The following is a 72,089-nucleotide window of genomic DNA, read 5'->3' on the forward strand; positions in this document are numbered from 1 at the left end:
ACAAGTGGTGCTTAGAAGAGAGAACAGGGTCAAAACAATGAAGGGGACCATGTTTTGTTGGCAAGATTTCTCAGCAAGTTTGTGTTTGGAAGGGCTTGGAGGAAAGGGTAAAGGGATTTAAGGAGTTTGAGAGATTATAGAGTTTCTACTAAAAGGAAGGAAAAGTGAAGGGAATCTGAAAAACTTCAAGCGCGTGTTTAGGCCCGAGGAATCAAACATCTTCACAGGAAGAGTCTTCAAATACAAGGAAGAAGCTTGGCCTCTCCTTTCTCTGCTCCTCTTTTCTGTTCATTTCTTTTTCTTTGGCTTTCTTCCCTTTTCTCTTAAAGAAGAACAAAGGGAAGAGGAGACGAGAAGATTGAAATTCTTCTGAAATTCTTTTGTTCAAGTTGCTTTTATCTCTTAATTAAGCTTTGAGCAGAGGGAGCTGAGAGAGAAGAGAGTAAAGAAGGTGTGCTAAATTATTCTTATGGAATAGTAACAGTGTCTATAAAGGAAGAAAATAATCATAAAGCCGTTGGATAACAGAAATTTAAAGATGAGATAGACTAGGGGGAGAAAAAGTAAAGTGGATGCTGCTCGCTCTCTCGCTCGCTCGCTGGCTGCTCTCTCCTTTTCTTTTGTGTGTCTCGCTCGCTGGCTGGCTGCTCTCTCCTTTTCTTTTGTGTGACAAACCTACCCTTTAGCTTTAATCAAAGGATGCTCTTTATGGCTTTGATTCTTTGAATGAGAAATGGTGGAATTGCACTTTCAATGATTTGAAAATGGCTGCATTGTCCTGTTGCTTTTCATAATTGACACCCATGGATCCTCATTTTTTTCGCAATTCTCAGCTCCATATTATGATTGCCAACAAGTGGGCAAAATAATTGATGCATCAAAGTTATTCATTGATTTCATTGTTATTTTATACTACTCTGCGATCTCAAAATTCATCCAATGTTGCTACGAAGATTTAAGGAGGACATACGAGTTTCACTTAAATAGCATTTAGTTGTTGTCTCGAGATTCTTAAAAGTAAAAGATATAAAAGACAGAGAATATGTTTTCGTATAACTCATGTTTTGAAAAGATATAAATCTATTCTAAAACTACAAATTTATCTTATGTTTTTCTGTCTCTTTTATTCCTATTATACGCATTCTTGTCCCTTCTCCATATGTTCGGAGACAAGAACCAAACAAAACACAATCTTATTGCTCGGTTTTTGCCATTGTAGGTACTATAAGAGTGATCATTTGACAATTGTTTGGATTACTTTGGTAAATGAGTCATATAGTGTACATGGAATTAAATTCCATCAGCAATAGTATAGCTAGCAATGGTTATCTTTCGCCATGAACAATTTTTTTTTTTAATGAATTAGCCAGCAGCATACAGGTACAAATTGGATGGAAAAGCACATTGACACCAGATGCATAATATTGGACCCATAAAAAAGTTTCCTGGTCATGCTATACGATAATTGGACCCATGAAAAAGTTTCCTGGTCATGCTATACGATAAGTTGGACCGAAGAAAAAGAGTGTACTTGATCAAGAGAGAACGTAGAATTTTGTGTACTTTGATGCAAATCCTACACACACAAACACATTTAAATAACTTGCGGGATGGTTTTTTAGGGTTAATTTTTCTTAATTTTATCTTGAGATTGCAAACATGTGCCTGCAACAAACAGTGGGCTGTAAGAAGTAAAAGATGATGATTATTAATATATCATTACTATGTTTGCTGAATGATCAATATATAATTATGTAGTATGGATAGGTTGCATGGAAGGAGGAACCAGTGGAAGCTTTCTTTTCTTTTTTTCATCAGCTTTATTCCTTCTTCTTCCTTGCCCTACAGGACTGGGACCAAAATTTCTCTTAGTTAATGTGCATTTGAGCTTTATTAGAAGATGGAATAGTCTTAAAGAGAGGGCCGAAAAGGAAAAGCAAGTGATATTTGCTTTTGATCTTCCACTTCAAAAGAAAAAGCAAAGAAAAATCCATGACCCCTCCTTCCCACTTCTTTCACATGGAAAAGAGTGCTCTTGTATTAGCTTGAACTCCATCAAGACCTAAGACCTCTCTCTCTCTCTCGACCCCTCGTGCATGGGAAAGAGTGCTCTTGTATATATGAGCATGGACTTTACTCACTCTCCTCTCTCTTGCTTTCATTTGTGTATTGTCATAAAATAATGCATGGTTAATTGGCTCCACTTGTAGCTTGGTAGTTTACTCTCATGGCGCAGGAGGGTGATCTTAATTTTGAGGCGTCTCTATCTGTCTTATTGATGGTCGCAGGCCTGCCCTCTTTGAAGAGTCACTGTCTCGTGGCTTGCACCTACCCTTATGTTATGTGGTCGGTCTCTCACTGTTTTCTTTGGCAATGACATGCTCGTGGTTGAGTTCTTGTATATGTTTGGCTAAATTCCAAGAGTTTCTCTACTTCACTTTTGTATAAATCTTTCGTGTCCAAATTCATGAAGCTACGACACCATTTTAAAGTTCCCTAATCTTCCCCTTTGTAGCAGAAGGTTAGCCGAATAACTATAAAGATTATTTAAGAAATTATCTTATGATCATATGTATATTAACCAATATATTTCATAAGTTGTTCGACTCCATTTGAAAAATAGTGTCCTCATATTTCTCGCATAAAAATGCTCAAGAACCTAAAGATATCAAAGCGCTTGCAGATTGAGAGAACACAAAATAAGGTCCCTTGCACATTGTTTCCGAGTGATTATTGCTAGAGACAAAGTTATTAAACGCAACCTCCATCTGCACAAGACCTGGTCATGGGTTGGATGAATTCATCAAGATCAATCAAAATAGTAATTTTCAAAAACGATTAAAAGTCAAATTGAGTTTTAACTACATCAATCAGTTTGAGAGTTGACTTGTCTACTTGGATTTTATTTAAAAAAAAAACCTAGATCTGACTAAGCTTTGAATCAGTCCATCAGGGTTTAGTGACATTAGCTTGAGAAGGGTTTATTTAACTAAGGAGAAGGAAGGTTTATCCTCAATCAACAAGCCAAGAGTACTAACTGAACCGTCTGATTAAAAAACAAAAGGAATTAAGCATGATATAATTGTCATTGCCAGTTGTGAATTAGATTAAATTTTGCTGAACAAGAACATGCTAACATATTGTCTTTGCACCGAAAACATGGTATCCGACTCAAAAGCATTATCATGGAACATTATGCAATATTCCATATTATATGCAAAAGGAAAGGGGAAAAAAGGGGGGAAAAAAGAAGAAGAACAGTTGACTTTCTGCCATAGAATGTGAAATTAATGAGGTAGCATACAAAAAGATGAAGGAGAAGAAGGAGAAGGGGAAGGAGGAGAAGAACCAGGTTCCTTATCTTTCTTGAGGAATTATAGTTAAAAGCGGCTTTAGAAATCTTGGGCTGTGATATTGCTACAATGGTTGCTGTATCATTTCAATCAAAGCGGAAAGAAAACATATTTGTTTTAGCTTCTCTCATGGCAATCCTGTAAGAACAATTAATATGGAAATGCATATATTTGTAGTGGAAGTAAATAGGATATGTGTGTATTATTATTATTATTATTTTATTAATATGGATGTTCGGATTAGATAGCGTGGATTGTGATTATTTTCATATATTCTAAAATTAATAAATATATAAGGTGTTAATTAATTTTTCTAAATGATTAAATGCTCAAATTAAATATTAGATGCATATTAATAAAATGTTTATGGGTATATGTGTGTAATATTGGGTCCTGAGCCTTAATAACTTACAAATAATAAACTATATTTACCAAATGATATATGGTTTTCAAATGACTAATAAATTTTTTATTTTACTAAAAAGTGGAATGTAACATTATAACGTAATTTTGAGTAAATAATAATAGGTTTTGTTATAAAGTTAAAAATTTTAAAAGGTCAATAACACCATAACTGGTGTTCGAAGTTAATTAGATCAGGGCATAATTAATTTCAAGAAAAAACAGTTTACATTAAGATCCATAGCGTTCACATAAATAATTATTCTCTAATCACTTGCCTCTCCAAAAATAATTATAATATTTTAAATAGTTGAAGTTGAATTTTGAAAAGAAAAAAAAATCAGAATCCCTAAACATATATGAAGAAATAAAAATCGAAATCGAAATTAAAGAATAAAAAGAAGAAAAATAGTTGACTTTCTGCCATAGAATGTGAAATATTGTAGTATACAAAAAGAAGAATCAGGTTCCTAATTATCTTTCTTGAGGAATTATAGTAAAAATCAGCTTTGGAAGTTTTAGCCCTCGATTGGAACTTGTTTGAAATGATATTTTCTAGAAATTTAATTTTTTTTGTTTAAAATTAGTGTTTTATATAAATTTTTGTAATATTTAATATGCTGATATTAAAAATAATTTTTAAAAATAAAAAATAATTTTAATATATTTTTTAAAATAATTTAAAATACAATTATTATTACACTATCTAACATTTTTATTAGGCTGTGGTATTGCTTATACGCAGCTCTATTATAATTTCAATCAAAGCGAAAAGAAAACACATTTATTTTGGTTTCTCACATGATTGCAATCTTGTAAGAATATTTAACATGGAAATGCATTTATTTGTAGTGGAAATAAATAGGATATATGTATAGTCTGCTATGAGTGATTAAGTGTTCAAATTAAATTAAATTATGCATATTAATAATATTTTTATGTATGTTTACTATTATTAGCTAGGTTATGAAATTTAATAACTTCGAAATAATATAACTTGTTAACTAAAAGATATATAGTTTTTATTTAACTGGTAAGTGAAAGTGTAACATTTTATTTTCTAAAATTTTAATAACAATTCATATTTTTCAACTTTGTGTATCTTATTGTTTACATGAAGATTCAGAAAATTTCTCATAAAAATAACTACATTTATATGCTAAATCACATGATTAGAAAACCCTAATTTACAGTTACAAACTCTTATTTTAGTAAATGTTTCTTGAAATATCAATCAAATGATTTTAAAATGAGCTGATTTTTTATTAGTGTAGCTTTAAAAATCACATGAAAATTTGCATAAATATAACTGTGAGTTTTATTAAATAATTATCTCAATTTAAAAAATTAATATATTAAGTTAAATATCTATAATGATTATATATCATTTTTTATTATTCTAAAACTTGGCCGAACCCATCAATCCAGTAAAAAAAAACCTTGATCATTTTTTAATCAAAACAAAGCCATCTTAGATATCTTTTAAAAAAAAATTAAAGATTAAATTAACTTGAATCATCACGATTTTTTATCCAAGATAAGGCTTCATATTAAAAGTCCTTATATCATTTTGCACTATTCTAAAACATGTCCTAACCCAGGTCAATCCAATTTTACCAAAACAAAGTCATCTTAATTAAAAAAAAAAAATTGACTTAAGTCATCATGAATTTTTACCATAAAGGTAGGGCCTAAAAATACTACAACATTTAATAATTTTACCAATAAAATTTTTTTATCGGTGTGAGATTAACACCCCATCGATGAAAATTTTACAGAGCAATTCACCAACAGATTTTTTCTGTTGGTATACCATTCATTGGTAATTCCACCATCTGTCATAATTCTATATATATATAAAAAAACCAATGGTTTCACAACAAAAAAAAGTTCTTGTTGGAAATATTCTATCGGTATACTTCCATCAATGATAATGACATATGTAGTAATGTTTTTCAAACTTTATAGAATATACTTACAGATAGATTTCATCTATAGTTCCATCAGTAAATCACCGTCGAAATACTGTCGTCCGTGATTATGGTATAGGTAGTAAATTTGTTTCAACTCTATGAAAAATGCCAACGAATGGATTCCGTTTGTAAATCCATTCGTGATAATTAAAAAATATTTTTAAAAATAAAATCATATAAAATAATTAATATAAAAAAGAAAATAATTAAACAAGTAAATTTGTATAAAATTGAAATATGTAAAAATAAAATTGAATAATATAATAAAATTTTATATTAATAAAATCCAAATATTCAGTACAATTTTATTTATAGAAATATAAATTAAACTAGAATAATGACGGTACTGGAGAAGAAGGAGGAGAAGACTAATTATTTCCGAGATCATACGACCAAAAAAAAAATGCACATGTATCACCTATTTGTGATCTTATGTACATAATTATTTGACCTGATCATAAATTAACTAATATCGATGGTATTATCAATAAAATTATTTTGTTTGTAATCTGTTAGTAATTTTATCAGTGTTTTTGATATATCATTATACAGACAGCCCAGTTTGAACCCGATTGTAATTTCATTGATAAAACTATCTACAAAAATTTACAAGTCATTGCATAATTTTTTTTGTTTTTTCTTTGTATTATATCCGGTATTCCCTTAATATTTATCTATAGAGTATTTCTATATATCCACAAATTTAACAATGGAAAAATTTATATAGGTAAAAATCACCATAATATACCAATAAAAAAATTATCGGTAAATCCACTTATATTTGTTGAATTCCTGGCAGTGGAAGAAGTCCTTGAATCGATGATGATCGCAGTCATATGATCATTCGAAATGATGGGAAAACAAGAGTACATGAAGGATTGCTAGCTGGTGCTGTCTTCCAAAAATGACTCAGATTGGAAAGGTCTCCTGATCAAGATTTGATCTTTCATGAAGAAATATAGACGAGAGGCTGTGGTGGTACAGCACCTATACATAGCCAGTGCTTCTGCTCTCTTCTCGTACCACTCTATCTATAATAGTACAAAGTTTACATGCATGATCATACACTATGGAATATATACAAAAAAATAAATAAAAAAATATACCAAATGATCAAATGCAGGGGTGGTGTGATAGGTCTTGATGGTCGAACATGGACATTAAAATACATTTTAAAATTTTTTAGTTTGTTCATGATGAATTCTTAAGGTACGACTACCATTAAGCAAAACAACCATGCATAATGGGTTGGTGACCATGATCGAATTGTGATTAAGGTAGATGGAATAAAGAGTGTAGATAGATTTTGATGACCGGACACTGATATAAAAATATATTTTAAAATTTTTATATAAAAAATTTAGAGTTGATTTTTGTTTGCTATAATAATAATGATAAAATATTAAAATAATATATTTTTATTTAATTATAATTTTAATAGTGACATTACTGCATAGATAAATAATATCTTAACTTTTATTAACATATAAATTAGTTTTAAAACACTACTAGCTAATACAAATTCTGCTAGGATTGTAAAAATAAAAGGATCTGAGTATTCATTCAGGTGATGATCTAACATTAACATTAATGAATGTGAATCTAATCTAAAAATCTTTTTAAAATATGACCTAACATATATTTTTATAAATTAATGGAATAAATTTAAACTCAACAGAAATTTAATTATAACATAGCATAATAGAACCTTAAAATTGATATAAAAGGAGTTTAATAGTAATATCAAGATTAAAAATTTTTAGGTAATTTTAGAGACAGTTCTCACAAATAAAATCATTATGTCGCTTATCAAACTATTAGATCTTTTACAATCAAGTTTCAAACTTAAAATCTAAATCTATTGTTTGAAATAATTTTGTTATTTTTCTTGTTGTGTTTTGAATTTGTTGTTTTATTATGAATTTTGTTTTAATTTTCTTAATGTTTTTGAATTTTAGGTTATTTCCTAATACAAGCAGGTTTTCTTGACATATTTAAATGTCTTATAAACATTTTAAAGTGACAACCACTATATATCTAAATTAAAAAGCATAAATTTGTGAATTTAAAATTAATATAAGCAGCTATTTTTGTTAATTAAAATCCTAAGCTTTATGTGCTATTATTATTCTATCATAACATGTGCTATTATTATTATTCTATCATAACATATGTTTGTGAATTACTAAGATTACAATTTATTAAGCTTAAAAGATTTACATGCTTGTGCGACCAATATTATCCAGCTTCCATCTTTATTTGATCTCCTCATTCTTGGCCTCCCTAATCTCCATAGGCTAGTGTATTTTTTGAATGTTTGGCAATACAATTATTATTTTAGATTTAAAAAATATTAAATTAATATCCTTTATAATTTATTATAAAAGGTATATATATCCACTAAATAATTTTTTTTATATCTAGCTTCATGAGCTTGGAGGCTCGAAAATCTATACTTGAAGCACAATTAACCTATCAAGGATCAACCCGAAGAACCTGATGAGCTTTTTTGTGTTGAATTGGGTTGAGTAACGAGTCGAAAGCTTGTGCTAGCTCATTCAAACATGCAAGCTAGGCATGCATTCTTTTATGTTGACAAAACTATGAAGAAACAAATTAAAGAATTAGGGTTCCAAATTTAAGTATAAAAAGAAGGAAAAAAGTTAGGGCAACGGTGTTGGCTGGTTAACGGTATAATAGACAAAATTATTAGTATCACATATATGTATAAGCGTAATCAATGATGGCATGCTAAACAACATTATTGTCTCTTGACTGGCGGCACTCTCACTTGTGAAAAACAAAGCAAGAGCACAGAAAGATAAAGCTCGAGCTGGAGCTTTCGGGCTTGAACCCTAGGAACACCTTTAGCCAAGGCCAAAATAACTTCTTTTTTTTTTAAAAAAAAGAAGAGGATGACTCGTATCTATACTAATTGAATGACAAAAGAAGTATCATTGGGAGGTGGTAATGGCAATGGTCCTCCTCCTCTTATGCAACTATGTAAGCACAGGGAAAGGGAGGGAAAAAAAAGGGAAAAAGGAGGGAAAGAAGTAAAGAAAAGATCAAAAGAGATGCTTCTAATAATTAATTCCTGTAAATAAAGCTATCTATATATTTCGGAGTGGATTTGCAGTCAGATTTCACAATATTTGTATTCTAAAGATAATTATTTAAATAATCTATACATTCAAGTCAATATCTATTAAGTTTATAGATTAAATTGTAATTACTAAGCCACTGTATGGGAAGAGAGATAGTGATGTGCTCTCTTGTTGTTCCTTTTTTTTTCATAAAGTTTTTTGCACCTTTCCTAATTATTCCAAGAACGGTTTGATTCTATCGTTTAAAAACAGGAATGACTTCCTCTACGTACAACTTTCAACTTTCATGGTTCCCCCACCCCGCCAAAATTAGCATGATAAATAAATTTTTTTTTGATAAAATAACTTATTTTCATTCTATTGTTTTTTTTTGATAAAATAACTTATTTTCATTCTATTGCGCTTCAAAAACACAATATTTATTAATATTATTATTTTTAAGTGCGAAAAGATATGTGATGTTTTTCAGAATATCAATATTTAATAAATGATGAAAGTGTGCTATCATCAGGCTCAATTGGTCGACTCGTGAATATTCACACAGTGATGATCCTATGTTTTTTAATGTTAATGATGTAGTTAGACTTATAATAACATGTGATTTTAAATAGTAAAGTGTGAGTCTGTTATAATTAAATAAGATCTATTATTAATGGACTAGAAGGACATGTCTGGGTTTAAGAGAAGGTTTGGTCGCAACAGACTATAATAATATATTAAATAAGCTATTATTTTTTATTCAATTGTTAAACCGTTCTTAAATTTTTATTGAAATTTTCTGAGACTGTTTTCCTTATATTAACCATTGGATCATTATGTGGACAAATAAGCTATTATTTTTTATTCAACTGTTAAACCGTACTTAAATTTTTACTGAAATTTTCTGAGACTGTTTTTCTTATATTAACCATTGGATCATTATGTGGACCGTGGAGTTTTTAAGTATTAAAATTCTCGGTGAAACTCACTAGTTTTAATAATTTTTAAAATTTTAAATTATTTTTAGAATTGGTTGCTTGATTTTACTAATCATTGTAAATTAACCAATTAGTTAAGCTAAATAATGAAAAACTTTCACCTTATCGCATTAAAAAATAATATCATTATCCTAAAATGTAACAACTATATTATCATCCTTATAAAAAAGATGATGTTCAATAAATGTCAGACAATAAAATACATTATTTCATCAAAAAAATTTTAGAAGGTGTTACTCCTAGTAATTTTAACATTTGCTGTGATAGGTGTCCAATTTATCCATTTTTATGACTCCCAGGTCCCACCATGCCTTTCCAAGGACGGTGCTGATGAGGGGCATGAAGGCGTAATGATTAACTTCTCTCAATCCAATTAATAATAATAATAATAATAAGCAATTAAAGGAAGGAAGGTCGAAAGAAAATAAAAGGAGGCTAAAAGATGCAAAATTAGTGGGGGTTCCTTTTTCTACTACACCAGGGCTACCATGGCTCCTTGACCTAAAGGGGGCACAAACTACCCAGCAAAGGAACCTCAGTAGACTGCTCACAGAAACAAAGGAGAGAGCACATCTCCCCATAGCAGCACAGTAGTGTGTCTAATACTCTATGAATCACTCTAAAATAAAGCTACAAGTCATGACTGATCAACGGATCGCCTTTTATTTTCATTTATTTTTCCAATCTTTATGAATGTTCTAGCCATTCCATGCAAAGTTATTAGTCCCGTTCCATGAACTCATCTAAGAGTTAATTTAAAATCTAATTTTTTAATTGAATATATTAACTCAAATTGATCAAGAATAATTTCAAATAATATTATTAAAAAAAGTTAAAATCAAGTTTTGATAAGATTGACCATAGCCATTTTAATATCATTACTTTCATGGGTTACTATACAACTGTGGGATTTTATTTACCAAACTAAAACACAAAAAAAGAAAGAATTGAAACACATATGTATTACAAGAAGACAACTTCATTTCCATTTTTATAAGGCTCTTAGCATACTATGAACCCTTCCTTCAAATACCAAATTAAATAGAGAATAAAATTGCGATGATCTTTTAATATTCCTCTTTATTTATTAGTGATAGGTAATATTTATATTTAAAAAAAGAAAAAAGAAAAGAAATCTAACCTCTCAAAAGCATAAACTCCACGTATATTTGTTGGGCAACAAGACAAACACTCTTTTGGGAAAATCTGTGGATTTGTCACTAACCTTGTCATTTGTCGAAGACAAAAATAACACCTCATAATCGGCAACATTTTTGTCTCTTTATTAGTGATAGGTAATATTTATATTAACATTGCTTTTGGTTCTATGCTTCCATTGTAAACATTCCTAAGACCACTATCACTTTAAAACATCACCTTGATACTATTTTTTATTCAAGATTTTCTGGCTAAAGATCTCGTGCTTGCTCCCGGAAAAATGTTCAACGGCCCTGAAAAATGCGTGCACGGAGAACATGAGACTATAGAAAGCACTTGTTCTGTGAAAATTTGTATCTTTTAGATTATAACTAAATATTTGATTCGCATTCTGCAGTTGAGATCAAAATTTTTTTAATGTAAACAAGGTGTTCACAAAGTTTATTAAGACGACATATTTTATTTTAAATATTAAAATGATTGTGTGTATCGGATTAATTTAAGTAAGTTAACGTTAATTTATCAAATTTTTTATCTAAATAATGAAACTATAATAACGTTATAAAAATAATTCAAAATAAATTAAAAAAATCAATTTATAATTAATCTAATATTGAAAAATAATAACAACAAAAATTAATTAAAAAATCATTTAAATCAACTTGGGTTAATATTTTAAATTTGTTATCTAGGTCATAAGACAAAGATAACATTATAGAAAAAAATTAAAAAAATATAAAATTAATTTTTTGATTAATTCAATGTTAAAAGATGAAACTACAAATTAAAAATAAATAAAAAATTAAGTTCTTGAAAAATATAATTAAAAAATAAAAAATACATATAAAGTAAGAAGAAAAAAAGGTTAGGCGCTAATGGGATAAACCCGCACACCTAACCTTAATAAAAAAAGCTTAAGCTTGCATTTGTTTTTATTATTTTTGCATTTGTTTTTATTATTTGTCGTTTATTTTTTAAAAAATAAAAATAAATCAAACCACAAGTTGGTTGCGGTGACAAAAATCATGTCACTAAAAGTTTAAGTTTCGACTTGTTTGTCTAAAAACACCTTTAAAATTCAATATAAACTTTGAAAAAACCCTTAACAATCTCAAAACATCTCAAAAGCATTCTAAAAGATGAAAGTCAATCAAATAAAAAAATAAATGAATTCATATTTACTTTTTTTGATATGTTTAGAGTGAGATACCATTTTTATTGAACTTTTCTCTAGAATAGAAACCCATCAATATAAAAATCATTCTTTTTTGTTTCTGAAATGTGATTAATTGAATTTTTTTTTTATTGTTTTCTAGCAACTTTTCTCTCATTTTTTAAGTTCAGGAACTAAAAAAAAAAAAATAAACTTTTAGATCAAAATCAAAATTCTAAAATCTTTGAGACTAGTCATGCATATTTTATGTAGTTTATATTTTTATGTAGTTTATATTGTGACTCTCTCTTTAAATCTTGTTCTTCTATTATAATTTAAAATTTGATCTCATGAAATTGATTTATAAAAGGACTTGATTAAAAGAAAAGGTAGTGAAAAGATAAAAAAACAATAATAGAAAAAAAATGAGAAGAGCTTTAGTATTGACATGCGAACGAATTGAAGCTTATTATATCTCATTTAGTATAGTAGTTAACTATCATTTATGTCTACACTTCGTCGGGGTGTGCTAACAAAAGCCTTGTATAATTTATAAAATAGTCTACTCAAAGTCTTAAATTAAACTTGAAAAAAAAATAACTTTCTTTTAAAAGAAATCCAATGGTTTCATACTAAATTTATAAGTTCTAAATTACAAAATTTATGTCAAATAAACTCTTTTTTTTCAATTTAGGAGAATTAAACAATGACCTTAAATCTTATCGTTAATTAAATTGCAAGGCAGTTCATGAAAATCTTGTCAAAATAATATATTAAAAACATAACATATATTTATAGATTTGATTTGAAATTCCGTCTACACTTGGAATTGAGTAGATTTAATAACACTATTTTCATGGGTTAGGATACAACTTTGGGATTTCATTCCCCAATCTAAAACACTAATTTAGAAAGAAAGGAAGAACAAAAAACAATTTTATTGCGAGAAGAAAACATCATTTGTATTTTTTAAGGCTCTAGGCATGCTGTTAACCCTTCATTCAAACACCAAAATAGTTAGAAAAAAAATTGCAATGCTCTTTTAATATTCCTCTTTTATCTTTTAGTAATAAAACTTGGATTTTCAAAACCTTTTTTGTATTATATGTACAATAATATGCAAAGAAATCAAACCTCTCAAAAGCATAAACCCCACGTAAATTTGTTGAGCAACAAGACAAAAACTCTTTTGAGATAATGTCTGGAGTTGTCACTAACCTTGTCATTTGTCAAAAGCTTTGCAAGGTATATACAGCACCTCATAGCCTGCAACGTTTTTGTCTCTTTATTATTGATAGGTCATACTTGCATTAACCTTGTTTTTGGTTCCATTCTTCCACTATAAACATTCCTAAGACCAATATCTCTTTAAAAGATCGCATTGATCCTACTTTTTATTCAAGATTTCGGGGCTCAAGATCTTGTACGTGCTCCATGGAAATGTTAACTTGCCCAGAAAAATGCATGCACGGAGAACAGTAAACTTGAAAGCATTTATTCTGTAAAATCTTGTCATCTTTTAGATTATAACTAGGTTACTTTCCAGTATTTAGATAAGGAGGAAGTTTCATCATTGAAGTGTCAAACTTCAAAAATCTATAATTTTAAATTAAATTATATAAAAATTAACATGATATAATATTGTTTGGTTGTTAGGTTTAAAAATATTAAAAAAAAATAACTCAAATTAGTTTGGTTGTTAGGTTTAAAAATATAAAAAAAAATAACTCAAATTAACTCTGATGAACTTGTTAATTATACGACTTGAGTAATGAATTTTAAAGGGTTCAATTAATTTTTTTATTATATTATATGATAAAAAAATATAAAAACTAATTCAAAATCAACCAAATATTAAAAAAAAAATTCAATAAAAATCTATCATTGAATGATGAAATTGAAAGAACAAAAATTAAAAAATCATGAAATAACTAAAGGGAAAAAAAATGAGCCCAATGCAAGGGTTTTGGCCAAATTTTTTTTTGGGCAAATAACTTTTTTTTAAGGAAAAACAAGAGTAACAAATGACACATCGTTCACTCGGTTACAACCTAGATATGGCTGGAAAAACTGAAGGAGGGGTTTTTTAAGTTGAAAATTCATTTGTCAACCTATTTTTATCTAAAATTAATCACAAAAAAAAATCAACTAGAAGAAAAATCTTAAAACTATGTCCAGTCTCTTTTGTCAGGATGTTTAAGAAAAAACACCAACATCAAACTCTCTTTGTCGATTAAAACCCTTGATGCTAATAATGATGAGTTTCTTTAACAAAAATTGACATAACCGATGATTTTCTCTTTTCTCATTATTTTCAAGTGACTTTCTCTCATTGCTTTCAAAGTTAAAGACTGAAAAATTAAAAAAAAATTGATCAAAATTAAAATTATCATGAATATAGTATGAGGCATATATGTTCTCTATGTTTTACTTTTTAGTATTGTCTTTTAATTTATATTTTTATGATAAATTAGAATATAATTTTATTTAATTAGCCTACTGAAAAATTAAAAAAAATTGATCAAAATTAAAATTATCATGAATATAGTATGAGGCATATATGTTCTCTATGTTTTACTTTTTAGTATTGTCTTTTAATTTATATTTTTATGATAAATTAGAATATAATTTTATTTAATTAGCCTACTGAAAAATTAAAAAAAATTGATCAAAATTAAAATTATCATGAATATAGTATGAGGCATATATGTTCTCTATGTTTTACTTTTTAGTCCTGTCTTTTAATTTATATTTTTTTGATAAATTAGAATATAATTTCATTTAATTAGCTTATAGAAAGATTAGATTTTAAGGAAAAGAGTTAAAGAAAAATAAATGCTTCTTTATTTATATGAACAATGAAACCGCCCTTATGTGTTTTAGTTGTTTTTCTGGTTGATGATGCTTATCTTGCATGTGAAGAGAGCCATGAGGGTGAGAGACACCAAATTGAATCATATGGCTTTGAATTTGGCTTGAATTTGATGGGATTGATCTCTCTTGCTGAAGTCTTGCTGAAGTTGTTTTAGGGGCAACACTAAATAGACTTCCCCTGTTTCTAGAGGAGAGGAGAGCACATTGTTTGGAATGATGCTATTTTAGGTTGCGACTGCCATTCTTCAATCTATCCCCTAAAGTATCGATGCTTATTCAATTTCATTGCAGGAATTTAATTTCTTGCATTCTGGACCTAAATTAACTCTGAACTTTGATATTTTTCAATTAAGCTCTTGGTTTTATTAATTAAACTAATTCAAAGTTTAATTAAATCCTCACACTTCTTAATTCTTTAATTTTTTAATTTCTATTAAAATTGAATAGTAACTTCATAAATCCACCTTGATTAATCCTCAAAACTTCCAGTTAATTTATGTTGTCATGATCCAAATTTCAAATTCATTTTCTCCTTTTCCTTTAACCAATATGTATTGTCAAAAATTAGGTTATGACACCTTGAGTCACATTTAAAAAAATAAATTAAAACACACTTGCATAATAAAATTACAAATATTTGTTAATTTCACCTCTTTCTATTTTTTATTTTTCAAATTTAGTTCCTATTCTTTTTATTACTATTTTTTTTGTTTGAGATCATTTTTTAGATTTCTTTTTTCTTACAATTTCATCCGTCATGGGTTTTTTTAATCAAATTTGAACCTTATTCTTTTCAATGATGATCCAAATATAGGCTCATGTCAGGTTTGTTTTACCTTTTTTATGTTATCATTTTTTTTATTTGGTGTTGTTAAATTTTTTATTTATATTATTTAAATTATCAATTGATCCAATTACTCGAGTTTTGAATTTTTTTTCCTTAGAGTTGTTTTTACATCAAAAAAAGATTTGATTGGCCCGTGAGCACTAACTATAAATCTAGTAAAAGTACCATTTTTAAGTAATTAAGAATTTTTCATTCACCAATTTTTATATATTTATTTTTTTATATATCTTTCTTATTTTTTTTATTCATGAAAATATGTCAACCCTTGACTATTGGTAAAATAAGAATTACACATAGTTTGTATTCGATTTATCTAGTGTCAACCCCTAACTATTGGTAAAATAAAAATTACACATAGTTTGTATTCGATTCATCCAACGCATAAAGACTTAGGAGGTGTATAGAAGTGTGATAACGATTGTGTTTCCAAAGTATTTTTTGCTTGAAAATGTATCAAAATAATATATTTTTTAAAAAATATTATTTATATCAACACATCAAAACAATATAAAAACACAAAAAAAAAAGAAAAAACATAATTTGAAGTGATGAAAAAATAAAATAAAAATTTAATTTTTTTCAAAAATACTTTTGAAACAAGAAAAAAAGGCTCTTAAAAGGAAACTAAAAGGAAAAAAATTAATTATTTTATTAAGTGTGTGTTTGGTAATATGGTGGAGTGTGCTTTTCAATTAAGAATGCTTCAAAATGATTTAAAAAAAAAATATTTTTAACATTAGCATATTTAAATCATCGAAAAACACCATAAAAAATTAATTTGATGTTTTTTTCAGATAAAAAAAATTTTAAAAGTACTTTGAAAATTAAAAATTACCATAATATCAAATAAACAATAAATTAGATTAGGTTTTTGTCCTCGTATGACTAGCATGTGATGCTAAATGTCCTTAAACATACGTGATTCATACGTGAATTTTTAAGACTTTTGTTAATTATAGAAATTATCCCTAATTTATATGGAAAATTAACTAAATTAAAGGATAAAATTTTATGGAACGGTTTCCGCTTTAATTAATAATTTATGGTGTCTGATATATTTTACTCGTGATTTTGTATTTGGTTGTTTTAGGATATGATTTATATTATTTTTTAACATACCATCTAAATAAAAGCTCTTTGGCCTTGAAACTTGCACAACCCACATTACCTTATGTTTAATTTTTATCAAATAAATGGAGATGGTGAGATTCGAATTCGTGACCACTTGGTCATCAAAACTCTAATACCATTTCAAATAACTATCTCAACCTAATAGATTAAGTTATTAGATGAGGTATCAGGATATAATTTATATTATTCTCTAACATTTATAACTGAGCTTGTGGATGATTATACCTAAACATGTTAACTAATCCAATGATTTTATAAGTCTTTGAATGTTTCAGCTTTAATTGTTTGGAAATACGGTACAAACCGTGTTCCTTTAAATTTTGATTTTTTACTTAAAATAAAAAAAATTATATGTTTTTATTTTGTTTTGATATGCTAATATCAAAAATAATAAAAATTATATATTTTTATTTTGTTTTGATATGATAATATCAAAAATATTTTTTTTAAAATAATTTTTTTTTATTTTAATATATTTATAGATGAAAAACATTTTAAATTGCCACCATTATTACAATCTCAAACACACCCTACATCTATGCTCAGGCTTTACTAAATATTTTGATTTGAAAGCTAATGATAAATCTTGGTTAATCCGTGTTCAAGAAACATGCATTTATTAAATAACTTCTTTTTGTTGTTGCTGTTCTACAAACTGCCCACTTGACTTAGTCTCGCGATCAAAAAAGTCAACACGCAACGACTTCCTGAAATCTTTGTGAAGCTCAACTCAGATACAGATCTTTGTTCTGCAAGCTATGGACTCGACATAATTGCCAGAGATCATCACGGAGACGCCCTCCCGAATGCTCATAAATGGATTCAGCCCCATCTACCTATTGTCCTTGGGGAAGCAAAGGAAGTAGGATTCTCTAAGATAATATGCTTGAATCAGACTGTCTTCAGGGTTATCTAGGGACAGAAAATGAAGACTGCTACTCAATGATTGCTACAGATAGACTACTTTGCATCATCTTCTTCTCAAGCTTTTCTTCGTAAGCATAATCCTAATTCTCTGTGTGATATATGTGGTTCAAAGTGATTTATCTTCATCTTCTTTATGAATGAAATTGATGAATTGATAAAACATCAGCAACAAGAAGAAGAAGCTGGGTGGTAAATTAATCTTGACATTTTTTTATGATATTAGGAAAGGTTAGGGGAAAAATATAAAGGATGTCTTTTTTTTTTTTTTTCTAATGGATAATTGAGTTACAAAGGTTGTCTTTTTTTTTTTCTAATGGATAATTGAGTTACTTAATGGTTAACCATGTATAAATCTTTATAATAATAAATCTAAAGATGCAGCATTGACAATTTTATGTTGTAACTTAACAAAAAAAAAATGAGCCTAATTGTTTTTTCACAAAATAAGTTGCTTTATATTTCAAAAATCATAACTTCTTATGCATTTTTGAATGAAACCTAGCATACCTTATGAGAAAAATCACCTTCTAGAGTTAAGCAATAAAGCTTAAACTTCTTAACAAATATTTATTTTAGTAAAAACTATAAAAGCAAGGAGTTAAATTAATTATAACTAAAAAGATTCAGTGTTTTAATGTAGCACAAATTATTATGGATTATGAGTTATTTCACTATGAAATGCATTGTTTCAAATTATTGTAGGTTGTGTTGTGAATGATTTTATTATGAATTGTATTGTTTGAATTTACTCTCTTTTGGGCTCTTTCAAAGCGCATATAAGTGGACACAGGCACATTGTATTGTGAATAACACTATAACCACTGTTTTCATTATGAACATCATTGTAGCACCCTGGAAGATGTTCCTCTACTATGTTTTTTTGTCAAGAATTGTAGCTAGAAGCGTTGTTTTCTTTGTTGAAACTGCTGGGTTTGGCTTGACAACTAAACCCAACATTATTAGGTCTACTTACCAAGTCGAGCCCAAAACACTTCTAAAAAAAATTAATAGTGTTGGGTCCTATAGTCTAGAAGAATCCAATAGTATTGGTTTTACTCAACCAGCTCCAAAACATATAAAAAAAGGGTTAGGTCTAGCTGTGCAGCAACATCCAAAAATATTGTTATTTATATTTTAAATATTTTAAATTTTATTATTATTAACATTAAAAATTTATTATTTTTATTATAAATATTGTAATTTTCATTATAATTAATATTGTTAATATCTACTGATCTTATAATTAATATAGTTAATATTAAAAATATTATTATTTGTATTATATTTGGGACATGTTGTGCTTATGAAAAAATTATAAAAATTATATACATTATATTTGGGATATGTCAATGTATGTGCTAATGAAAAAATTATAAATACTATTTATATATTTCAAATAATTCAATTAATTTCCTCACCTTTAATCAACATATTAAAAGATTAAAAGAGTATGTTTGTGATTGTATCACATTTTCTAAGAAATTTTGAATTTTTACTTTTTACTTTTAAATTATTATTATTTTAATATATTGATATTACAAATAATTTTTTTAAAATATTATCTTAATATATTTTTAAATAAAATATTTTAAAAAATAATTCTCAAGTATACACAAAAACTGCTGCTAGGAACAGGAAAATAGAGCACAATTATACCTTTGGGCTTATAAAATGTTATGATTAAAAAATTAGCTGCCTATTGGATCGTGAATAGGTCTGTCTCCCTGGTTGCCACATATGCAGGAGTTGGGCCTGCGGTGGCATATGATGGTTGAATAAAAATCTCATTGACTCAGTCAAAAATAAATTCAAGTTAACCTCCCTAGTAAATTCAGTAAATGTTTAATTACTATTTTTTTAAAAAATATATTTTAATTTTGTTTAAAAAATATTAAATTTTTTTAGATTAAAATAAAATTATCTTAAATTTTAAATTTTCTTAAAAGTTAACGTGTAAATTACATGATAAAATTTTAAAACTAAAAAAACTTTAAATCTAGTAGCAATATAATAAATTTATTGTGATTATTTTTTAATTATTTTTTATTTAAAAATATATAAAAATAATATTTTTATTTTTTAAAAAATTATTTTTAATATTAATATATTAAAATAATCTAAAAATATTAATTTAAAAAATATAAATAAAATATAAATTTTTTAAAACATAAAAATAAACCAAGCATATATTAACTTAATAGCTGAACGTGGTCATCAAATTAAGAAAAAAAATAAATATCATAAATATTAATAAAATTAAAAATAATTGTGATGATGAAATTTTAAAGGAGTATGTAAATGATTTATTAGATGTTGATGAGATTGGTTCATTTTTATTTGATATTTAATTTAAATTTTGTTTTAATGGATACATAAAAACTTAATGTGTTTATTCAACAAAAATAAATATATTGTTGATTTAAAATTTATGTTGTTGGATGTTTTGTTTAAAATATTTTAAAATTTATATTTTATTTATGTTTTGGATATTGAATTAAATTTATATTGTTAATTTAAAATTTAAAATTAATTTATATAAATGTTGCATTTTAAATTTGTAACTAATAAAATATTTTATATAAATATTTTTTTAAATTAATCCCAATAAATCCATCTAAACCAATTATTAAAACAAATCAATAATCAGGTAAAATTTTAAAACTATGCAAGTCAGAAAACATTTTTAGATGTTTTCCAAAATTTCTTCGCAGTTCAAAAATCGCTTCTCACGTTAATGGTTTTTTCCGAACAATAAAGCCTGTACTTTTACAAAATTCCAAATATGCCCCCCTCTCTCTATATATAACCCTTCTCTTGCCTGCCATCCATTCTCCCAAAACCTCTGGTACGCCCATATGGTCAGAGCACCTGTGACGGGGTTGAATTAGATTCAGCCTTCCCTTCTTTGCAAGTGATTGCCTGATTCCCACCTCAAGGTGTATGCGATACCTTGTAGGCAGAAGGTAGATTGTACGCAACGCACAGACGGATTTGTGTTTTCCTTTGCTAATAAAGATTAAGTGTGTTCAGCACAAAAGCAAGCAGCAGCCAGTAGCTCCAGCACAAAAGCGAGAAGAAATTGACCTAGGTATGATTAATTTGGTCTTGCTTTTTTGATGTTCCCAGATTTCTTCTTTCCTCTGTTCTATTTCTTCATTTGATGGTCTTACATCGATTTTTTCTCCTTCTATCGCCTCATTTTCTTGTCGAATATCATCGATGGAAATCGCGCTTCAAAAACCCTCTCTTCCTTTTCTACTTGGGTTTCTGTAATCGTAGCTGATACAATTATGAATTCATTGCTTGGTTTAACATTCCTTAGTTAACATTCTAGTATAGGGAAACAATGTTCAACTTGTTGATGCTATGATGCTATTACAGATGGACTTGTTATAGTGTTATGTCAGACTACAACTAGCTATTATGCCCGGGCAATGCTTCAAGCTTTTTTCTTTTTCTTTTTTTAATTATGTGATAATTAAAATAAATTCCACTCAACTATACTAAAAGACTTGGGAAACCTAATGGATTCAACTTGGTTACGCTAGAGTAACTCCAAGCCGGTTTAAATTATCCTTAGCTGTGCACACCAGCATCATCTATTCCCCTTAGGGGAACAGCTTGCAAACATTGTTCTAGGTGCAATTGATGTCACCTTTCTTGCCATCATATGGGAGTAAAACCATCTACTATTAGACAAACGATTGACAAGCAATGTTTGTTTTCTTCATTTTTTTCTTTCACATTTTTAGTGGAGGTGGAGATTATCTTAGTACCATGAGTGATAATGACATTCTGACACTCACAGGGTGAAATTGGGGATGGGAATTCTGAGTGCCTCACTAGCGACATTTTTGGATCAGCTAGATGTTAATTCCAATTGCTTGTTGAGTGTTACATAATTTTGTTTGGATGGAAGGTAGAGTGGATGATTATTGATAGAGAAGGATTCGAATTTCTTAACGAGAACAATACTAGTGTAGTGCAAGAAGGCATTCAAGGTGATATATCTCAACAACAACAAATGAGTTTGGTTAGGGAAGCCATTGCAGATCAATTGTGGAATGATTATAATAATCATTAAGAATTTATTGTATCTTAATTAATATTGTTCATGGGTGTAAGACTTCATTATTAATACTCTCTAACAATGAAAATATTATATTGTTATGTTCATTCTTGTAACTCATTCAATTTAATTAGGTGGAAAAGTTATCTCAAAACCTTTCAAAATAATGATAAAAAATATTTGTGTATGTCAAGATATTAAGAATATCATAGAAAATGTTTAATTTGAATACAATTTTCATTTTGCCATTTTTCTCGAAATGGGAAACAATATAAAATGAACACATTTTCCAATTTTCTGAGTTGGAAAAATGATCTGAAATTTTAAGAAATGAACTTCTCTATTTTTCTATTGAAGAAGAAAAACTAGAAAAAGAGAAGAAAATTGAAAATGATAAGGGAAAATTGTTTTGTGTTATTGAACAGGGCCTAAGTGGCTTATTGCTAAACTTGGTTTTCTTTTTCTTGTTATTTTATGTTGTGTTGTCATGTTCGCTTCCAACAAGTGTAAGTTTGGAGGACCTGCAGCGTGTTTTTGTTTTTTGTTTTTTTTCATTGGAATTTTAAAATACAGTGGTTGCTGATGAATTTGTGTTGCTACAGGAAATTAAAGCATGGAGGAAGAGGATAACTTCGTGGAGTATGTTCCTGTGGTGAAGCGTCGAGCATTGACAGCTCAAATGATTCTTCAAAGAAGGGGAAATATCTCTGCTTTAGAGGATGAACTTGAAAAATCAAAACTTGCAGAAGCCAAACCCAGTCTCCTGGTCAAAGCATCTCAGCTCAAGCGTGACCAACCTGAAATTAGTCAGACGGAGCAGATTGTGCAACAAGAAAAAGAAATGATAGAGCATCTATCTGATAAGAAAACACTCATGTCAGTTCGTGAGTTGGCGAAGGGAATCACATATACAGAGCCTTTGTTGACAGGATGGAAGCCGCCGCTTCAAATCAGGAAAATGTCCAGAAAGGAATGTGATGCAATTCGAAAACAGTGGCATATAATAGTTGATGGTGAAAAAATTCCTCCACCGATTAAGAATTTTAAAGATATGAGGTTTCTCGATCCTATTTTGAAAATGCTAAAAGCCAAAGGGATCGTGCAACCTACTCCTATTCAGGTGCAAGGTCTTCCTGTTATCTTAACAGGAAGGGACATGATTGGGATTGCCTTTACAGGATCTGGGAAGACTCTTGTTTTTGTGCTTCCACTGATTATGATTGCTTTACAGGAGGAGATTATGATGCCCATCATGCCTGGAGAAGGCCCTGTTGGTTTGATTGTCTGCCCATCAAGAGAACTTGCCAGACAAACTTATGAAGTTGTGGAAGAATTTTTGATTCCGATGAGAGCAGCTGGGTATCCAGAACTGAGGCCATTACTATGTATTGGTGGAGTGGATATGAGGTCGCAGTTGGAGGTTGTAAAGAAGGGTGTGCACATTGTAGTTGCAACTCCTGGAAGGTTGAAGGACATGCTAGCAAAGAAGAAAATGAGCCTGGACAACTGCAGGTTTGAACCATTTATTTTGTGATACAGTATTGTTTTAAATTAATGACTTTGTTCTCTATTGTTATTGTGATAGTTATGGATTCTTACTTTTATCTTGTTGAGAGGGTCTCTATTTGCTATATGCATCCATATAGATTTGATTCCAAACTAAGCCCCTGCCATATATTTCCTCTTTTTTTTTCCAGACCTCCTTATCAATTAAGTATTTTTTATTATCCTTTTTTTAGTTCTGCAGACATGCAACCTCAGCTGACATTCCTCATCTCAAAACTTTTTTCAAACTCAGATAATGTCTGCTTGCCGGTTATACTTCTAGTCTTGCTAGACTTCAAAACCTTAAACTTGATCATATTTGCTACTCAGATTTAATTTGGCTTTTTCTCCACAAGTGGTGCATTTGAGTTTGACATGGTTCCTGTCATTTGAGAAAGCCACAAAGGACATTGCTAATAAGATAGCCTTTAACATCATAGGAAGTGATGGAGGAACTTGTGTTGTCTGGAGAATAATTTCATATTAGTTGCTCAATGATTCTTTGAAGATGTATAGTCTGAATAAACATTCTTGGTATTGCATCTTCAGCTTCTTTGTGTAGCTATAAAGATGACATCTTGAATTGAAAATGTTTGATGCAGCTGTATTTAACCGTGCGTATAAGAGTTGGTGTTGCCATTTTCTTGTTTCTATTCCCCCTTAGTTTCCTTATCTTGCAGCAAATTGTATGGCTTTGCTATGTTTGCTCGCTTGATGCAATTTTTTTCATCCTTTCATATAATGTTTGATACACTTTTCTTCTCTCTCTAGCTCTCTTTTTATCTTTTTTCCCTGAAGATATATTTTTTATTCATCTGCTAGCTACTTTCTGTTAAGATTGTTGCCATTCCCTTCAGGTACTTGACATTGGATGAAGCAGATAGATTAGTGGATTTGGGCTTTGAGGATGACATAAGGGAAGTTTTCGACCACTTCAAAGCCCAAAGGCAAACTCTTTTATTCTCTGCTACCATGCCCACCAAAATTCAGAATTTTGCTAGAAGTGCTCTCGTGAAGCCTGTCACTGTTAATGTGGGAAGAGCCGGGGCAGCAAACCTTGATGTGATTCAGGAGGTTGAGTATGTAAAACAGGAGGCAAAGATTGTTTACCTTCTTGAGTGCCTACAGAAGACGCCACCTCCTGTATTGGTATTTTGTGAGAACAAGGCTGATGTGGATGACATTCATGAGTATCTCCTCCTGAAGGGAGTGGAGGCTGTTGCCGTTCATGGAGGCAAAGACCAGGAAGAGAGGGAGTATGCGATTTCATCATTTAAAGCAGCCAAGAAAGATGTCTTGGTTGCAACTGATGTCGCTCAAAAGGCTTGGATTTTCCTGACATTCAACATGTAATTAACTATGACATGCCTGCCGAAATTGAAAACTATGTACATAGGATTGGGCGAACAGGAAGATGTGGTAAGACTGGAATCGCAACGACCTTCATAAACAAAAACCAGAGTGAGACAACACTTCTTGATCTGAAGCACCTCTTGCAACAAGCGAAGCAGAGGTTCCTCCTGTTTTGGGTGAGTTAAATGATCCAATGGAAGATGGAGACGCAATTACTGCTGCAAGTGGAATTGAAGGGTGTGCTTATTGTGGTGGTCTCGGTCACCACATCCGTGAGTACCCCAAGTTGGAGCATCGGGGAGGCCAGCAACTCGCCATCTCCAGGACGGATTATTTCGGGTCTGGTGGTTACAGGGGAGAAATCTGATGTATTTGTACGGTCTTTTCAGCTGATCTGGCGTGCATATTTCTATACTGTTTGTGTTACTGTATCAGAAGAATTTATGCTCTTTTAAATGGCAGGGTGACAATAGAGAGGCATTTGTTGAAATTTATGTTGTCTGTAAATGTAGTTAAGGTAACCAGTATGGGAGGATTATCTTGTTAGCTAACATTTTTTTTGAATTTATGAGCTCTTGCCCTGCTTATTGAATCATCATGTGTGCTTTCACAAATTTATCCCCTGATATCATGAACTGCAATACTGGACATGATGCAAAGGAAAAGTGTACCATGGAGAGGGAGATTTGATCATGTTCATAATATTATTAATGTCATAAACATTATTAAATTCATTAATATAATTAAATTAAAAATAAATTTTATTAATATAAAAAAAATACAAAACTAATTAGAATGATAAAATAATAATAAATTTTATTATTATTATTATTGTTACTGTTATTAACTTGGATTTCATATGGAATATTTATCCAAGTTACTTGAAAATAGAAGGGACGTAGATTCAAGTTACTTAGTCTTACATCTTTTTCCAATTCAAAGTACTTGAATCTGTTCACATTAAAAACTAATATGTTTGGTGTCAATATTGAAATTTCTTGAGTTTAATAACCAAATCTAACTTTAATAGATTTTAATTGTGACCAAATCCAAGATTCTTGGATTTAACATTAAAAAGAGGCTAAAAGCTCCTAGATTTAATATTGAAGCTAGACACATTCAAACTTAGATAAGTTTAATATTATTATTAATATTAAAAAAATTATTATTTATATTATAATTAATATAAAAAATATTATAATTTTTATTATAATTAATATTGTTAATATGAAAAATATTATTATTTATATTATAAATTTTATTATAATGAAAATTATTAATATCATAATTAAGAAATTTTAAAAAAATATAATTAATGTTATTATTTGTATTATAAATACTAAAAATATTATTATTTGTACTATAAATTTTCTTATTTTTATTATAATTAATATTATTATTTATATTATAAATATTACTATTAGGACTTAAGACACTTTAATCTCTTTTTGTAGACAGATACAGTGTTCTTAAATAACAAATTTTTTCTCTTTCTGTAGACAGATTTAATGTTCTTGAATCATAGATTTTTTAATATTTTTTTTTTAAAGTTGCATTGTTATGTTGTGCAGACCACCTAACTAGTATTGATTTTAAAAGTTATAAATTCAAATTTAATGCACTAAGAAAACTCTTAAAAGGCTAGAAAAATTCTTAGGAACTTGATCTATTATCCTCGAGCCCAACATGCTATTAAGAGATAGAGGTCTAGGCAAGACACATGGGCTTAGCGTGAAATACTTGGGTCAAAATAGCACGTTTGAGTTTATTTTTCACCCTTAACAGGTTTAGACAACTCATTCAAGTCCAACATTATCTTATGAATTTTTTCAAGATTGCATGTGGATCTCTTGATATTTTATACTAATTAAATACATATTATTTTGAATAGAACATGACTTAAAATATTACAAAAATAAAATAACTCTTTAATCTCTTCTTTACATAAATGATAAGACTTATAATTATAAATACCGTATAAATCTATCAAACTCTAAGTTTATAATCTTTTTATTTTCTACACTTTTAATATATATATTTTTAGAGTTATAAATACCGCATAAATGATAAGACTTTTATTGTATTTTTTCTCTTTATAAAAATATTTTTTTTAAACATTAAGAGTTTTTATATATCAAAAATAATTTTTTATAGATATTAATTATCAACTACCTTAACTTATCAAATACTATACACCAACTACTAGTGTTTTTTATTATAATTAATATTATTATTTATATTATAAATATTACTGTTAGGACTTAAGACACTTTAATCTCTTTTTGTAGACAGATTCAGTGTTCTTAAATAACAAATTTTTTAATATTTTTTTTTTAAGTTGCACTGTTATGTTGTGCAGACCACCTAACTAGTATTGATTTTAAAAGTTATAAATCCAAATTTAATGCACTAAGAAAACTCTTAAAAGACCAGAAAAATTCTTACGGACTTGATCTACTATCCTCGAGCCCAACATACTATTAAGAGATAGAGGTCTACGCAAGGCACATGGGCTTAGCATGAAATGCTTGGATCAAAACAACACGTTTGAGTCTATTTTTCACCCTTAACAGGTCTAGACAACTCGTCCAAGTCCAACACTATCTTATGAATTTTATCAAGATTGCACGTGGGTCTCTTGATATTTTATACTAATCAAATTAATATTATTTTGAGTGGAACATGACTCAAAATATTATAAAAATAAAATGACTATTTAATTTCTTCTTTACATAAATGATAAGACTTATAGTTATAAATACCATATAAATCCATTAAACTCCAAGTTTACAATCTTTTCATTTTTACACTTTCAATATATATATTTTTAGAGTTATAAATACCGCATAAATAATAAGACTTTCATTGTATTTTTTCTCTTTATAAAAATATTTATTTTAAACATCATGAGTTTTCATATATCAAAAATAATTTTTTATAAGTATCAACTATCTTAGCTTATCAAATACTATACACCAATTACTAGCGTTTTTTTATTATAGATTAAATTACTAAAACTAAAAAATTAACTAAATATCTAACATATAAATATTTTTTCTAAGCTACTTGAATTTCTGGGACACAAAGAGAAAGTTCCGTTTTTGGATTGTTCCTTCATTACTGATTAATTTATAAACGTTGTCTTGGTCGATACATGTTTTAAAAAGTCGAAACTCCTGATATTTCCAGATATTCCACGGTGCATGCCACAACAACAAACTCCTGCGTGCCTTTTATTGTCTAGGATGATGCTTTCAGATCATGAATAGATGGGGTCTGAAACCAAAGTTTTGTTTTCGCATGGATACAGAATCTTGATGAGTTTGAAAAGTTAAGCGAATGGTTATTTTGTTGTGTGGTTGATTTGATTATAGGAATCGATCCAACTTCATTCCGCATCGCAAACTAGTCAACGAAAGGCCTTTCTATACTGAAATCCAACCAACAAATAAGGATTCGGAGATACCAGACATGCCTATACCGATGGTGGTTCACGGTTCAGTCGCAAACTGAATTAATGCTTAGTCGGTTTGATCTCTAAAGGGGTGAGTTATCAGGATATCAGGACGTCCTTGGTTGCGAGTGAAGTGCAGTTTTGTGGGTTTAGGTTTATGGGAGCATCGCAAACTCTTGTATCTTTCGATTCCTATGAATCAATGATGGAAGAGTTCGAAACCGATATCCCAGCCCGGAGCGATTATTTGAAGACAATGAGTTTGAATATGATCAGTAGCGGTCCATAAGAGACAACGTTGAAATTGGAAGCTCCGATCTGTTCTCTTATATATCTGTTAAGAGTGAAGGACCTGACTTTTAGAACGTGAATGGTTACGAAGATGGGAAGATTATTGATATCCCAACTGAAATGATGTTTCCTGAAATTGGAGAGAACAAATTATATCAACGAGACACAGGCTTGAAGAGAATCATTGGAGTCCTTGATACAAGAGAAAAAGAATTTGGGGCTTTGGAAGGCTCTGCGGGTAAAACTCTTTCTTCAGAACCTTCTCCATGCCATTCCTTCAATAATTGTCAGGAATTCATCCCATCTGTCAGCCAGACTGCATTAGAGTTCAGTCCATCGAAACTTATGCCATCACTATGAATAACAGCTAACATGCACCCTATGATTCTTATGCGGAGGAAGAGGAAGGTGAAGGTCTTTTGTGTTAATGGCAGCGTACAAAATACAATAGATGATGTGGGAGAATCTTTGACGGTTTCTGTGGACTCGGGCCTTAAGCAAGGCAATCCCCACTACATACAAATACAGGGAACTGCATCACAGACACATGCAAAGAGTGACAGAGATGTGGAGGTAAGGGAGATGCTGAATGATGGACACACCTTGGGGTTCAGTAATAGTCAATCATTTGATGAGTTTGTCGCTAGAATCCGAGATGATGTTGACAGGGAGATAGAGGATTGGAATGCTTCTCAGTACGCGCGTAGCTACTGTTCCAAGCCACTTTCGGGAAAGGTATTGTCCTTCTGTAGTTGTTTATGAAGATCTTCTTTTGGAATTGCTGTGGATTGGGTATGGCTGCTAAGAGGGAGTCGGTAAGAAAGATGATAATTAAACATGATATAGGAAGTTGCTTGGAGGAGATGGAATGGTACTACTCTTGTAAATCAGGGAGTCCATGTTGTTAGAGCTTCAAGCAAAGATTCAGAACACTGGAAGGGATGATCGGCCTTCAACTTCAGATGAAAGAAATGAGCTAAAAACACTCTTATCTCAGATCACCGGGAGACTAAAAAGTACGTGGAAGCAATCTGGAGGATTGTGTCCTCCATTAATGGTGCAGTCGGCGGATGCCCCAAGCATTGAAGGTATTGAAGTTTTGCAAAAAACAGTTAAAACGGTATAATTTATAATAAAATCAAATGAATTTATTTTTCTGTTATATTGATTTTTTTTATAATATAAAAAAAATGAATTTAAAATTATGAAGCATCTCTTACATATCAAATCTTAAATTCTCAAGTATTCCCTACCTTGTACTGTGTTTCCTAGGTCTTGACTATATTCTCAAGTATTCCCTACCTTGTACTGTGTTTATATACAAAGGATCACAATGAAAGCCTTACTCTGTTTCTAATGGGGTGGCTGTAAGCCCATGAGACAAGCCCAAAAATAATAGGCCGTCCCTGGAGTCCTGATAACATGGTCCAAGCCCAAACTCAGAGAGTATTGAAGCCTCGAATTGGACTTGTGTTCTAGCATTCAGTGAGGATAGCCCACTTGAAATGAAAAGTTGGTTTTTATTATATTGATTCTTTAACAAATATTTATATTATATTTATAAAGTTTTGGATATACAGATAGTATAGTTTTCAGAGCTGTTCTAGTGGTTGGGCAGACTGGTTTGAGACTCGAGTTTTAGATTTTAATTAGATCATTAGATTATTTAGGTTATTTTTTAAAATTAAAATGATATTATTTTAGTTAAAAAATATAAATTAATGGATTGTAATTGAATTTTTAACAGTGCTTTATTGGACCGTATTAATGGATTGTAATTGAATTTTTAACAGTGTTTTATTGGACCGTACTAATTTTTTTTTTCTCTAACTTGATCTGGTTTCAGTCTAGGATAAGCTAAATATTAAGTTGACCGGGTTTCAAATTAACTTGTGAAGTCAAGTTGGATTTTAAAATGTAAAGCTAAATTTTAAAATTGAGAGAATTATTTATATAAGGTATAAATAACCATATTAAAAGGAAAAGTTATAATACTCACAATTCTTAAATATGAGATTTGATTTGATAAATTTGCAGGGGAAGAGCAAATTAGGCAGATTATTACGGTCTTAGTTTTTATTTATTTTTGTGGTGTCATATAATATATCTTTGTATTTTTAAAATATTTACTAAAAAAATATGGTTTATAACATTTTATACAAAAAGAAAAACCTACTGTTTAAAATTATTACAGCAAAATCTATGACTACATTGTTAAATACTTACTTAAATTAGAGTGGATTATTTTTGGATATGATTCAGTTTTTATTAAAAAATTAATTAAATAAATTTAAAACAAAAAATATAAATCAAACTAATTTAAACTGACCGGATTCGGTTTGATTATTTTAGAACAAAATCCGGTTCAAACCGGTTTTACTCAGTTTTTTTCGTTTTAATTTTGATTTAATTTAATTTTTTTAATTTTATATTTATAAAATCAAAATAAAACTAATTAATTTTTTATAAATTTTAATCAATTTAATCTGTTTTTTAATTTTTTTAAACACTCTTAACTTTAACAAACAAGGAATAAATTGTTTAATTTCCTGCTCTAGCTGAGTGCTCATGTACTGAGCAGCACAAAACGTACACTTTGATAAAGTCTTGAGTCCTTGGATGCCTCGATTATTTCAGATGATGGCACTGAAAACAAAAACTTCCAGATTCATACACAGTATTAGAGGATTCATTTACGAAAACCGTCAATGTTGTACAAGAAAATGGAAATGAGCAGGCAGTAGATTAAGAACAGGATAATTGGTTGGTAAAAATGGTGGGAAAGTAAAGGGTTGCTTCGTTTGGAGACTAGTGTTTGAGAAAGATGAGAAAATAGAGAGACAGAAAAGAAAAAAGCTGAGAAAAACATGCTTCAATCTATTTTCAACGGCTGCTTTGGAGTGCTTTCATGTCATGGGACCCTTCTCTTTCTTTTGCAAATGTCTTACATGGAAATGGGAAGCAATCATCTCCCTTTTGAGATGACCTTTGTGCATGAAAATACAAAATTTGCTGTAATTTTGACATTAAAAAAAAAAAAAAACAAGAAAGGCACTTCTTGATTTGATAGAGCACCATTTTTTGGGATGGATTCTTTTCTTTTCCTTTTTTTGAAAAACAAAAGGAAGATCACAAGATATCATCCGATCAGGAATCAGAAAATACATTATGACCCCGAGTTTCTCCTCTAAATTTTTTTGGATTATGTTAGCATTCTATGGCGTTGATACTCAATTATATATAATAATATGTAGAGAGAGAGAGAGACAGAGAGAGAGAGAGAGAGAGATCTAATACAAGTTTCATGAAAAGGTTATGGAATTGTAAGCTTGGCCATCCCAAAGGGATAATTAAATAAGCTCAGACTCAAAAGAAGAAATCATGGGATTTTTGTTCATACAAATGGCGCTTCGAACCTGGAACGAGCTCAAAAAAATCGTAAAGAGATAGGAAAATAAATAAATAATGTATATATATTTGAATTTTAATGAGAAAGGTGAAGATAAGGCTTTCATTTCATTCTTGGACAAGGTGATTGTGTAGTTGACAAAAGAGTCTCAATCAATGTTTTGGAGGTAAAATTAAAGAGCTTCTTTCTTTTTCCTGGCTTCTTTTAATAATTTATGCTGCAATAATGACTCCATTTGTTTTCCAAAACTAAATAATTCAAGATTTCTTTTTGTAGCTGAGAGGATTCTTAGCTTAATAGTAATCTCTCTCACTCTCTCTCTATGTTTTTGAACGTTTTATATTGTTAAAGGTAAGGGTTTTCGTGGCTCTAGTGTTGGTTTCTGACAAAAGTTAAGGGGTTCGCTCTCAACAGGTTGTTAAATTTTACCTTTTTTTTTTTTTTTTTTAATTCTTGATAGCAATGTGGTCTAGATCATCAACCTTTTCAAGATTCATTCTTCTGGCCACACAGCCATTTCTTTCTTCTCTTAAATCATGGCAGTTTGGTACTGCATAGCTGTAAGGTCTCAAAGACATTGATTCTCTCTCTCTCTGTCTTTTGGCCACACATGCCCTTGTTCTATAGCAAAGCCCTTTCAGATTAAATTATGCACATGGCTTGTTGCTGTTGCTGTTGCTGTTGTAATATACAACCTTTTGGTGTCCTAGCAGCATCTTCATTCTTTCTATTTAATGGTAGATTACGTGAGATATTGCCATGCCTTTCCCATGATTACATCTTGATTTTTAAGCTGGATTTGAGCTGGGAACCTAGGCATTAATCCCGTCAAAATGAGCTCTAAACTAGAATCCAGAAGGTACGTGATAATTAATAGTCAAAATGAGCAATTAGTGATTTCCATTAGCACTAACCAGGGTGTTTTTCTTGCTGTAATATGGCATTTTTCTTGATGATGATTATAATCATACATCATGTGAAAAACTGATCAATGGTTGGTCACTTGGTGGTCATAATTATTTGTCAGTTCATAATTACAAGAGTAGTAGATAAATCATAAACTCCAGCAGCCTACAGGTTAATTGTGGGGTTATTAAGGTTAATGTAATGTAATTCAGCACTCAAAAGGTGACGACTTTTTTAAAGGCACCAAGAGGCCTTTCTTGTTTTCGGCTCTCCAGACATGAAGGCCCATGCTTTTCCTTTCTTAAAATATGCTTCTTGAGACAAGGTATAGTAATCAGTAAGTTAGGCATCCGGATCTTGAACATCAAAAATTGTACTGCTGGCCTTTGATTATCATTTAACTTTGTCTTTACATTTTCTATTGGAGTATAAAGCTAGTTCGGCTCAGCTACATGACGTAAAGTATTCATTGAGAAGTGTAAATGTCTTGTGTTTCCAGGGCAGCTAATACCCTCTAGAATCTCAAGACTTGGATGATGCATGCTTCTATTTCTCAGGGCCAAATTCAAATGCCTTCCAGCTCCTCCAAATGATGAGGTCAGGTTACACTTTATATAGCTATCTATGATCATAATAGTGTATAGCAAATTAGCCGCTCACCTATTTCACCACACCACAGGAAGAGCAGCATCAACCGAAGATCATCAAAATCCGCATCACCTTCTCTTGAATATCTGCGAGTAATGTTAGTTCTAGTTCTATCTGCTTGTCATTGGTTTTTCTAGCATGAGCTTCTTCGATCAGAATTACATTTTCTCAAATATCTTGGTGTTACCTGACCTCAGATCTGGTATATCACAAGTGGCATCATTTTCAACCTGTCTTCTGAGTTTAGTCTTTGTCTGTGTACTCTTGTGTATATAGACAGCAATTATTTAGTGGGATTAGCTGAACCTCTGGAAATATACGATCTCTGTGTGCTGATGAATGTCCACAGGCATGCTTGTCTAAACAATGTAATTAGTAAGCGGCATGCTCTTGCTTTGTAGTGATAATTACCAATCTTTATGTAGTGTGATGGGAAATGTTTATGACTTAACCATTCCTGTGAAGGGCAATGTTTATGAGAAGTTAGGAGTAATTTAATGGGCGTTTCTTGGCACATAGTTTGAAATTAAAACAGCAGGTAGCCTAGTATTCGACAGAGAGAGACCATTGTTGGGAATTGAAGAGCAGTAGTTGAAATCCAAAGGCAATTGCAAAGGTCAAAGCTCCTCTAGAAAAATGGCATTCTTGTCAAGATTCACATGAGCACTTTCCTTAGGAAGGTCAGGTCCCCTGGATTTTTTAGGGGTCAGGTCTTAGAACTAGACCACCAGTTATTCACTTGCCTGTTCACCTAGCTTATCGAAATCGGTCAAGTTTTCCTATCTGCCATCATATAATCATTTTCTTCAGCATTGTGTTCAATTTTGTTCTTATTGTTGATGAAGGATGATGGCCTTCTTCCTTCACATTGTAATTGCTAGTGTGTGTGTGCACGCGCGTTGAACTTTTGTTCTCTTTGTTAGCTAAGCAATTCCTTTATTCATCAGAGTGCTAATTTTTTTGCTTCAGGGACAATGACTGACCACAGGACCAGAGACAGTACACAACTATTGGATTTCAGTTTCAAGAAGTTATAAGTGTACATTTGATACTTCAGAGTTGTGCTACCCACAATAGCCCTTCAGGAAGAAAGAAAACAAGAAGACAATGAGTGAGCTAGGTTCTGAAAGATCAAAGCCATGGAACATGTACACAAGTTCAGACCCTGCACCATCTCAAACAGGAGTAATTGACAGGGAAGCTCCATGGAAAAGTTTTGGGACATCCATGAATGCGATTTCTTTTGGTTTTGTTGCAACAGCAATCTTGATATCAATGTTTCTGATAATGGCCATCTTCGAGCATCTGTTTAGGCCTAATCCTTCTTTTTCTACACCTCAAGAAGTCACCGATGGTTCTTCAGAACCAAGACCACTACACAAACTTGGAAACCCTCAAACAGTAAGTCTTCACTAAGGATTTAAGTTGTGTATTTCACTTTTTGATAAAAAAGAAAACCAAGTACTATTGTGTTTGGTTGTTATCCCGAGACAAAAGAGATGGAGATATTAGGGATAGAGAGTATGTGTCTCCCGTCCCTTTTATTTAAAAATAACAGAAATTCACTTTAAAATTTTTCTAGGAACATTTATTATATATCTGTCTTGATCCCTCTTACTAAACACGTATTTGTCGCTTTTATATTTGTTTTTTTTTTTTTTTTTGATCCTGAAACACTGACTAAACTCAACCATAAATTTTTCTTCGGCCTAGTGTGTAAGAAGCCTGCTAGTTATATGCTTCTATGGATTGATGAAAATAAGTTGGCTTTGTGACAGGTTCCAGCAGCTTATGCATCAGATTTTGCAGTAGTGATGCCTGGAGAGCAGCTTCCAACTTATATTGCCCAACGAGCACCCTTACCTTGTCCAAGGGAAAAGATTTATTGGCCTAACCATGAGCAAAACCTTGTATTCCCTTGAAAACATAGTGTAATACTTGCATTTGATCATGCGGCGGAAGTTATGTTGTACTATCTATCTATATCAAAATGATTCATCACTATTATGCACTGCTCATTTCTTTGGCTTTTGCTACTAGATGAGACTAATTGATGAAAATCTGGCCATTTTTACTTGAAAAATCGACCATTCCTGATAAAAGAAGAAGAAGAAGAAGAAAGAGAAGGAAAACCAATCATGCCACCTTGAGAGGGCAATTCATGGGTTTCGCCCTTCTTTAGGATAAGATGCTCTGTCAGAAAGACTCCGCTGTATTTCTACTGTTTGAATCATCACAAGGATTTCCAACGCTGGAAAATTTTTTCATCAAAATGTCTATCAGCAAATTATATGCTATAAGTACGATGCCTTGTAAAGTTTGTCAGTGTAAATCTGCACACGAACTAGGCCATTTTCCAAGTATCATGTGTTGAAGAAGCACATTGTGTTCTACAGGTTAAATGTTACAGAAGACGATGATGTTCAGTATTCCAATCAACACCAAAGCTTTCATAATAAATGGCACAACTTTGGCTATGATATCCTTTTAGATCCTCAAAAACTCCCTTTCCTTTGTTAGCACACAAGCTACAACAGCTTAAAGGAACGATTTTTGTCCCAGAGGTTCTGCTCTTCTGTAACCTATCTGCAGTTAACATGATAGCATATATCTCTAAACAAAAATCACCTGGGAGAAAAAACAGGTGAACGTTGAGAATGATTTGGTGGAAGTATTAATCTAGCTGCGTGATCCCTGACTGAAGTTCATCTGGATGTTCAATCTATTTAGGAAAGTCATAATCATGTTAATTCACTCGAGGCATCATAATGTTGGGAGTATTTCATGGCAAAGTTCCATTTTGTACCTTTTTTTGTATATTCTCTTAAATGTGCAGTTTGCAAATGGTAAATCATCAGCTAACAATTGACCCTTACTGCTCTGAACGATGGTTTTTGGACCTTTTGTTTGAACCGATATCAAAAACTAATGCTATGGTTTGACCCGTGTAGATTAGGGAAATGAAAAAACTTGAGCTGAAGAAAGTAAATGCTGAGATTCAGAGGAACAGTTGCTTACAACATGCATGTGTGTTCCTGTTCATTTTGTTATATGTAAAGATGGAATCTAAGCTGTCTGGCTCTCTCTCGCACGCAACTCATTGCGGTCTTAGCGATATGTCCTGCATAGCTTCATGTATAAATGGTCTTTCATATTAATGCAACTATACTTTTCCTATCTGCGGCATAGGTTCATGTATAGATGGTCTTTTATATTAATGCAGCTATACTTTTTCCTATCTGTGTGAAATAAAATGTCATATTACCCACTTTGAAGAAACACACCACTTGAGAAAAGCCTGTTCTGATTTCCTTTGTGATCTTGAAGCGGCTCAGAAGCCACTGATGTCCATGTAAAATGCCTACCAGAGAGGCACTGCTGTCCTGTTATGAATCTCTAGCGGTTTTCTCTGATGCAATTAAGTAGATGATGCCCATAACAATCAAGGGGATTGACCATGAAGGTAACCACGAGCATTCTCATCCTGTGTGACTAAAATATGGGTGTGTGGTAAAGCTTTGAATACCATGGTGTTTCAACTTTCAAGTGTCTCGACATTTGAACAAAGAACCAAAAACCTCATATCTGTTTTTTCACTCCAAAAATGTCTGACCAACTCCACCTCCCACAATCCCAAGTAAACCTTGATAGGGAATTTGCAATTTATGAGAAGCAACACATTTTGTGCTCTTTTTTAAGCATATATCCTAGCAACAACAGCAAACCTAAGAATATAACTAGAAGAACCAGCAATAACAGCCTCCATTGCATAAAAGCCAACAAAACAAATATTTTGAGAAAATGTGTCTATGTTGATATGAAACATGGAATTAATCACATACTAGACTGGAGAAATCTAACAAGAAGGGATTGTTCTTATGTGACACGACCTATCCAAAAATTTAGAAAACAGAGGACAAATATGAGAGGACAGAAGTTGCCTCGCAGGTCTAAAAGATGTCAATTTCATGGAAAAATTAGTACCAAAGCAATCTATCTTCAGCACAAGTTTGTAAACTACAAATCTTTACATACACCCTAAACATCCAGTTTTTAACATAGAAGTCTTGAGTTAACGTTTTCAATGTATGAGGCAAGCTCTAAACTAACCATGCCATAACCATTGAGGACAAATTTAAGTTGTAACAAGCCAATAACAAAACCAGCTCGAATCCTTATCCATCAATTAATCAACAAAAATCTCCAGACTTTTGGTGTTGTTGTAGTTCAACTAGCATTAGTTCCCCCTCCTCCCAACCTCCCTTATTGTCCAATACACTAAAAACTAATCGACAAGTAGTCCAAAAATCAGATTTCAATCGCTCCAATATTTAATAGTAACATAAGAGAGAACTAACTCAAGTCCTTATCCATCAATTAATCAACAAAAATCTCCTGACTTTGGTATTTTATAGCTCAGCTAGCATTGAGTTCCAACCTCCCTTGATATCAAATATTCTAAAAACTAATCAACAAGTCCTAAAATCAGATTTCAATCATTTCAATATTTAATAGTAACACAGAAACCACAATTTAGAGAAATCCATGATAACAAAAATGGCATGCTAGGTCCTCCAAATTTCTCCATGATCATTTAAGTTGAACAATACGTTATTCTACATAACAATTCACCAAAAAAAAATTTGATAGATAAGAAAGAAAACAAATTCATTCAAGTACCACAGTAGCTCCCAATGCTTTAAGTTTTTCAATAATGGGACCAGCCTCTTCTTTAGTAAGACCCTTCTTCAAAACCACAGGCACTTTCTCCACCAAGTCCTTGGCTTCCTTCAAACCCAAATCAGTAAAAGTCCTGACTTCCTTTATAACCTTGATCTTGGCCGCTGCATCAAACTTCTCCAACTTAATATCAAAGGCAGTCTTCTCAGCCGCCGCAGCTGTCTTCACATCCCCGGAGGCGGATCCAGGAACAGCCGGGCCTGATAAAATGGCCCCAGAGACAGCAGGGCCATAACGACCAAGACCCATTTTATGTCTGAAGAGAATGGCATAATCGTGCCTCTCGATCTTTGTTAGGTCAAGAAGCACGTCAGCAATGCGTTCAAGTTTCTGGGTTTGGGTTTCCGAGGAGGAGGAGGAGGAGGAGCGGGAGATAATGGTGATGGGTTTCGGTGTGAATGGGAGGAGTCGTCTTTTCAGTGTTTTAGAGGCAAGGTTTGTGGTTATGGAGCTCATCTTCTTCTTTTTTTATGGAAGAGTTTATGGGTTTAGAGTGAAGGGGGAGGAGGAGGAGGGTTTTTCATGTTTTTTTTTTTTTTTTTTTCAAGGAAATGCAGAGCTCACTGTAGTTAGGGTTGTAGGCGCTAGGCAGCATTAGAAGACCAGGGTAGTTTAGGTATTCTCCTTTTATTTTATTTTTAAGATTTATTCGTTGCAACTCGTCTTTTTAAAAAAATTTAATTTTTTTTATTAAAAATTAAATTTTAATATAAAAATTAATTTTGATATATATTTTGAATCATTTTATATGCTAGTTAATAATTTTAAAATAAAAAATATATATTTTAATGTAAACAATATTTTAAAAAATAATCATAATTATATTTTTAAAAATTCTTTTAAAACTCATTTCAGATAAATCCAAAAAAGACCGGTTTGAAATTTCAATCTAATTTAATTTGTTTATACAAAATAATTAAAATAATATTATTTTTTAAAAAATAATAAATTGGATTTTGATATTTTAACTTAAATTAAATAATTTTTTTTATTTTTTATTTTTTCTTCAACTCAAATATATTCAGGCTATGCATTGTGTACGGTTTCTCAAATATAATCCTTCAAAATAACATTTAAACAAATTAGTGAATAAATCCCTAATGACTATAGAACTTTTTTTAAAAAAAAATCATAATTTAAAAATTATATAGATAAGTAGACAGTTGTTTTTCCCCATATATTACCCAGTCCTAGCTTAATAATAATAATAATAATAATAATAATAATATATAATATAAAAGGTAGAAATTTATTCGATTAAAAAAAATAAATTTTGGGATAAGATCTCATTATCACTTCCACCTCTTCTCATGTAAATTCTTGCAATTTCCTGCATTTACAGCAATCGAAATTATAATTTTCAGCAAACAAAACTCTAGAGAACCAGATGAGAAGTTCGAGTAGATATCAGGAATCAGAGGCATTACCTCCTTGTGAGAATACGAGCTAGATGGACTGGTATCAGCAAGACTCAGCCACCGTTCCCTCATCTCAAGCTGTTTAGATAAGATGCAAGAACCAAAATGCCTGCCAATAGTGTAGATTTCATGGAATTTACATAGAAATCAAGCAGTCAAATCATTTTTGATGATATACAGAGGATTTAATTAGAGATCATTGCAGTACTCCAGTGACATTCTCAATTTTGGCACTTCAGTGGTGTCAATGTTTTGCTCCACTAGCACTGGCCTTGATGCCATGGAATCAGAAGACAGTAATGGGTTCATACTGCCATCACTTTCCTGTTTTACAGTAGGTTTTGCAGCCATGGCAGCCATGAAGGGTACTTTCTCTTCTCAAGTTACTGCATGGATGCCTCATTCCACGAGGCCTTTTCTCTTCTCAAGTATAATTGTGATCAGCATCTCATATCAAACAACGGTTCTGTTGTGCACTTCATCTCCCAAATCCAATGTTTTCAAAGAAAATCACAATCTCATTCGCATTAGGATTAGTGATGCAACCTGCCAGCCGGATCCATATTTAGAAAAGGCCGGCGAAAGCTCACCTGTGATCACGATGGAGACGCTAATATATCATAGCATCCCAGGTATTCTAGGAAGCCCAATAAACTACGTACGTACAGCATGAAGTATGATTGTGGAGTTAAGTTTATCATCTAAAAGTGACCGAAGAATTTCAAGTAAAATCAATGATCAGAAAACTAGATCAATATATATTGAACAAGGATCAGACTGAAGCGAGATAATGGGATTTCAGAAATCAGACATGATGAATGCTTAAAATCCAGAAAAATAGAACCTTGTTCTTCTGGTAAACTCGTTCACAAGCCATACCATGCTGTCCATTCACAATCAAAAACCTCTCCTTTTTAATCTCTTCTGTAGATCAGCAGGTTGAAGAGTTGATCATGAATGTTGTTGTTTCATATATATGAATGTCATAACTGAATAGTCTTCTTCTTCGATTCCGACAGGGGATTGAGAAACAAGAAAGCAAGCCAACAAATCTGTTGGGAAAACTAGGAATAACCGGACACCAATTTACCCGAATCAATTCAGCGGAATACAATTCACAATTCACAAGTTCCAATTTTTTCCCTCTTTATGCAATAAAACAGAATCAAACAATGACCAAATATAATGCAAATAATCATAAAATCAACATCAAGATTTTTAACGTGAAAAACTATGGGATCGTAGTCCACCTAAAAACTTCCATTATAAAAAAATAACGGGTTTCACAATCATTATTCCTCAGATTCAACTAAGGGATACAACATATATATCATCAAGAACAACTTATTCTCGGATTACAACAAGATTAAAGAAGAATTATTTGAGAAAAACTCACAAAACTGATAGCCCCGTTTTCTGTCAAAACGGTCAGCTTCCACACCACCAATCTTCGATCTAACCGTCCAGAATAAAGATCAACGTGTCTAGAAACTGTTGTCAAAATCTCAGCCCGATCCAACAGTGAACGAGCTGAAAATCGAAGAAAGAACGCAGGCTGCTCTGCTGCCTTTTCTTCTCTTTTTCTCTCTTGATTTTCTTCTTCTCTCTTCTATTTTCCAATCTTCCATTATAATACCCGAACCACATTAATATTAATACCAGGAGACCGCCATCACATAAAAATTAATGTGGTGGTCTCACCATCACATGGTGTGAGACCACACACAACATCTTCTAAGAATTAAGATCTTGGATGAGCTAAAACTTCTTTTACAATTTCTGGTGGGAAAAAGGACACATGTTAATGGAAAAATGGAAGACTAGCTAGGTTCTCCTCATCTTCCAAGATGTTTAGAATCTTTAATTTTGGTAAGTGCAAGTATCGCATCTCGTATCCTTAGGCTTTCCATGGAGGGATGCCATGGATGCAATAGAACAGCCGCTTATCTGACATGTAGATTTTGGATTTGTTCAGACAAGCTGCTCTTCTCATTTTTCTTCCCAATTCCTTGTTGTTCATATTCTCTACCTTTTCCCAACATCATCACGGAGTACCATTTGAGACTTCTCTAAAGCAACCAATTACAAACTGTTCGACATAAAACAGTCAGATCATGAGGAACTCAAAGTAAAAAATTTAGAAATTAGCTGCTGGGATGACAGAACACCAGACGTAAACCGATCTGGACACACTGGGAATCGAAATCCCTCCTGCCAAAATGATTTCGTTTTCTTTATACTTCGTTTTTAAAAAAAAATTAAATTTTTTTATTTTCTTATCCGTTTTAAATTATTATTTTTTGAGTGTTATATATTATTATTATAAATAAATTTTAAATAATAATAAAAATGATATGATTTTGATATATTTTCAAGTATAAAGTTTTTTAAAAAACAATATAAGAAGATTGTTGCATGACCTTTAAGGAAAATAAATATTTTTTTAAATTATTTTTGTTTTTTTTGGTCTAGGAATTTTATGTTTTTCTATTTTTTATTTTTATATTCAACATTATTGGGTTTATGTAGTTTTTCTATTTAAGGGAGTAATTTTTTTATTTCTATTTTTTTGTATATTTCAAACGTTGTTTCACAAAATTTTGAATTTTTTTACTTATTTTTTTATATATTTAAATTTTTTTGGTATATGATATTAAATTTTTTTAAAAAAATAAAAATAAAAAAATATTATTTTAATATATTTTTAAATAAAAAATAACTGTTATCTCTTCTTCCAATATTACCTTATGAAATAACTTTTTGTAGGGTTTTGTAGGGTTTTTTTTTCTTTTAATTAAGGGTTCTAATAACTTTTTGACAAACAAGATTTAAATAAATAAATAAAATAAATATTTTTGGATATCTCCGAATTGTTACTCTGTTTCGCTACTGGCAGAGGGGACTTTGGCATGCCTCGGTGGCATCGACATTGTATTTTGTTGGGGGAATTGAGTTTGAGATTACAACTTGTATACATGCTTACACGCTGGAGTGAAAAATAACTAAATTTGCCACAAGTTAAATATCAAAAATACTATAAATATAAAAATATTTTTAAAATATTTATTTTTTATTTACCACAGTTTAACTGGCTAAAAGGTTATTATAACATTTTATAAAAAAATAAAAAAACTCTAATAATAGTGAACTTTTCTTTTTCAAAAGCACTATCTTTTTAATTAAAAAAAAACTCAAATTCCTTATTCATATATTTATATTTTGTTTTGAAGTTACTGAAGTATTTATAAAATAAAATTTTTATTATGACTGCGAAAACAAGCTTCAATAAAAAAAATATGAATAAATTATTTTTATGCACTTATATAAAAAAAAATATATATAATAGTTGACATGTTTTTTTATTTAATGTTAAGTCAAGAGCTATTTAACAAACAAAATAAATCTAGGTGTGCCTAAGCCAAATCCATGTTATAGGCCCCAAAAAAATAGGTATAAACTTGTGTGGGTTTACAAGACCCTCTTGTTCTTTCTTAAAAATAAATTTGGGTGAATGATACTTTGTTTGTCTTTTTTTTTAATACATAGTATAATAAACACTATGTTATCTATTTGGAAAAAAAAACATATTGTTTTCTAGTTCATTTTTTGGGATTCAATTTTTTTTTTTAATCTTAAAAACTCAAATTTTAACTTATTTTAATCTAAAAATACTTTAAAAACACCATAGATAACTTATATAAAGCCATTTACACCATTTTAAAACAATTTAATCAACTTAAAAATAGTAAATCAAAATAAAATTTACCCACCCCAGTTGAACACCTCTATGACCAAAAAATGGCAATCCAAAACACTTTTTCTCTCCTCTAACTTGTTTTTGGTAACTTCTCTCTTTTATCTCAATTTCAAGAATTAAAACATGATAAAAATAAAAGTTTGGGACCAAAACTTAAGAAGCTAAATCAACAAGGACCAAAAATACATAAATTAAAAATCCGAGGACCAAACCAAAGTTTTTCTAGCCTTTTATATAGTAAAAAAAAAATATTTTTGTAAAAAAAAGTATCCATGGTCTTTAAACTTTTAATTAAAACTTAAAATTCAATTTCATAATATCTAACTTTAATTTAATGTTGTGATATTTTTTTTGACACTTAATCTCCACATAAAAAACCATGCTAATATAATTTACAATGATAAAATTATATAAAAAATCATGGATTTAAAAGGAAAAATATTATGATGCCGCATTTGTATTTGACAAGAAATAGTGATATCTTTTAAAAAACCATAAAACATATATTTTAAGTAATAAAAAATAACTTGATTTTTATTTCACTTAAGTGACCTCACCTGATTCAATATAATTTGAAGTAATTATCAGGATTATCCATTCATTTAATTTTTAAAAAAAATTCTTTATCGAAATTGGATCAAATATGTTTTTTTAAACAAAGGTACAAATATGTTAGAAATCATGAAAGTATAAATAAAATAGCATTCATCTACTTCAATTATTAAAGAATCAACATAATTTTGTTAAAATAAGTTTTGGTTCAAAACTAAAATTATAGGATTAAAACCTCTCAAATTTTGTTATTAATGCAAATAAATTATATATTATTGACTAATCAAGTTACTAGAATGGTTTTGTGAAAAGCATCGAATCAAAATTAATCCAAATCATTGTGCTAAAGCAATATTCTTTCCAAGAACACAAAGAACACTACTTTAAAAACCTAGTAATACCTAGCACTGTCAAGCCCTAAAAGCTGGTATTTCGACCTCTAGAACATGCTTTTTTTATTCTAACAAGTCACATTATCATAAATAAACATGTTTGAATAAAAAAAATTAACAAATAACATGAAAATATCAAAAGCATGCAAGAGGTTCCAAGCTTCAAAACTATCAACTTAAAATAGTTTATAAATTTATGCAATTTGGATTCAAATTGTTTTTCTAAACCTTCAATAATACCTAACCAAAACCTTGAAACCAAGAACATGCATCAGCCAACACATAAAAACATCACAAACCTTACCGCCAAATTTGGCAAATTTAAAAACCATTTTATTTATTAAAACCAATCACAAACATATTATCTTAGCATCTAGTAGCATCAACAATAACTTCAAACAAGATGTAAACAATAATAATAACATTTTACACACTAATTGAAACTAAAATCACAATCAATATGATATAGAGAAGTGTTTGAAAACATTGTTAAACATGCATAAACAAGATAGAGATATGTCTCATGAATATCATCTACTAGACTAAGTGAAGTTTTAACACCTTTTAAGTTCTAATAATGGTTATTGCCTTTTCTTTTCCAAACTTGCTACTTTCTCTCAAAGTTGAGGAAATCTAGTGTTATATTCTTAAATCTTTACACTTAGGGTTCTTTTTTCAATATTATTCAGTCCTCTTTCTTCCTCTTCCTCTTTTTCCCCTTTCTACTTTGATTTTATAGGGGGTGTTTATAGGGTTTCAAGTTAGGATTTTTATGGATTTAATTAAAGATTGGTTCTCATTCATCAAAGCTCTACTCTTTAATCAAATTGGGAGAGTTTTGGGTGTATTTTACAATTATGAGCTTTGTACTTATGTTGGTTTTACAATGGTGGTTTTGCAATAAACTTGGTTTTGGAGATTTTGATGGTTTTCCCAAGCTTAGAGAGCAAAAAGCTTGTTTCTAACACTTTGATCTTAAGAAAAACATGATAAACTTTTAATAAGAACCCATTGAGAAAGCTTGAAATGTGATCACATGAAAAAAATTAATGATTTTACAAAATGGATATCACAGTTATCAATGATTAAGTTATTCACTTTCAAGGTTATATTGGAGTAATATTGATGTCATCGTTATTCAAGAACACCTAAAGTTAGTGAAGAGAGTGCACACTTTTTATTTAGATTCAACCTTACTTAATTTGGAGGTTTGTAGCTCCATATTCATTTATTTGAAAGTGTCAACTTGATCAAATCAGAATATAAAAATATAATGATGACCAATAGGAGTCAAGATGTTGTTAAGTTCAATAAAGAAAATGGATGTAAACATTTGATGTGAGTAGCTAATCTTTGTAGATATGATGTTTCTCAGTTAGATGGTGGTGATTACAGCTCTTGAGATGGTTGGAGACGCTATATTCATTCACTTGAAGATATCTACTTAATTAGTTAAAACCTCTAAAGAAAGAAGGTGAACAATAACCGAACGATATGCAATTTAATCCCTTCATTAAATTTGAATGAAGCACCGTTTAGGTTAATTCCTAAAAATTAGGGTTTTTAATTTCAGAATCGACAAACTTCAATTTAGTTCATGTTCTTTCAATTGCTTTTAGTTGTACTCATATTTGCCTCTCAATTTCTTAGTGTCATGCATTTCCACCCCTATTAAATTCAATTATCAACCTCAAAGTTGACAACATGTTTCATTTTGATTCCTGGTCATGAAATTATACATTTTAATTTTTAATTAATCAATAAACTTCTAATTTCTTCAATTCAACCCCTAATTTGATCAATTTCAACTCCTGCATTCACATGCCTTTTCAGTTTAGTCATTGGTATTGGATTTCTTCAATCAAGTCTTTAATTACTAATCAAACTTCAATATTTATGTAATTAAGTTTCTGATTTGACTAAATCAACTCTTTAAAATTGCAATTCGACCTCCAAACTTTAAATTCTTTCTAATTAAAGCATAAATTAACTTAAAATAATTTTTTTCTTAGAATTAAACCCTTAAAAAAATTCAATTAAACCTTGAAAAATTCTAATTAAGTTCTTAAACACTTAATTTTTTATTTTTATCCTTAAATTGAATTTTCCTTACCAATAGAGCCTTTATCAATTGAAAATATATTGTCAAATTATCAAATTTAGGTGTTTTGATCCTCCTTAACCGATCTTTGATAATTTCTGAGCATTCTAATATATTTTTCATATATATATATATTATTTTCCTCAATATTTTTTCAATTTTTATATTTTTTTTATTGTCTTTGCATGTTTATGTGGGATTCTAAAATAAGTAACAACAATGAGCACATCAAAACGATATATATATATATATATAAAAGAAAAAAATTAAATTTTTAAAAACCATGGTTTCAACTGCATTCCTAATTAAAACAAATACAAGAAATTTTACATATCAATAATTTGAAACTAGAGTTTGATCCTAAACTTTAAGAAAAAGATTGTAGATCTCATACCACAACGAGAACCAACACCCAAACCTTTTCTAAAACTACAAGTATCAACATGAAAATCAACATTACAACTTTGCTATAATTATTAGCACCAGCTTGTAAATCAAAACCATAACTTTTATTATTCCTATCAATATTTGCAGTTGTACTCTCACTAATATCATCATTATCAGAATCTAATTTTTTTTTCTTACAATTAATATAATTTTATTACCATTTTTTTCTAAAAAATATTTTCTTCCTATAAATCTACCGGTAACATTTGGTTTGCCTATATAACACTTGCTTGTTTTCTTGCAATGGAGCAACATTAGGATCAACATCAACATAAAAGTAGATTTCTTCCTTTTCTTTACTCTATGCATATTTAATATCTACATGGTCTAAGGCATCATCAATTATTTTATTACCCATGTCATCTCTTAGACTAAACCATGTAAGTTCATGTCATAAATTGTAAATAAACATATCTATCTAAGACATATAATATGTCAAAGAAGCAGTTGTGCAGCAACCCCTGACGTCTCCTGACGTCCAATAATGCTGGACTCATTCTTTCCTACATAATTGAACACTAACTAATTAAATATGTTACAGTAAAAGAATACAAAATTAGAGTTATGAACAATAACATAAATTTTTAATTTGAGGATTTATTTAGGTTTTCAAAAAACAATCCATATTGTTTTTCCACGACAATAATTTAGGGATTTATATGTTACACAATAACCCTAAATTAATGTATTTTTTTGTTTAATCAAGTAAACCAAACAATAATATAAGAAAATAACAATAATTAAATAATTATTAAATCTAAAACTTGATTATTGAAGTCTCATTTAAAAAATAAATGTGACAACATATTTTTTTTTCATTCTCAATAAAAGCATTATATGAGAGAAATTACATATAAAGTAAATAGACACTAAAATATATAAAAAATTAACTATGAATCACCTAAAATTTGATTTTAAAGAATTTTAGGTTCAATCAAGATGAAGTTTGGACAATTTTAGGGAGCTTTTGTTTAGAAATTATAAGCTAAGAGAGAGAGAGAGTGGATTTGTGTTTGTTGTTTGATGGGGTTGTAGATATAAAATAAATAAATATATATATAGAGGCATAGTAATTTTCTCTTACTTTAATCGAGTTAATAGAATTTTATTAAATAATATTTTTCTAGTTTTTCTTAAAATTTTAAAATAAAATAAAATTTTAAATCATAAATCTCTCAAATCAGACCATAGTTTCCAAATCTAAAGCATTATGATAGGTGAACGCAGTGTACCCATTATCTAGCATGAGGAAGCCATGAACCACCTCGATGATTCCATCCGGGCAGGGCAGGCAGGTCCACTCAATTTCAACAACCATCATCCCTGCCCTTGAACACACAAACGGGCAGCCCTAGATCATTCCAGAACATGCCACGTGTTAACACACGTAACCCTCGTTCACCTTCTCTATTAGCCCAAAACCCTCCCTTCTCGTTCTCTTATCTTCTTCTTCTACACAGAATCACCTCACCTCACCTCACCTCGCACAAAGCCACGCTCCAGTTCCTTAGGCTTTTGTCTCTCTCCATCTCTATTTCTTTGTTTCTGGGGTTATAGGCAGACAAAAATGGCTTCCTCAGCTGCCCAGATTCATGGTCTTGGTGTTGGTGGTGGGATTGGTAGCACATCTTCAAGAAAACCCAACTTTTCTTTTGCACCAAGATCAGTGTTTTTTGGCCAAAACCTTAGAAAAACCACAGCCACGTTCTTAAAACATACGAATAACACTTCAAGAAGAAGGTATAGTACCGGGCCGGTTAGGATAGTTAATGAGAAAGTTGTAGGGATTGATCTGGGAACAACCAATTCGGCGGTGGCGGCGATGGAAGGAGGGAAACCCACGATAGTTACAAACGCGGAGGGGCAGAGGACTACCCCATCTGTTGTGGCGTATACAAAAAATGGGGATAGGCTTGTGGGGCAGATTGCGAAAAGGCAGGCGGTGGTCAACCCTGAAAATACCTTCTTTTCGGTGAAGAGGTTTATTGGGAGGAAGATGAGTGAAGTAGATGAGGAGTCTAAACAGGTTTCGTATAAGGTTGTGAGGGACGAGAATGGAAATGTAAAATTGGAGTGTCCTGCTATTGGGAAACAGTTTGCTGCCGAAGAGATTTCAGCTCAGGTATATTGAGACTGCTTCTTTTGACCTTTTTTTGTCTGTGTGTCTTGGTTGCTGCCTAGTGATGTTATTGGATTTGGAATTATGGGTCTGCTGTTTTTCCTGTTTACTTAGAATGTTTCTTTGATGAGTATGAGTTATCTACGGATTTGGAATTAATTTTCATTTGCTATTTGATTTGGGATTTGGATAATAGGGTGTTTTCGTACTGGGGCATGCCTCTTAGTACATGCTGGATGCTTCACAGTTTAATTACATGAGTTATCTACTTTGAACTCATGTTGCATGCTATGTTGGTGTTATGGTTTCGTCTAGCTTACATGTTTGGTCCTTTTTTCTTATGGGGAAGTATAATGAAATAAAACTTCAATCTTGATGTTTTATGGTTTAGTTCTTGGATAATGAGCTCATTGCTCAAGTCTTGTCTTTCCGCTTTGTGCTTGTTGGTCATTTCAAATTTCTTATCCTGTCTTTTTAATTTTGTAAATTTAGGTTTTGAGGAAACTTGTGGATGATGCATCAAAATTCTTGAATGACAAAGTGACCAAAGCAGTTGTTACTGTGCCTGCGTACTTCAATGATTCCCAAAGGACAGCCACAAAGGATGCTGGTCGCATTGCTGGGTTGGAAGTTCTTCGAATCATCAATGAACCTACTGCTGCATCGTTAGCATATGGATTTGAAAAGAAGAGCAACGAAACCATCCTAGTATTTGACCTTGGTGGTGGTACTTTTGATGTTTCAGGTATCTTATTGTTGTGGATCGTTAACTGCCATTAGTTTTACTTTGTGCTTTTTGGCAAAAGCAGAAGTGTTGTGTTCTTATCATAATTGAAAACTAAAGAGTACAAAAACAACTTTTCTTTTTGTCTCTATCAAAGGAAAATAGAAAACGCGCACTGAATCTCCATTATATTTATGCAGTGCTTGAGGTTGGTGATGGAGTCTTTGAAGTGCTTTCTACTTCAGGAGATACACATTTGGGGGGTGATGATTTCGACAAGGTTGGACCTGCTCTTCTTTATTTTAAGTTCATTACGCTTTTGTGGATTTAGTTCAAGGGAAATTCATTGTGATCTTTACTATGCAGAGAGTTGTTGATTGGCTTGCTGGTAACTTTAAAAGAGACGAAGGTATTGATCTTTTGAAGGATAAACACGCACTTCAGCGGCAAACTGAGACAGCTGAGAAAGCTAAGATGGAGCTGTCTTCTTTGACCCAGACAAACATCAGGTACTTCGATTTTGCATGTTGTCAGCTCTCTCTTTCTCCGATTTACCTTCAATTTCATCGGATAAAAGTTTCTCCTTTTCTGCAGTTTACCTTTCATCACTGCTACTGCAGATGGCCCCAAGCACATTGAGACCACCCTGACAAGGGCCAAGTTTGAGGAATTATGTTCTGATCTGCTTGACAGGTATTTTATTTAGTACTTGTTACTTTATGTGCATCCAGCCATCATCTGCATTTTTGTCTTTGCTTTCAAATTCTGGTGGTGCGAGCTTATGACTGTAACCAACATGCTAAGCAACTGATTTTGTACCTTCCACCAGGCTTAAAACTCCAGTTGAGAATTCCTTGAGGGATGCCAAACTGTCCTTTAAGGATCTAGATGAAGTGATCCTTGTTGGTGGGTCAACACGTATTCCAGCTGTACAGGAGCTTGTAAAGAAGTTGACTGGAAAAGATCCCAATGTCACTGTCAATCCAGATGAAGTTGTTGCCCTAGGTGCTGCAGTTCAGGTGAGGCTACTTCCCTACTCTTAACAAGGGCATGCTGTTGATTTAAAATTACTGTCAACTACACAGTTAAAAAAGACAGCATGTATTTCTATTTGGCAATCTCTCAATTTCTTGTGAACTAATCTTTGTTCTTGTTTGACTCTAGGCTGGTGTCTTGGCTGGAGATGTCAGTGACATCGTGCTGCTGGATGTGTCTCCGTTATCTCTTGGTCTGGAGACTTTAGGAGGGGTTATGACAAAAATCATCCCAAGAAACACTACTCTTCCAACCTCCAAATCAGAGGTGTTCTCAACTGCTGCTGATGGACAGACAAGTGTAGAAATTAATGTTCTCCAGGGTGAACGAGAGTTTGTGAGGGACAACAAATCCCTTGGCAGCTTCCGCCTAGATGGTATCCCACCAGCTCCACGAGGAGTTCCTCAAATTGAAGTGAAATTTGATATTGATGCCAATGGTATTCTCTCCGTCACCGCTGTCGACAAGGGCACTGGGAAGAAGCAAGACATCACCATTACTGGTGCTAGCACCTTACCCAGTGATGAGGTACGTTTTTCCATGAACAATTCGATTTGGATAGCATTTGATACTGCATTAACGTGATGCATGTAAGCTTCTGGTTAAGGTAGTCATTTCATGTTTTGAGCAGCAGTGCTTGCTCTTTAAAATAGGATTTTCATGTTTTAATGTGCTTGCTAGATCGAAGTGCTATGATACTCTTGCTTATAGGATAGGTTCATCAACTACAAGCCAATTAATTGACCTTCTTAGAGCTGATCAATTGCTCTCATGGCGGAATAATGTTTATTGACCTATGGATTTTATGCAGGTTGAGAGGATGGTCAGCGAAGCTGAGAAGTTTGCAAAGTAGGACAAGGAGAAGAGAGATGCCATTGACACAAAGAACCAGGCCGATTCTGTTGTCTACCAGACTGAGAAACAGCTTAAAGAGCTTGGGGAGAAGGTTCCAGCCCCTGTCAAGGAGAAGGTTGAGGCAAAACTCCAAGAGCTCAAGGATGCAATTGCAGGTGGATCAACTCAAGGGATGAAGGATGCCATGGCTGCCCTTAATCAGGAAGTTATGCAACTTGGCCAGTCCCTTTACAATCAGCCAGGTGCAGCGCCTGGCGCTGGTCCTGCCCCTGGCAGTGAAGCTGGACCCTCAGATTCATCGAGCAAGGGACCAGATGGAGATGTCATCGATGCAGATTTCACAGACAGCAAATGAGATGGAACCCTTCTATACCATGAAAATGCGTATAAGAAATTGATTTTGTAGGGATTGGGTCTGGTGTTAAGTTGGGTCAAAGTTTTCAGACGTTTTTGCTCTTTCCAAGTGAGAATCAGGAGTATAGAGAGGATTAAACACCAACAACCACCTTTTAATAGCTAAAATTTTGGGTGTATAAGCCTTGCACGTTGCTTGTTGCTTGCTTAGATTTAGTGTAACATGCTGTTGATTTACAAGTTTCTATGTGCATGCCTGTGTTCTGGGTTCGGAGCTCGTCAGAGTATATGGCTGACACTGTTGATTTTTGCTGCTTCCATGGAATTATATACTCTATTGAGGATTTCTTGCTTGTAAAAATATATTCCTACAATTTTTTATGCTCTGAACCTGTGTAGATTTTACTATTCCGGATTATATAATGAGATTGCTTTCCCTACAATTTCTTGTAAGAAATTTATATGCTCACCAGCTCTCTCGCAGTCTCCTGCAATTTTGACGGCCAGGATGCTTCAAGTTCGCATGAATTTAATTGCTTTTCAGTAGAACACTCTAATGGAATTGAAAGAGAAAGTAAATTTACTCGCAAGCAGCATTAGCATCAAGTGTATGAACTAAATCATCCTTTGATTTAAAGTATAAGATCAGAAGTTCTGCTAGGTTACTTTGGAATGTACAATAGAACACCCTTTACATGTGTCTATAACATCATTTTCTGAAAATATTCTGGAAGTTCATCACGTATACAACATCAAAATAAAAGTTAAGCATGTGCTGTTCTTACCATTTGAGAGAAAAAAAGAGAGTATAAAATGAAGAAAGAAAATGCCTTCTGTACCATCTTTGAGCCCCAAGCAGCGAGTCATAAGAGCATACCTGATCTTCTCTGTCAGATGCCCTACTCCACATTATCATTGCTGGGGCTCTGGGGAAGACTGACTGATCTATCAGCTGTACTCAACCCATAAGAAGAGTAGTCATCATAGTGCCCATATTTGCTGGAGTTTCCACTCCCTAAATTGTGTCTGCTAGAGTAGTATTGGTTGAGGCCAATACCGGTAGGAGCCCTCCCAAAGTCTGGCCGTCCCAGTGGCAAAGATGGTGATAGCCTGTGAGGGTCGTGAGGTGATCTAGAAGGTTGGTAACCATTTGGATTATGTTGCTGGTGGTGGGGATGGTAATGGTGCTGATGCTGGTGCTGGTAGAGATGGTGGTTGCTGCTATGGTGGTGGGCGGTGTTCAGATTGCATAGACTTGGAGAGCTATGGACTCTAGTCATTGGGTTTCTACTAACATGATAGCTATTCATGAAGGTGGGTTCATGCGGCACAGAATCAACAGTGTTGCTTTCTGGAGACGTACTTTTCGGAGAAGAGCTAGCAGAGAGGCTGAAGGAGGGATGGTTTGCATTGATAGGGGAAAGTCTAAAACTGCCAGTTGGACGAACCATACCATTAACAGCCTCCACATAACGTTGTTCTGGTGCACTGGGATCCATGGGAGTAGATTTTTCTATTGCAGCAGGATTTGAAGGGAACAAGAAGGCTCGTAGCTTTGGAGTTCCTTCACTTTCATGACGGTCATATTCATCAAGCATATGCTTCAGATCCTCATTGGTTTTCACAGACACCAGAACGTCAAGTTCTTCAGGTATAACCTGATACTTCAGGACCATGTCTCCTTCAAACTCCACGCTAAGCTTCTTCTTAAGCTCTGCACATCACAAACAGGACCATATAAAAGAGTTCCATATGGTCTATGAGGTAAAGCAGAAGAGCATGCAAAAGAAGTCACCGTCGCTAACAGCGCATGAGCAACCATTGCAAAATATTGTAGAGAAACCAAGAAAAACGAGAGCTGCGCTCCATAGCTATCACCATCACAATCCTACTAGTTGATCAAACAAGTTTTGTCATACAGATCTATATTGCTCATCAAACAAGCCGACCCAGGCAATTAATTCATATTATGCATGTATATAAGCATAATCTAGCACCTAAAGATTGAGCTTATATCTTTCTTTTTCACGAAAATTGACGAAAACCCTTTTTAGTTTGATCTTTAACACACGATATAGAGCCAAGGATTTACACAGCGTCCAAATTCAACCGCCTTTCTTGCCATTCTCAGCTACTACATAACTGTTAACGTTTAAACAAATTCTTTGCATAAGGAGATGTCAAAACATAAAATTTTGTCAGTTCAAATTTCTGACTCAATGCAATAATTTAGCCTTTACCAGATATTATCTTTATAGTTATTAAACCTGGTTTAACCTCACGACCTTTGACCGGTTTTTTATTTTGAATCATAAAATAGATTAATTTCAAGAAATATTTATTTTAAAAGATTTTGTTCAAAACTTTTATTCAAAATAACATCATTTATGTTTTTTTTAAAAAAAACTAAACAATATAGACTATTGTCGAAACAACAATAATAAAATAAAATTGCATGATATAATTACTTAAGTTTTTTTAATAAGCACACCAACAAAAAATCATCTGTTTTAGAAAATAATTACGGGCATTAAGAAAAAAGCAGGAAACCTGAGAAGTTGATGTCGCGAGGAATGGCAATGACACGTGTCTCACCGCCAACGTACTTGAGGTGGCCATCAACGGCTCTCGGCGTGATTTTCCCGCCATAGCTACACAAGAGCTTCACTCTGTTCTTCGGAGACGATGTAGCAGCAACAGCGGAAGCTTCATCGGCCATATCTTTCATCATTTCCACCGAGTTCACAGCTCGCTTTTGCAACTCAGTAATCATATCGAAACTCGTCGTTCCGATTCGATTTAACTCAATTCCTTCTGAATCTACAACCAGCAACAAATTATATATAAAAAAAACCATAAACAATTTTTTTATGAGATAAAAAAAAGAAGAAAGAAATGAATAGATTTTTTTTTCTTCTGATTTTCTGGTTCTTTATCTTATTTTTTTTTCCTTTTATTTTTGAAAGGACGAGAGCAGATTCTTTTCTCCATTTTTTATGCCGTTTCTCTGGGGTTTTTTTTTTTTGGATTTTTATTTTTCAGTTTACCAATACGCCCTTCTATTGGTTTCTCTCTTCTCCCTTTATAGAATTTTGATGATTTGCGTTAAATTTTGTTTTTCAAAATGTATTTATATTTTTTTCCAAAACAGAAAATTAAATTAATAAGTTTTCATTTTTTTATATTTTTAATATATTAATATTAAAAATATAAAAATATAAAAATAATAATTTAAACTACATTATTTCTTGTTTTATAAAGTGATTTTTAAATTATTTTTTATTTAAAAAAATATAAAATTAATATTTTTTAGGTTTTTTTCTGATTTTAATTCATTAATCTTAAAAATTAAAGTTTTTTGAAATAGAAAAATGTTCTCGTGTATTAAAAAATTGAAGTTTCTTTTAAAAAATTATACTTTTAATCATCAAGATTTTAATATTATTGCTAAAAAATATTTTTATATTAATAATTAAAGAAAAATAATTGAATAATTAATTTTATAATTCTCTTATAATATTTTAATAATCATGATATAAATTCTCAAAATCAAGTAAAGAATAGTAATAAAATTAAAAATTACTAATAAATATTAAAAGATCACCAGTTTAATTTTTATAATAATATAAATCTCCTATCATAATCGGTATTAAAGTCGAATAATTTTTTTTAAAAAAAAACATTAACAACTAAAATAGTATCCATATTATTCTTAAAAATGAAAAAAAAAAGTGAAGAATAATAAAAAAAAAATGGAAGAAATTGGTTCAAAAGGACAATAACGTAACTTCGCAAAACCCAGAAATAGTAAATTACCAGGAGAGTTTACGTCAATGGCTTGGGACGAACACGTCCTCTCCTCGGCTACCTTTGTCGGAATTTAGTAAATCCCAAACTGTAGGGCACGTGTCGAGCAAATATAGAATTAACAGTATCAGATGGGGTCCACAAACCAGCGTGTCTGATTGTGGCCCTCCTTTTAAGGCACGTGAGGGGCTACCTAAGGTCCTTTTTATCTGGTGACGTGGCACAAAAAGCCGGGTGTAAAGCGGGAGATAATAGGGACAAGAGCTATTGGCACCCATCAGCCGCTTCGCTCAGCTGGCACAGCCACCAATACATGAAGATGTGGATTTTCCTTCGTTATCATCCTTTTATTTTTGGCTCTAATATATTTCTAACACTACTAGTTTTAATTATTCTTAATTTTTAAATAACACTTAATTATCAAATACTTTTTTAAAAAGAAAATAGATTTATACTAGTTTACATGTTTTTGCTATGTTTTTTTCAGATTAAATTATTTTAAATAAATAAAAAACATTTAGATTATAAAACATTATTTGATATTTTTATTAAAATCGATTTTTTTAGATTATAAAAAATTATTTGATATTTTTATTAAAATCGATTTGATAAATTAATTTTCAAACCTTCTAATTTAACTCCATGTCTAACCTAAGTTTAAAATTAAATTGTATAGAAATTGCATTGACATGATCTAATAGACTCGGCTGGTACAAAGACATCTTGCTTGACCGTTAAAAAATATTTAAGAATGGAATTAAAATAAAAAAATGAAATTGACAAAAAAAATATCATGACACATCATCTTACATAACTTGGATTTAGAATCAAACCTCATGGGAGTTTTATTGATGTGACCTAATTGATTTGACTGGTTTAAAAGTAACTTGGCAGACTAGTAAAAAGAATCCAAGGAAGAAATTGAGAAAGAATTTAAAAATTCATATGAAAAAAATAAAGTTGCAATTGCTAAAAATTTAAAAAATTTATAAATAAATCAAATAAAAATTAATTTCATATGAAAATAAATCTTACAACAGCATTTATACAATTATTAAGAAAAACATTAAAGATAAAAAAAATATAGTGAAAAAAATCATGAAAAAGGAAGAAAAAAGAAAAATCTTACCTTAATGTAGTTGCAAGTGAAGCTAAGAAGAGAAAAAAATTTCACAAAGCATATTAATTAAAAAAAGAGAGGATTTTTTTTGCAAAGCATATTAATTAAAAAAAGAGAGGATAAAAGATGAAAGAAGAAGAAGACATATCCAAACATGGAGAAGAAGAGAAGAAGATAAGGAGAGAAAAGAAGAGAAAGAAATAAATATTTTTTTTTTTTACATATTACGAAGAAGAAGTAGTAGAAGAGGAAGAATAAGAAATGATTCTATTTCTTGTGAAATAAGAGGATTTTGGCTTTTTATTGGAGCATGATAGTGATGATTTTACCAATAGATAATTAAATATTAATATTTTTTAATTATTTTGTCGATAATATTTAATTTAAATTTTCAATTTCATAAATTTTTTTCAGAAACCACCAACAATCACCAATGATTTTTCAATCCGTTAATGATTCTGTTTGTAATATTCAAACAAAAATTTTAAATGAGTTGAATTTTTTCAGAAAACCGTCAAATAACACTGATGACTTTTCAATCTGTCGGTGATTTTATCCATAAAGAATAACAATTAACAGTATAATTGAAAAGTGAACAGTTCTGGAGCTCTTTGAAAAATACCGATGGAACATTTTGTCAATGATTCCCTTTGTAATTGACATGATGAATAGTGTTCACAGTTTACCAATGAATTTACTGACGGATTTTATTGATGAAATATATTCCGTTGGTAATTCTGTTGGTAAATCATTATTTTTTTGCTTTATTTTAATTTTTTTTCCCACTTTAATTCCCTTGATATATGCTGAGGGAATATTTCCGTTGGTGAAATTTATCGAAAATTTATTGACAGAAATATTCTCTCGATATATCCGCTAGTATTTATTAATTTTCTGTTAGTGTCCTAATTAAAATTAATAAATATCTAAAATAATCTTAAAAATTTTCTAGTCAATTTTTGATATTTAAATACTAACCTACTTATAGGTTCAAATCATGGTGCACCATGTAAATGTGACATGAGAGCAAGGTTTTTGTTTTTATTTTGTTGGTATTTAATTTATTTTTTTAAAAAAATTGTTTACTCCTGTTTGATTGTATTAACATTCTTTACGAGGGCAGGTCTTCGAGTAATGCATTTATAATTTTAACTAAGACTTTAAAGAATCCTACCCATTTATATTTTCTCTCTTTTAAAACCTTTACCGTTTATATTTTAGCTGGGAGGAAATTTGTTATTTATCAGATAAAGCTAATAAGTAAGGTTATATTATCTTTAAGCTTCTATCTCTTTGTCTTTTTCCGCTTAGTAAAAAAAAGGATAATCATTAGTGGTTAACGTTAGGTTTTAATTATTGTATACACCCATAAAAAATGATAAATTTAAATTTTTTTTAGGAGTTTTAAGGAATCCATTAAATAAATCTAGAATTATTTAAGGTTTATATGAAAAATATTTAAAGATTAAATGTTCTTTTTGGATTTGAATATTTTTTTGAGGACTAAGTTGTTGCAAACTATATGTTGTTTAAATATCTAATTTATAAAAGTAATTTACATCATATACTAGTAAGAAATCTTTTAAACTCTATAGGAGAGATAAATTGTTATATATTTAAGTGCTAGCACTTTTTATTTTTTATGTTATAGATATTTCTGTAATGTATTTTTATATACTGTCATACAATATCATGTACATAAAATAAAAGATATTACATTCTATTTATAGAAAAACCTAAGAACTTCATAAATAATAAAATATCAATTCAATCCTAAAATAATATAATATTATATGTATTATTTCATGACAAGTAAAAATGATATTGTAATGATACTCAAAACAAATAGTCCAAATCAAACTAAGAGGTCATCAAACAAAATAAAACCTTAGGAACAAGTGCTAGTAATTTTTAATCATGAGATCCCTTAAACACCTCTTAAACACCTCTTGAGGTTATAGATATCTTTTCTTTTCATAACCAAGAGTCAAAATCCATATTATGTACTTGATAAAATCTTTTCTAATAAAAAGCAAATGATCTGAGTTGGTAAGTAAGATCTTTAAAAGATTATGGTTATACTTTATTATTCATATAAGTAAAATGAGTACTTTAAAGAATATTTTTTTCTTTAAAATTCTTGAGTTGAGACTCAAGTTCTTTGACCAACAAATTATGAAAACAAGTCACTTTAGATTTTTAATAAGAAAAAAACCTACACTAAAATCTAAAATTCAACCTTTATGAAACCATATTTATAGGAGTTGTTAGAACTTTTTAAAACAAATTTGCTTTAAACTTGCTTTAAAATGGTTTTTGTATTTGGAAATAGTTTTGAAATTTTAAAGCTTTTTTTATGATGTTGATCTTTTGTCTTCTGCAGAACATCATCATTGAGAAAAGCCAAGCAAACAAAATCAAATAAAGTACTTGGAGGGCATGATTAGACTAGGGGCAATTCAAGAAACCCAACGTAGTTGGCTACATGATTCCTTTTCTAAAAAGGCAGAAAATGAAAAAAAAACTATTTAAATCCTTTAATGAAAGCTAGAATAAATCAGGTATGGTGAATATTGAGTGGTGGTTACAATACCTTAACAATGATACTTATATAATTATGGTGATAAATATAGGAGTCTTGAAAGGTTACAATCAATAAGATACAAGTGTCTAAATACCGGGATAAAAAAATATAATCTGGACATCTTAAATGACCATCTCTTTCCTAAGAGCTCCTTAAATAAAAATCTCTTTCTTAGAGGACAAGTCTACAAGTTGTGGTTTGAGTAAGCAAAAGTGAAGGAGCCATGAAAACTTGTTATGGGGATTGAAGTTCTAGGAGACAAAGTCCATGAAGAAAGAGCGATCTATATTTATAAAAAAAAATACATGCATATTAGTTCCAAAGCATTGCATTTTAACCCTTTTAGGGAGTATAAGGATAAAACCCTCGATGAGTCCAAATTATTTCAATAAGGAAAGGCTATTAAAAACTTAATTTTTGTTAATACAAGGGGTAAAAAATGCCCAATTCTCGAGACATGAGATCATGGGATACCTTGAAGGTGTATATCATTTCAAGTGTACTTTTAAGTAATTTATTTTTGATGAAATCATTGAAATATTTTCTTTTGAATGCACCTTTGAGCCTTCATCTTTTAAATTGCGTGTTTATAAGCCCTATCTATTTTATATAGTGCCTTTAACACTATTTTCTTATAAGTGCACCTTTGAGCTATTACTTTCCAAACAATACATCTTTGAGCCATTACCTTCCAATCTTTTATATAATGCTTTTAGCACGATTCTCTTTTTAGTACATCTTTAAACCCTTACCTTTTATATTGGGTGCATTTTAGCTTTATCTATTTTATATAGTACTTATGGTACTATTTTTTTTAGTACATCTTTGAGCTCTCACCTTTAAAATAATTTGCATTTGAACCCCATGTCTTTTACATAGTGTCTGTGATACTATATTTTTATGAGCGAACCTTGAGCCCTTGTATTTCAAATAACGTGCTTTTGAGCCCTATCTTTTTTTTTTTTTTTTCTGAATGCGTATTTGAGCCTTCATCTTTTAATTATCTTTTTTTTTTTGAATGCGTATTTGAGCCTTCATCTTTTAAATAGAGCGTCTTTGAGCCCTATTTTTTTTCTTCTGAATGTACTTTTGAACCCTTATTTTTTAGATAACACATTTTTGAGCCCTATCTTTTTTACATAGTGCCTTTGACACATTATTTTATTTTGAGTGTGCTTTTGAGCCCATACTTTCTAAATAGCTCACCTTCGAGCCTTATCAATTTTGCCTAATATTAAATTATAGATTTAGATGGTGAGCCTTATGCCTAATATTAAATTATAGATTTAGATGGTAAGATAAGATACTAACCTGAAATTAAAAATACATGTTTTTTCTCTAAAATTTCAAAAAAAATCCTAGAACTTCTTTATTTTAAAAATACAAAAATGTCTTTTTTCAACAATTTTACCAAATATCAAGATGTAGAATTACATAGTAAAATACCGACTCGATATTAAAAATACCTAGTTTTTCTCTAAAACTTAACAAAAAAATAAAACAATTCCTCTTTGAAAACACATAAAAAATATGTTTTATTTGTGTGCATAAAGCCAAATTTTAAAAGGTTTTCATGCATATTTTTATAAAAAAATAAAAAATTATATTTTTTCATGTTTTTTATAAAAAAATCAAAAATTATATTTTTTCATGTTTTGTTTTTTAAATACAAAAAAAAAGTATCATAACCAATTAATGTTACCTATTAGGATTTAATCAAAATTTAAAAATACCATAAAAATAAGTTTTTTAATTAATATCTATGGTACGTACTATATAACATAACGTATATTCTCGGTATTAAATTAAATAAATTAATAGCAATAAAAAAAATGGTCTCCTACCTTAATTTCCACATTATTTTCTATGCACAACTGGGCAGTGGTTTGAGAGGCTTCTATCTATCCTGAAAAGCCTACGATTAGAGAAGGCTAGCATAGCATCTAAGCAAGCAAAACATCTACCTTTGCAGCTCATTGAAGATCCTCTAAACCATGCATATCGATGGCCATGCGAAGGAACTTTCAGAAGATCACAAGTATTAAAAAATTATGTAGACATCTAGCTCATACTCGATCAAGAAAAATCACTACTTTCAGATCGTGTTAAAGTCTCTTTAAAGTCGCCTGTAATAAATATTGGCCATTCAAAAGCAAAGTTAAGGATAACAAGATACGGCAGTAGATATTCTCCATCTTTCATATTACCTCCAGCATTTCAGTGGTCGGTACTGATTGAAATTTTTTTATTTTTTTATTTTTAATTAATATATTTTTAATGTTTTCAAATAAAAAAATATGTATTTTTTAAAAATATTTTCAAACACCCACATATGGTCATTTAGGTAAATAATTAAAAAAATACAAAATTTGTATTTGCTGTCATCCGCATATGGTTTGAATCGAGAGCACAGGTTCTTAAATGCAGCAGTCAAACAAGTGTATTTTTTTTCTTCATTCAAACTATATAATGCAAAGTCACGAGGACTATTGTTTTAATTATTTTCATTAGATTGCCGTGTTGTTCTAATGTGGACGAAACATGCTTGGACTTGGTTGGTTGAGTGAGTCTTTGAATATTTTTTAATTTTAAAAGGTATAATTTAATTGATTATTAAATTATAGGTTTGTATTTTAAAAATTACTAGTTTGAGTTCTATTAATTTTAAGATTATTGAAGATTTATATAGTCGTTAAATTCATAATTTATACGATTAATAATATTTACTAAAAATTTATATAATCATTAATTTCAAAACTCACAGATCAGTTGAGGTATGTATAAAACTAATTTAAATATTTATATTAATAATAATAAAAAAAAAAGTCTTTGAACACTTTTTAAGTGGATGCTATTTCAACCTGCTTTACAAAATAGCATGAATTCATCTAAGATAATAATTAAATTATGTTATTCCTAACTCGAGGGAAGTCCAATTCTTGAGGTAGATTTGATAATTAAAAAGAATTGCTTCATCTTTTTCTATAACTTTTTTAGTCTATTTGGGAGTCTGTAAATTGAATTTAATTAAGAGGATGAAATGAATTTTTGTATTTAAAATCTTTTTAAGGGCATTGATTTAAATTTCAAATAGACTTTGATCTGTAAAATAGATGCAAAAGTAAATAAGATGGGAGACCACTTGATTTGCTATAATAATCTCTTGAAATTAACGTTAAAAATAATATATAAAAAATATCCACATTTTACTTTGTTATTAATCTTTCATTTGTTATTTTTTTCTTTTATTGTTTTTTCCTTCCCGAGTCTTTTCTTTCCTTTTTGATTTCTGTAACAAAAATAAGTTATAAATTTAAAGAAAAATAATCAATATTGATAATTCTATTCATTTCTATATGTATTCTAAATAATATAATTGCATTTAATTACATGATTCAATATTTTATTTCAAACATAAAATTATAATAAATTATAAATTGTATTCAATCCAGCATACATCATTTCCAAAAATGATATGAATTTAGATTTTGAAATCAATATCTAGAGAATTTATTTTCTTTTCTTGATGAAAGAAGATTTATTTCCCTAATTAAATTCACTATATCAATATAGATGATGCCCTGTAAAATCATTCTAAAATGAGATTTAGTGCTAATCGACACATAAATTTGTCCAAGGATAATTTGTTTTTTTTTAAAAAAAACAAAATCCTGACAAGTTAAACTCAAATTGTTTGAACAAAAAACGTTCATTCCTTAAAATCCGCGTTGCATTTTTCCTGTTCTTGAAAAAAGTTATTTTAATCTATACAAATCAACTATACATTATTTTAATTTTAAGATTTATTATAAATCTATTTGTTTTTATATTTTAAAAATATTTTAAAAATATTTAAATTTTTTTTATTTTGAATTAATATTTTTTTTGATATTTTTAAATTGTTTTAACATATTAATTTTAAAAATATATTTAAAATAAAAAATATTTTAAAAAACTAATAATACTGTTCTTTCAAATACACCTGTAAGTACATCTTGTGCACTACCTCTTCCACTGCAGATGCCCTACATCACAAGTAGTCTAAACCAATCCATTCCACACCATGAATAAGGCATTCTAAGCTGTCTTGTCCCATCCTTTGTACTGATCACCAGGCCCCATTTTCAAGACCTTCTAGCTCACCAGGCCACCATTGGCAAAGTCTTTATGGTCTCCATCCCCCCCCGCAATACAAGTCCAACAATCAAAATGAATGGTTATTCCAAGATCAAAATCTTTGGCGCTGCCAATTCAAGATCCATAGACTTCTCAGATCCTTCCTTGGCATTTCCTGAGCCCGCAAAATCCAACACAAGCACCTTCCTCGAGCACCAGGAAAGCGAAACCAAGATCATAAACCAGGACATCAACACCATGAACGTAATTCGTTCTGGCACCACCTCCGCCACCACTCAAGATTCACTCTCAGTTTTTGAAGATGATCAAGAAAACGATGTTGAGGAGAGGCTTAGCATGAAGCTGCGGAGGAACCCTTCGGTTTCTTCATCAGCTTCTGCAGTGAAGAAAGCATTCTCCATGAGAAGATCTACTTCGGTGTCAGAAGGGTATTGCAGGATCCATAACCAATCTATGACATCTGCATCACCCATCCATGATGAAGATGATACTTTGGACACAATGAAGTCAACAAGATCTGTGAAGAAAAAACATAGCAGAGGCAGGATCCTCGGAGCGTGTAAGAAACTTTTTGGACTCTAGCAAATTTCTGCCATTTGTTTAATTCCAGTTATTGGGCTCATCATATCATTCACTTTGCTTCCCTTTTGTTTTCCCAGTAAAATTTTGAATGCTGTAACTGTTGGAGATACTGAAGTAGCATATTTCATCTATTAAATTAAGCTACATGGTTGATTCATATTTTTGTTCTCTACAATCCATTTGGAGTAAGCAATGAATTTTATTTTTTCTGGAGTTCCAAAAACTCACAAGCTCTTAGGAGAAGGTTTGCATTTTTGTTTTTTTGTTTTTAACATTATTTACGTGTTAATTAGAATTAGAATTTAGTTTTTAAAAGCTTTATTTCTTTTTATATATTTGTTATATACTTAGATGAATTTAATAATTTTTTAAATGATAACTCCAAACTTTGAAGTAAAATCAAAGGAAATGCGTTCATCTTTTTAATCACAAGTCAACCTTTTGGGATTAATAAATAAATTCATTTATTGAACAGTCAACTTTAATTTAATGTTTTTTCGCCTTAAAATGTCTCTTTTCATCGACCTTTTCATATTATATACCTCTTCGTTTTCAATTTCTTACAAAAAAATTAAATTAGAAAATAACATGAAACGGACAAATTTAATTTAATATTATTTTTTTTCCTAAAAATGTCTCTCTTTTCTTCAACCTTTTCATAATATTTACATTTTTTTTATTATTTAAAACAAAAAAAAGAGGTTAAATTAGAAAATAACATGAAATGGACAACTTTAATTTAATATTATTTTGTTCTAAAAAGGCCTCTCTTTTCATATCGATCTTTCCTATTATTTACCTTTTCTTTTTCTATTTCTTCATAAAAAAAAAGATTAACCTGAAATGGACGACTTTAATTAATATTATTTTGTTCTAAAAACGTCTCTTCTCATCAACCTTTCATAGTATTTAACTTTTAATATTATTTTGTTCTTTAACGTCTCTTCTCATCAACCTTTCATCTTATTTAAGTTTTCTTTTTCTATTTCTTAAAACGAAAAAAAGATTAAATTATAAAATAACATGAAATGGACAAAAAGAACTAACTTTTCTTTTTCTATTTCTTAAAACAAAAAAAAAAAAGATTAAATTATCAAATAACATGAAATGGACAAAAAGAACTAATTAAGTAGTTGTTTTAAAAAAAACTAGAGGGACCATTTAGTTTAATTTACAAAACTAAAGAGACTGAATTGTAATTTATTCTACACCAATCTCAATTTTGTTTCGACTCATGGGCAAGGAGCAATGATGCTGGTCACCACATAAATTTAACCTGTTGGATGAGGCTTAAAAAAATAATTTTATATTTAATTTGAGCTACATTAAAATACCATCAATAATTCAATCTTTAAGGGAAAATGTAAGCACCTTTTGTAATTGCACTGTATCATTTTGTACTTATTAAAATCATGAAGACTAATATTTTTGGGTTTTTAAAACATTTATATACAGTAAAAATAATAAATATAATTTTTTGTAAGAGTTTTTATGATTTTATTAGACAAATATAAAGTTCTTTAGAGTTTATATAAAGATTATTTTAAGATCAAATATTTTTTTAACTTTGAATAATTACTTTAAAATTGGGTCATCGCAAATTATAAGTTGATCGAATATATGATTTCTAACGGTAATTTACATGAATCACCAATAAAAAATCTTTTAAACTCTATTAGAAGAGAGTGATACATTTGAGTGTAGCTCTTTTCTTTTATGTCTGAGGTATTTCTTTACTCACAGAAAATAAAAGACATAACTTTCTCATATAGAAAAACTTAAAAATCATATAAATGATAAAATATCAATTTACCCATTAAATAATATCACATATATTATTTTAAGTTAGTTTTATAAATTTATTCAATTAAGTTCTCACTTCATTGTTTCTAGGTCTACAATTGTAATCATTTGTATTAATTACATTTCAGTCCTCTATTTCTAAAATTTATTTATAATAAATTTATATTTGATTGATGATCATATTTTAATTTTTGACTAATGGCTCTTATATATGTGACCCATTAGATTCCCTAATAAGTTGACCCAAATATAAATCATAATTCTAAATAAAATAGGATTAAATAAATTAATTTATTATCAATTCAATAATTGATCGATTTATATTTAAAAATCAAGTATAATATCTATTAATCTGTTATGATCCCCTAAATATTAAGAAAGTTATAAGTGATTTGACTTAACTTTTTTATAACTAGTTTCTAAATGTAATTATCATCCCATCATTATCAATGTTTTGATTTAGATATTATAGCATGAAGTGTGTCTACTCTATCAAATGATATTTATTCTCAATATCATAGTCATTAATTCTTTGAATAAGATTTGAAAATCTTTTCAAATCCCATTTCACATTGCACAATAATTTACAATCAATACTATTTAAGAACAAATGAAATATTTTTTTTAATTCACCTAGGTTGATGAATTCTTTTTAATTACTTAAATACCTTCATATAGTTCATGTTTTACCCAATATATGCTCATTTGTTACCCTTGATTAGGATAACATATAGCAAGTTCAAAATATAACACTTCTTATATAAGATAATTAATGATCTCAAGTCTAAGGATCACTTATAACCGTCACGTAAGTCTTTTCATAAACACATGTATTTTCTCAATATAAAATCTTCATGTGGGTATATTTCATTTGACAAACAACTATATATTAGTTCTAGGTATCTCTGATACCTCAGCTTATGAGAACATCTGCTTTCTTTTATTAAGAAAAAAACATAGTATATATCAGTCTTAATAACTCTAACTAATATCTAGTTTTAATAGAACATTGACCATGAATATTTTAGAAGCAATGTTTTGATATAACATGAATCTCATAATTATAACAACTTTATAATTTCTTTTATGAAGTATTTTTGTCCCAAAACTTTAAAATTCATTACTAAAATATTATATTCATTAATAATATATTTGATGAATATTAAAGATAAATAAGCTTTTATTAGGAAATTAAATATATTTACATGAACAAGGTCAATGTCACATATAACCAACCGATTGACTATAATGCCTATACAGTAATGGACACAACATTATATGTGAAAATTCGAAGTGAACATTGTATGGAAACTTGGAATTGAACATTATGAGGCATAGTTGGTTGGAGAAGGTTTTTTAAAATATGGTTAATGGGTTATTTTAGGTTAAATTAAAATTAAGATCCACTCACTTTTAAGGTTAAAATATTATTGAAATTTAATCTTCAACATAAAATTTTTAATAGGGAACATTAATATGATTTAAGCAGATTATCAATAAATAAGAAATTAATTCTAAAGAATTCTTGGTTGATATATTTTAGAGAAACTCAAAACATTCTTAAAACTCATATCCCCCCTCCACACACACACACAAAAACAAGTTTTCCTTATTGTTTATATAGTGAAAAAGTGAAAAATTAAAATTTGATTCAAAAAGAATGGAAGCTTTTAGAAGGTAGATAACCTAAGCAAAGTGGAATTTGAGCTTAAACCTACACACTCTTAAGGCCCGACTTTGCTTGGGCTGTGCCTGGACTTGAGTTTGTTGTAAAATAAATTATTTTTTACAATTTAATTTTGGGCTTAATTTAGATTTATGAAGAAATTTTTTTTTTAGCTTATTATCTTGTTCAGTCCATGAATTAAGTCTAATCAATTTCTTCAGTTTTATTCAAAACTAACTTTGCATAACCTAGATAGTTTTTTGGACAATTTTTCTAGCTCTTTAAAACCAAAGGGCAACAAAAATTTTAGAGGTGAGAGGACTTAATCAAAGTGGGCTTTAAGTTTAAAATCATACACGCACACATGACCTAACTTGACTCGTGCTCTAGCAAGGTTTAGGTTTGATGAGAGGACATAATAATTTAATGAGAGAACCAAACTAAACTTTATAAATACTAGTTTAATTTTTGGATTTTTTAAAAAATTAATATGCACTTGTTATGATAAACTAAACAATCCATACTCATTAGTCTAGCTTTTGGATAATATGATTGTCACATCTAATTCAAATACTTACTTGAAAAGAAGTGTGGGTCGCTAAGTCATTAGGTCATATACTTTTAGTAAAAAAAAAACATTTTATTCTTTTTTTACAAGATATTGATCCGGTTAGGTTTGGATCGGTTTTGGTTAGGTCAACCAAGGTATTAAAATTTGACTGACTTAAAATGGTCAAGTCAAAGTATTGTTTAGTTCAATGAAAATCCTGATTCGGGTCAAACTTTAAATCTCAAGTTTCTTGAGTCAATCCAATATAATATGCTGAATTTAATAACCATATTTGAAACTGATACAGATATATCTACCTATTTGCAGTCCAAAATCTATATTAACAATACATTACTTACATCATCTCAAGTATTTTGTTTTGGTTTCATTAATTTCCTTGTACAAGATTTTTTTTAGCACTTAACTAGATAATTACCCGTACTACACTATGAGTCAAATTAGATTTTTTGTTTAACATAAGAAATATCCAGGTGTCGTATGTTTTTAATATTAAAAAAACTACATAGGGATTGACTTGATGTAACCTAATTAACTTAGTAGGTCTAAAGATAACCCATATGACTGATAAAAATATAGTTTAACTAAAAAAATTAAGATGACATTGATTTTTTAAGTATTGAAATAAAAATATATTAGATCAACTTGGATCAACTTAGGTTTACTTGTCAAATCTGCTACACAGGTGATGAGATCCTAATAACCCTATAGAAAGCAAATGCAAAAAATTATTCAACTCAATTCTCAATTAACTAAATATTGAAGGATGAAATTGAAAACAAAACTCAACTAAAAAATAAATCGAGTTGACCTAGGTTAACCTTTCAAATCTAGATCATGAGATCGAGATAACCTCATAAAAAATAAATTGAAACATTATGAAGCTTAATTCAAAATTAATTCAATGTTGAAAGATAAAATTAAAAAAAAATTAAACCAATTTTTTTTAAAAAAGAAAAAACCCAAATCAATCAGCTTAACTTGCTTTTAAAAAAAAACCCAAATCAATCAGCTTAACTTGCGATCTGGGTTGAAAGACCGTAATAATCCTATAGAAAGCTAATAAAAATAAATTATGAAACTCAATTTCAAATCAACCCAATGTTAATGGACTAAATTGAAAATAAGCTCAAATAAAAAAGGACAAAAAGAATGACCCAAGTCAACCCGGCTTAACTTGTCAAACTCTAATGAGGAGACCATGATAAATTCATAGAAAGCAAACAAAAAAATTTATAAATTCTAATTCTTAATTAACCCAATATTGAAGAATAAAATTGAAATAAAAATAAATTAAAAAAAAACCGAGTCATCTTGGCTAATGCGTAAAACTTGCAACCCCAAGTCATGAGATCATGATAACCCCATAAAAATGAATTCAAAAAATAATTACGATTGTAAATCCTAATTTCTAATTAACCAAATATTGAAAGATAAAGTTGAGAAAAAAATAAATCTAAAAAATAGGAAAAAAAACCTAAGTCAACACAGTTAAAAATCTAAAAAACAGGAAAAAAAACCTAAGTCAACACAGTTAAGTTATGCAACTCGCAACCTAAGTCATAAGATTATGATTAATCAGTTGAAATTAAATTGTAAAAAATTATAAAGTCTAATGTCTATTAAACTTATTTTGGAAGGTTGAAATTGAAAAAAAAAAAAGTTGAACGCTAGAAAAAAAGTTCTATTTTTATTTTTTGAGGACTAAAGTGAAAAATACCTTGGTATTTTATTATTCAATGCTACAGTGAAATTCTAAGGAGTTTTAGTATATTACTAGGCTTTGAGCTTGTGCTTTATTACTGGTTGGATAAAAAACATATAACTATATTAAAAATATAAACAATGTTATTTTTACCTATATGCGATGAAATATTTGAATGGATGATTAAAGACTCAACCAATATATTAGAATAAATTAATTGACCATAATAAGCATTAATAAATGAAAAAAGAAAAGTTAATGAAGCAAACAAATAACAAACTGGCTATCTAACTCAAATCGTAATCTGGTTAAAAAAAAATATTTACCATTCTAGTCTTGTTTAACTCTAGCTTAAATATAAAAATAAAGAACTATCAAATGATTAAACTAGAAAAAAAATTAAGGGAGTGAAATGAAAAACAAAGACAAAATATATCGATTCGAGTTAACATTTGAAATTTACAACTTGGGTATTGGACATGATCATAATGAGTTAACACAATTAGATAATTTATCTTTATTTTTTCATCCCTTATTTTCTTTCTAATTGGACCTTCATTGGGTCTTAACCACGAATCAAATTAAATCTAGAAACAAATAAAAAAGTTATGAAAGAATTTATGTTAAAACTTTAAGAATATGTCATACTTTATTGATCACAATCATCTTTAATTAACAAATAAAATTTAAAACCCATGTCAATATATAATCCCAATTAGATATAATTTAAGCGATAAAAAAGATAAAATTATTTTTTTCAATGTAATATAGAGCTAAATTACATTTTCTTTTTTAAATTCAGGGGTAAAATGCATTAAAGAAAGCCATACACAACCATATATGTTGTGTCATGACCTGTCAAATCAATGATTTGAGCCAAGGACTCATCGAGGTCTAATATTTTATTTAATAAATTTATGTTGCATCTAAATGAAGTGTAAAAAGAATTGCATAAAAAAAACCCTTTAAAAAGCCTGTGCTTGCCTAACGGCCTAATGTATTTGGGCTGAAAAAAAAAGCTTAGGTTGCATGCTTGGACCCTATATTCTTTTTAAAGAGTGGACAAATTGTCGTTTGGCTACTTATAATTTCTTTTTCTCAATCCATTTTAACCAACAACACCTTATAAACACCATCACAACACAGAATCAATTTATCAACCTAAGAAACTCTAAAAACAACACCCAAAACATGAAATCAAACTAGATTAGATTTTTTTTCCTCGACATTGATCTCATTTTTCAAGTAATATTGGGTTTGAAACAATAACTATTTAACTTCTTTTATCAAATGAAACTTGTGAACACTCATATCAACTAATTTGATGACTAAAATATATAAAAATAATGATTTTCTCTTTTTATGCTAGAATCTAGCAGAAATTTCTCTCCTTGAAAATCTAGAAACTTAAAAATAAAAAAAATAGAGTTGTACATCCAAAAGCATAATGGACCAAAATGGTTTAATTTTATAAATTAAGGTATTATAATGTATTTCTTAGGTCACCTATATGTACACTAGCCACTTTCAGTGCCTTTAATTTCTAAATTGATCATTTATCATTTAATTTTATTCCTAAATAATAAAATTAATGTAATTGGGTGCAAATTTTGCAACTAAAAGACAAATTTATTTTTTTAAAAGCTGCAAGACGAAAGCGAAAAAAATTTAAATGGCACTACTCTATTTCACGGTGCTCTATGAGTGCTTAAATAGTGTTTGACACTATTCAAAATATGCTTGTGCTTTAGTATATTTAGTTGTAATAATTTTCTTGGTAGAGTACAAAACAAACGAAACACATGATGATTTGTCTTTTTTTTTATGAATACATGATGATTTGTCTATTTCCAATTTTGCTTCATGTGATCTCTAATTACCTGCTTGTCTGCAGGGAACATGGTTCAATTCCACTCTTTAGCTTTTAGACGAAAATTATAAAATAATTTCATGTCACATGAACGTTATGGAAGTGGGTTCTTAGAGATCTATTAACATATGGCTTTTGGCCTCCATCTCAATAATAGAATAAATATATAATCATACTTA

At 30.1% G+C, this 72,089-nt stretch overlaps 6 protein-coding genes and 1 pseudogene across 12 annotated transcripts in view; 4 read left to right on the forward strand and 3 right to left on the reverse strand.

The window, feature by feature from the left end:
• LOC105128398 (leucine-rich repeat receptor-like serine/threonine-protein kinase BAM1) overlaps positions 1-596 on the reverse strand; it is a 5,173-nt gene extending 4,577 nt beyond the window's left edge. Inside the window, exon 1 of the mRNA XM_011030044.1 lies at positions 1-596. This exon is cut by the window's left edge and continues 2,518 nt beyond it. Within this exon, the coding sequence (XP_011028346.1) occupies positions 1-51 (51 nt within the window). The 5' untranslated portion in view covers positions 52-596.
• A 20,125-nt stretch (positions 597-20,721) lies between these two features.
• On the forward strand, positions 20,722-25,456 carry LOC105128399 (DEAD-box ATP-dependent RNA helicase 35-like). The gene is given in 5 exon segments (XM_011030045.1): positions 20,722-20,987; positions 22,571-23,480; positions 24,371-24,825; positions 24,828-25,025; positions 25,028-25,456. Coding segments are annotated over 4 exon segments (1,758 nt in total). The 5' UTR covers positions 20,722-20,987; positions 22,571-22,581; the 3' UTR covers positions 25,234-25,456.
• Positions 25,457-32,079: 6,623 nt separating this feature from the next.
• On the forward strand, positions 32,080-35,607 carry LOC105128400 (uncharacterized). 7 transcript variants are annotated; one of them, XM_011030047.1, is made up of 5 exons: positions 32,080-32,186; positions 33,426-33,523; positions 33,606-33,671; positions 34,544-34,975; positions 35,353-35,607. In XM_011030047.1, the coding sequence occupies exons 4-5, from the start codon at positions 34,682-34,684 to the stop codon at positions 35,494-35,496; spliced, it is 438 nt and encodes a 145-aa protein (XP_011028349.1). In that variant the 5' UTR covers positions 32,080-32,186; positions 33,426-33,523; positions 33,606-33,671; positions 34,544-34,681; the 3' UTR covers positions 35,497-35,607. The 7 variants fall into 7 exon arrangements, with proteins under 7 accessions (XP_011028349.1, XP_011028350.1, XP_011028353.1 ...); XM_011030048.1 differs by lacking the exon at positions 32,080-32,186 and adding an exon at positions 32,223-32,434; XM_011030051.1 differs by lacking the exon at positions 32,080-32,186 and adding an exon at positions 32,228-32,319.
• A 2,447-nt stretch (positions 35,608-38,054) lies between these two features.
• LOC105128401 (50S ribosomal protein L12, cyanelle-like) lies at positions 38,055-38,897 on the reverse strand. The gene has a single exon (XM_011030053.1). The coding sequence runs from the start codon at positions 38,768-38,770 to the stop codon at positions 38,243-38,245; it is 528 nt and encodes a 175-aa protein (XP_011028355.1). The 5' UTR covers positions 38,771-38,897; the 3' UTR covers positions 38,055-38,242.
• A 9,449-nt stretch (positions 38,898-48,346) lies between these two features.
• Positions 48,347-52,447, forward strand: LOC105128403 (stromal 70 kDa heat shock-related protein, chloroplastic-like; annotated as a pseudogene).
• LOC105128402 (uncharacterized) lies at positions 52,077-54,962 on the reverse strand. The gene is made up of 2 exons (XM_011030054.1): positions 54,619-54,962; positions 52,077-53,782 (listed from the first exon to the last, which is right to left on the reverse strand). The coding sequence occupies exons 1-2, from the start codon at positions 54,923-54,925 to the stop codon at positions 52,968-52,970; spliced, it is 1,122 nt and encodes a 373-aa protein (XP_011028356.1). The 5' UTR covers positions 54,926-54,962; the 3' UTR covers positions 52,077-52,967.
• An 8,641-nt stretch (positions 54,963-63,603) lies between these two features.
• LOC105128404 (uncharacterized) lies at positions 63,604-64,521 on the forward strand. The gene is made up of 2 exons (XM_011030055.1): positions 63,604-64,275; positions 64,376-64,521. Exons 1-2 carry the CDS (start codon positions 63,747-63,749, stop codon positions 64,384-64,386), a joined length of 540 nt encoding a protein of 179 aa, XP_011028357.1. The 5' UTR covers positions 63,604-63,746; the 3' UTR covers positions 64,387-64,521.
• The last annotated feature ends 7,568 nt before the right edge of the window (positions 64,522-72,089 follow it).

Source organism: Populus euphratica, unplaced genomic scaffold (assembly GCF_000495115.2).
Source record: "Populus euphratica unplaced genomic scaffold, PopEup_1.0 scaffold14.1, whole genome shotgun sequence".
NCBI lineage: Eukaryota > Viridiplantae > Streptophyta > Magnoliopsida > Malpighiales > Salicaceae > Populus > Populus euphratica.

Excerpts from the sequence above, each read along its gene's own strand:
- LOC105128400 (XM_011030047.1), top strand. The coding sequence starts at position 34,682 with ATGAGTGAGCTAGGTTCTGAAAGATCAAAGCCATGGAACATGTACACA. Across the intron at positions 34,976-35,352 it reads AACTTGGAAACCCTCAAACA|GTTCCAGCAGCTTATGCATC; the intron begins GTAAGTCTTCAC and ends GCTTTGTGACAG.
- LOC105128401 (XM_011030053.1), bottom strand. The coding sequence starts at position 38,770 with ATGAGCTCCATAACCACAAACCTTGCCTCTAAAACACTGAAAAGACGA.
- LOC105128402 (XM_011030054.1), bottom strand. The coding sequence starts at position 54,925 with ATGGTTTTTTTTATATATAATTTGTTGCTGGTTGTAGATTCAGAAGGA. Across the intron at positions 53,783-54,618 it reads TCGCGACATCAACTTCTCAG|AGCTTAAGAAGAAGCTTAGC; the intron begins GTTTCCTGCTTT and ends TGTGATGTGCAG.
- LOC105128404 (XM_011030055.1), top strand. The coding sequence starts at position 63,747 with ATGGTCTCCATCCCCCCCCGCAATACAAGTCCAACAATCAAAATGAAT.